The 71,008-nt window shown below is 37.4% G+C and overlaps 6 protein-coding genes across 11 annotated transcripts in view; 2 read left to right on the top strand and 4 right to left on the bottom strand.

Moving 5' to 3' along the window:
- Positions 1 to 4,701: 4,701 nt before the first annotated feature.
- On the top strand, positions 4,702 to 12,055 carry nck1a (NCK adaptor protein 1a). Its single transcript, XM_084410905.1, has 3 exons — positions 4,702 to 4,810; positions 10,205 to 10,914; positions 11,070 to 12,055. Exons 1-3 carry the CDS (start codon positions 4,777 to 4,779, stop codon positions 11,262 to 11,264), a joined length of 939 nt encoding a protein of 312 aa, XP_084267031.1. The 5' UTR covers positions 4,702 to 4,776; the 3' UTR covers positions 11,265 to 12,055.
- Positions 12,056 to 12,320: 265 nt separating this feature from the next.
- On the top strand, positions 12,321 to 23,037 carry hltf (helicase-like transcription factor). Of its 2 annotated transcripts, none has more exons than XM_084410886.1 (25): positions 12,321 to 12,544; positions 12,737 to 12,850; positions 13,013 to 13,170; positions 13,637 to 13,803; positions 13,928 to 14,061; positions 14,183 to 14,265; positions 15,085 to 15,156; positions 15,251 to 15,442; positions 15,522 to 15,596; positions 15,723 to 15,771; positions 15,901 to 16,017; positions 16,627 to 16,674; positions 16,779 to 16,874; positions 16,966 to 17,057; positions 17,144 to 17,287; positions 18,270 to 18,408; positions 18,517 to 18,652; positions 18,733 to 18,912; positions 18,998 to 19,110; positions 19,317 to 19,498; positions 19,586 to 19,705; positions 20,451 to 20,563; positions 20,670 to 20,850; positions 21,001 to 21,081; positions 22,708 to 23,037. In XM_084410886.1, the coding sequence occupies exons 2-25, from the start codon at positions 12,781 to 12,783 to the stop codon at positions 22,852 to 22,854; spliced, it is 2,889 nt and encodes a 962-aa protein (XP_084267012.1). In that variant the 5' UTR covers positions 12,321 to 12,544; positions 12,737 to 12,780; the 3' UTR covers positions 22,855 to 23,037. The 2 variants fall into 2 exon arrangements, with proteins under 2 accessions (XP_084267012.1, XP_084267013.1); XM_084410887.1 differs by having other exon boundaries at positions 12,364 to 12,544; positions 12,779 to 12,850.
- A 33-nt stretch (positions 23,038 to 23,070) lies between these two features.
- On the bottom strand, positions 23,071 to 29,816 carry gyg1a (glycogenin 1a). The gene is made up of 7 exons (XM_084410904.1): positions 29,656 to 29,816; positions 27,871 to 28,006; positions 27,574 to 27,748; positions 27,330 to 27,492; positions 25,539 to 25,665; positions 24,667 to 24,886; positions 23,071 to 24,007 (listed from the first exon to the last, which is right to left on the bottom strand). Exons 1-7 carry the CDS (start codon positions 29,660 to 29,662, stop codon positions 23,840 to 23,842), a joined length of 996 nt encoding a protein of 331 aa, XP_084267030.1. The 5' UTR covers positions 29,663 to 29,816; the 3' UTR covers positions 23,071 to 23,839.
- A 1,182-nt stretch (positions 29,817 to 30,998) lies between these two features.
- Positions 30,999 to 36,110, bottom strand: agtr1 (angiotensin II receptor type 1). Of its 2 annotated transcripts, XM_084410898.1 has the most exons (4): positions 36,027 to 36,110; positions 33,700 to 33,783; positions 32,889 to 32,984; positions 30,999 to 32,296 (listed from the first exon to the last, which is right to left on the bottom strand). In XM_084410898.1, the coding sequence occupies exon 4, from the start codon at positions 32,245 to 32,247 to the stop codon at positions 31,135 to 31,137; it is 1,113 nt and encodes a 370-aa protein (XP_084267024.1). In that variant the 5' UTR covers positions 32,248 to 32,296; positions 32,889 to 32,984; positions 33,700 to 33,783; positions 36,027 to 36,110; the 3' UTR covers positions 30,999 to 31,134. The 2 variants fall into 2 exon arrangements, with proteins under 2 accessions (XP_084267024.1, XP_084267023.1); XM_084410897.1 differs by lacking the exon at positions 32,889 to 32,984.
- Positions 36,111 to 45,848: 9,738 nt separating this feature from the next.
- Positions 45,849 to 52,158, bottom strand: rab3aa (RAB3A, member RAS oncogene family, a). The gene is made up of 5 exons (XM_084410907.1): positions 52,018 to 52,158; positions 49,980 to 50,207; positions 49,715 to 49,833; positions 47,925 to 48,049; positions 45,849 to 47,820 (listed from the first exon to the last, which is right to left on the bottom strand). The coding sequence occupies exons 2-5, from the start codon at positions 50,205 to 50,207 to the stop codon at positions 47,630 to 47,632; spliced, it is 663 nt and encodes a 220-aa protein (XP_084267033.1). The 5' UTR covers positions 52,018 to 52,158; the 3' UTR covers positions 45,849 to 47,629.
- A 610-nt stretch (positions 52,159 to 52,768) lies between these two features.
- pde4ca (phosphodiesterase 4C, cAMP-specific a) overlaps positions 52,769 to 71,008 on the bottom strand; it is a 38,791-nt gene continuing 20,551 nt past the window's right edge. For 2 of the 4 annotated variants that reach the window (XM_084410888.1, XM_084410889.1), the window contains exons 2-15: positions 64,573 to 64,764; positions 62,772 to 62,808; positions 61,704 to 61,777; positions 61,572 to 61,621; positions 61,352 to 61,464; positions 58,804 to 58,897; positions 57,943 to 58,115; positions 57,728 to 57,826; positions 57,479 to 57,643; positions 57,294 to 57,393; positions 57,054 to 57,208; positions 56,817 to 56,939; positions 56,542 to 56,724; positions 52,775 to 55,225 (exon numbers count right to left, since the gene is read on the bottom strand). In XM_084410888.1, coding sequence (XP_084267014.1) covers positions 54,734 to 55,225; positions 56,542 to 56,724; positions 56,817 to 56,939; positions 57,054 to 57,208; positions 57,294 to 57,393; positions 57,479 to 57,643; positions 57,728 to 57,826; positions 57,943 to 58,115; positions 58,804 to 58,897; positions 61,352 to 61,464; positions 61,572 to 61,621; positions 61,704 to 61,777; positions 62,772 to 62,808; positions 64,573 to 64,764 — 2,050 coding nt within the window. In that variant the 3' untranslated portion in view covers positions 52,775 to 54,733. Of the gene's footprint in view, positions 55,226 to 56,541; positions 56,725 to 56,816; positions 56,940 to 57,053; positions 57,209 to 57,293; positions 57,394 to 57,478; positions 57,644 to 57,727; positions 57,827 to 57,942; positions 58,116 to 58,803; positions 58,898 to 59,503; positions 59,902 to 61,351; positions 61,465 to 61,571; positions 61,622 to 61,703; positions 61,778 to 62,771; positions 62,809 to 64,572; positions 64,765 to 66,658; positions 66,752 to 71,008 lie in introns of those variants that run through there. The other 2 variants (XM_084410890.1, XM_084410891.1) reach the window with 2 other exon arrangements.

Consider the following 71,008-nt stretch of genomic DNA (forward strand, 5'->3'; position numbering starts at 1 on the left):
CTGCACCCATTCTTTATTGTAAATGTAAAGGACTGAAACACTTACCTGTACATATTCATGTCGAAGTTCTTTGACCCTGACACTGTTCCTCTCAAATGGGACCCTGTACAATTGCTTCACGGTCATGTTATGATTTACCAAGATGCGTCTGATAGTTGTAATGCTTACTCGATTTATGTTGTTGAATACTTGCCTATCTGCAAGTATTTGTTGCTGTAGCTGGTGGAGACGGATTGCATTGTTTGCTCTGACTAGGTTCACTATGGAAAGTTCCTGCTGTTGGGTGAACAGGCGTTGGCGTCTACCCCCAGTGGGTCTTCTAGCCATTCTGTAGAAAAATGCAACCACAAATTGTTCTCGTTTGCTTCTTTTTTACAGTACTGTGTATACTGAACTTTACTGTATTTACCATACACAGTACTGAAACATCTCAACACGTTATCACGGTATGTTTCACAAAACTACCACTTTTGTTGGAAAAGGAGCATTAGCCACCCTGGAATACAATACATGTGATACAGTAATGTGATATGGTACAGTACTGTAAATACTATACAGTCTGAGTAGAGTAGAGAGTTGAAGACATACCTGTTTTCCAGTCGGAATGTCCTTATTATGGATGAAACTGTGAAACGGCTTAGATTAGGATGGACTCTCTGCCCAGCTTCCCTCATAGTCAGGCCATGGTTTATGACATGGTCCACCAAAGGTGCTCTTATGTCATCCGAAATAATGGTCCTTGCGTGGCCTCTTCGACCACGTCCTCCTCTCTCTCTCTGTCTTCCTCTTCCTCTGCCTCTAGCTTTCCCTGCCTTCATGCTTGCAAAGTTCTCAAAATGGCTTAACTGAGGCCTTTTTGTAGCAGGCTGATTGGTGTTCAGTTTTGTAAGTATTTTCAGGTGTGTGTCTACGTCTTTTCAATTAATCAATGTGTGTTGTATTTTGAATAGATGTGGTTTCCCAATAGTACCCTGAGATTTCATTTTTGAACTAAGTGTCTTATGTATGAAATAGTGTGTAGTGTCTAGGAGCAAGTGTGTTACAGAATTGCAACTAAAGTGCAAAGCAGCGCTTTTGTTTAAGGTATGGTTACACTTTGTTTAAAGGGGTCATATAATGCCATTTTTGTACAAGCTAATATGATTCTTTAGGGTCTAAATTAAAAGTTTGTAATATACTTTAATTAAAAATTCTCATTAGTATTGTAAAAAAACACTCATTTTACCTGGTCAAAAACAGCTCTGTTTTCAGCACGCTGTTTAAGTGCATGTGTCTTTAAATGATAATGAGCTTTGCTCACCCCGCCCCTCTGTTCTGTGTGTACACCGTTTTTAATAATAACACAATAACCATAACGCGTTGTTAATTATAAACGTGGGATTATGAATTATATTGAGAACGTCGTAGAAAACATGCCGTGTACCCTGAGTGTAAACAGCTGCATTCATCGTGAAGCGTGCAGCAAGCGATTTGCAAAGATTAATATAAATATTAATATAAAGGTTAATAAAACGTTACACTCACTTCTTCTTCTGGAGGTGCAGCAGGAACACGAATAGTTGGTACCGATCCTTTTTTCAGGAGCAGCTTCTTAGCAAAACCAGCTTTATACTGACCTCGTTTGTAAAGCAGTCTGGTGTGTGAAATGATTCGCGCAAACATGAAAGCATTGACGTTGATCGTGGGGAATATTCCCGCCGAAAACAAACTCAGCCACTGCGTCTTCAGCGGTTTGGATTTAGGAACATCAAAATGACTGCTGTGTTCCTTATTACACCCAAGAACAGAACACCACAATCGCTTAGACGCCATTCTGCTCATAGACAGTGCTCCAGCGTATCAACAATGACCGCGCCAGTCCGCGCGGACTATGACGGGTCTGTGTTGAAACGCTGCTGTCAATCAACAATTTTGTGACGTCACAAGATCGAACGGCTTGATTTGAGACGGGGAAAACATATAAGGAGATTAAAAAAAAAACACTGGATGGATTTTTATCATTTTATGATGGTTGTGTACAGGCACTACCAACACACATTTCAGTACAATCAACTTGTAAAAGTGCATGTACCATTATATGACCCCTTTAAGGTATAGTAACAACATCTTCAAGTTATGTTACTTTGGTTTAAGCATGTGTATAGTGTTCAAGCAACGGGCAACTGTATTATGATAAAAATAGGTTGATGACGAACTTTACATCACACGTAGGGTACTATTGAATAGATGTAGCCTATAATATGGGCTTTAGTATCTCATATTATTTATGTCATAATCATGATTTACCAAAGTATGGTTTTATTTTATTAAATGTTAGAAATGGGTTTCCATATTTGGCGAGAGTTATCTTGAATTTTTATTTTCTCTCTCGCTCTCTATCTGGATCTCTGCCTCTTTATGTCTGTTTTTCATATTATTGATGCTGCTTATAGCATGCTGTGCCTGTTCCCTTTTTCAGTCACTGAACCTTCTCACACCCCTCAGGAAGCAATTCGGCTCCATAACTGTGACCTCATTCCCTTAAATTACAGCTCTGTCCACTGGACCAGGTGCTCCAGAGGTGCATTTGACAGCCTCTCTTTCACAATAGCTCTGCAGGTTTGTAAACAGATGACAGGTCTACAGCCGAAGAGTTGAGAGAGCTGTGAGAACTTGTTCATGTTCAGTGTAGTTTCTCACAGTACACACATTACTGAACCACTGGGGGACTGAATAACCCATGAAGACCCACATTAGGTCAATAAACTGAAGTACAGCCCATGTAAAGCCTTAGATTCACTCACCAATCTATAGATCAGTAGAACTCAACTGGTTTTGCTTCATGAACTAGATTTTGAACAACAGTGTGTGTTGACCACCTAACACAATATCATCACAATACAACTGTTAATCATACAAAATGTCAACAAAATTACATATATAGGCCTACATTAAAACCCCCTTTTCTATTTTCTGTAAGGCTGATTTGGAATGTGTATTGTAAAAAGTGTTACACAAAGGTATACAACAGTCAGCATATATATAGGCTATATAATATAGTATAAATCTATATACATTTAATTTGATAATTAATTTGTTTTTCTCATTATTATTATTATTTTTTTAATATTACTATTTAAGTTTTATGTATTTTTATTTCAATTTTCTTTTATTTCCACTTAGTAATTGTAATGCTTCAACTTAAACCAATTTCAGTTAGTTGCCAATGCAACATTTCTAATTTTCATTTAGTCAGTTTTTCCATCTAATATTTATATTTTGTTTCAGCTTCATTTTGTCATGCTCAGGCTTGAAAGCACCAGAACTGAGGTAAAACTTAAACAGGTAGTTTTGTTTGCAGATATGGCAGTAACACAATGCATAAACAAGAGATGATACTTGAGATCATTAGCAGATTAGACTTGTATTGTTGACTTTGAGTCTTTGTCTTACAGAATCATTGGAACACACACACACACACACGAAGGAACAACGCTGAGACAAGGGATGACTGGAAGATGACTTGGATGACATTATGACTGGAAGATGACTGGAGATTGACTTGGATGAGGTAACTACAGTAGCTAGCGAGGTAATCAGGAACATAAAGTGGGTAAGTAACAAGAAAAGTTGCCTGCAGCATCAGACAAGGCCAGAAGCGGCTGAGGGAGTGTGTGTGTGTTTGTGTGTGTGTATGTGTATGTGTATGTGTTTGTGTGTGCTCTATATAGTGCTGTGTGATGATGAGTGCACATTTCAATGAACAAAAATGTTTTAATAGGTTTAATTATGCCAAATGTACACTGCAAAGGTGGCAAAGAAGCGCTTCTGAAGTGGCAATTAGGTGTCTTTACACAGACTGTTTAATGCTGCTCAGAGGTGGCATAAAGGCATTTACACAACACTTTTAACAGCAAACTGTCATACAAGGGACTGAGGTGGGTCAGAGCAGGCATAATTTTGTCCGGCTTTTATGCTGCATTGCATCTTTACACAGAATTTTAAGCAGCCACAGAGCAGCCTTAACTCAGCTGTGTAAAGATGCATGTAAATATTAGTTTCTGTACTGAGTTATTGAGTTATCCAAAGCACCTTACAATAGAGAAGCGAAGGCAATTTGTTACAAAGCCAACAATATTCATAGTGTACAATGCCAAGTTTATTATAAAGTTAGACTAGGAAACAAGCTAGAGTAGAAGTGGAATGCAATGTGTGTGTGTGTGTGTGTGTGTTTATATGCATGCTTACAAAATTAGAATATAATTGCTGCGTGTTTTGTGGCTCACCAGAGCATGCACTCTGTCCGTAAACTAATTAAACACTGTAAAAAAAAAAAAAAAAAAAAAGATATTATCAAAAAGTCATGACAACATTACTTTAACTCATCAAAATAATTTAAGCAATTGCAAGTTATACGAGATTCAACTCAATTTAACCAGCTTAATATAATTTAAGATTAAATGATTATACAGGCAATTTGATTATACTTAAAAAAGTAATGCAGCAACTGAACTTAAGTTTTTAAGTTGAAATAGGTGATAATGTTTTACAGTGTTGTCATGTTAGTTTCCGCAGAAGACCCTGTAAGTGTTCGAGGTCCATCCAGGCACTAGAGTCCACAGAAAGGACCTCTTGACAGCCATTGGTTAAGGACAGTCATGTGTGTGGGGTGGAGAGTCCTCTGTCAATAACTCTGGACTTTCAGGAAGTTCTCATGGAATAGCTGCTGCTCTGTTACAGAGAGAGAAAGAGAGAGCGGTAGTGTGTGAGGAAGGGGGGCTGCTCACAGAGCTGGGAATGGATATGGCTAACCTTTTTAAACACTTCTTTCGTGAGTACATATTTATAATCTTTTCCTCTTAAGTATATCACTTTTGCTTAACAAAGTTGTTGCCATTGCCCTGCATGTACTGTTGACAAATTAACTTAATCTCCGAAGAAAGAACAATTTCTGCGAGTTTCTTCATACTTGATGAGATTTGTAAGTTATATACTTATGTTGTCAGCCCTGTGTAACTGTCCTTGTGTTTGTCTTGCCTTCTTTGTGGGTAAAGATCAGCTGAAAGTGGGCTGATAAGAGTTTCAAAGACTCTTCAGAAATATTGTTCAGTTTGTGATTATTTTGAATGTGTTTCTCTTCTTTTATATAAAAAAAATATTTGGAGTTTAGTGCTTAATGACGTATTTGGTTTGTGCTCTTGGTTGTAAACCTAGATGAATCACTCATATAATGTTATACGCACAACTGCAAGCTCATTGACATACATTTTAAAGGGCAGTTAAGCTACACCCAGGTACTTCAAATACTTTCTTTTTTCTATAAAATTGGCCATAAGAGAGGGAGGAAATAGCAGCAGGCTCTTCAGGGTAGCTTGGACAGTCTTAAAAAACAAAAATCAAAGCAGAAACCCATGCAGGCCCCCTCAACCTCCTCTACTGTCAACTTGAGCTGCTCTGTGAAGGCGGCCGGAAGCTGTCTAATTCAACGCAGATTTCTAGTGCAGGAAAACAGAAGGATGTGAGGCAATGAATAATTGAGGCCTTTGACTCTGGGTTTCTTTCTCTCTCATTACGTTCTTCTTCCCCTTTGTAACACATTCAGCATTTCAGTGTTTTATTCCCCGCATTACAGTGGACAAGACAGTGGGGTGTCGTGACTTGGCAGAGTGAAGCAAGCGGATCTTGCAGGACAAAAGAACAGTAGCGACGGGACAGAACACTTCAACAAATGAGACTCCTTATTTGCTTTTCTCTTTTTTTGCACTTGTTTTATTTGCTCACTTTTGAATAGCCGGACTTTTCGGGAAAATTCGGGAGAAGAGGGAAAAAACGTCAGGCTTCTCTGATGGCCTCCTGCCAGCTCTCTTTCTTGCTCTCTGTGTCTGCCTCTCTTTCTCTCTCTGTGCATTAGTATGCCTTGGAAGTTCAGAGGGCCTATTGTACCAAACGGAGGCGTGACCGATTCCTGCACAAAGAGAAAATGTCTCAAGTGTCATTTGTGTAATTTTGCATTCAAAAATCTGTTGCGGAAAATTAGCCACAAAACAAAATATATTGTCGGTTGAAATGAGAAAGAAAAGGACAGAGCAGCTGTGAGGTCAAAAGTGAACAGGAACACATGCTAAAGTTCATCACGGGTTTATATTAGTATGGATGCGTGTATTGCGCCACTCTGAGAATTAACGGCGCTACCTTTGCTGACAGTTCTTGGACGCTACATCTGTTTGTGAAGAGGCTATTTGTCTTATGATGTCATTAGTGGAGTGAGCTCAGCCCGAACAGAAACAAAGGCAGGGTGATTTGGCTGCGTTCGCTCGGTTCCTGTCGTGGATATGAGAAAGCAGCTTGCCACGGATCACGTTACATTGATAATCACACTCAGCTTTATCAAAAACCTGAGCTGAGAAAGAGATCTCATTCAATGTTGAGGGCAGATGACAGAAAAAGTAGGTCAATTCAAGATGTTCAGTTGTGTTTCATGGGGAAAAGTATGAAACTGCACAAAAAAGCCACATGCAAACTTTGTCAGACGTATACAAACTCGTTACAAACTCTATATACATTCTCTGTTCAGCTTTTGGGTTGAACTCTGAAGAACTGAAGACTTTATGACAGTCTCAATTATGTTTTAATATATACCTGTGATGCCAAGGTTTTTACTTTAGGAAGAATTCTGCCTTATCTCTGCTTTTGAATGTTTTCCCGCATGTGGAAAACTGGGAAATTGACTGGAAAGCTGAGCTGCCGTTATTCTGGCTGTCAGAGGAAATGAAACAAAAGCAGACAGGACACAGTGCCTCAAGCTCCATCCTTGAGTCACGTCATAAAGACAGTAATGCTTCCATTGCTGTTGCCTGGAATTTCCATTGAAATAAAATTTCAACATTATTGGCTTTTCCACACATCCGCATGATGGTTTTACTTCTCAAAACGGTTGCATCACATTGATCATGATAGTGGTTTATCACTGACAACTTGTTTCCCTCCAATTTTATGCCTGTGACTTTTATGTTTCCATGGTTATTTGGAATACAGCGACTGTTACGGATGAGTTTGGAAAGTTTGATTTTGATGGAGCAGATGAGCTCTGTAATTCCACACATATGAATGAGTTAACTGGATCACGAGGCTGTTTTAGCCTACATTACAATACTCTGCCTTTTTTTTTGTTCTGGTGTTTATTTTACAGGAAGCTCTTCTATCACTCTTCCGTTTTTTCTTCCTGTTGATGTTCATGGATGGGCAAAAATTTGATTTCCTTTTCATTTGGAGGGGACATATTTTTGTTTAGCCATAATAATTTTTTTGGACATTCCAATAAGTTTATAACTCCCATGAATGGATCTTCTTAGTGAATAATAGATCTTTTATTAAAAGTTGATGATTGAGTCTTTAGTAAAGAATAGAATAATTTGTGTTGTTTACATAAAAAAAAAAAAAAAAAAGCCATTTACATACACCACCAATATGTTTCAGCTAAAAGCCTTTTTAAAAGTTTGGGATCATCATGACAATTTTAAATGTAAAATAGAAAAAAAGAAATAATACGTCTGTTATCCAAAGTGCCATTTAATTTATCTAATTATTTTGACTGTTTGAATTAACAGTAGTATTTTTTTCAAATTAAAATTTATTTTTACAACATGTAAAATAGAATTTAAAATGTACCCTATAGCTGCCTTTATAAATTTGAATGTATTTATTTATTTATTTTTTAAATAGAATTGAAAATGTATTCATATATCATTTTACTGGCACTCAAGGCAAAAAAGATAACTTTCTTATTATTAGCACAGTTGAAAATGATTGTGCTACAACGTGTGTAAAATACAATGTCTTTAATTTTAAAGGGTTAGTTCGCCCAAAAATTACAATTCTGTCATTAATTACTCACCCCCTCATGTCGTTCAAAACACATAAGACTTTAGTTCATCTTCGGAACACAAATGATGATTTTTTTAATGGAATCTGAGAGCTTTCTGTCCCTCCATTGACAGCTACGCAACTACCACTTTCAAGCCCCAGAAAGGTATAAGACATCATAAAAGTATGGTGGTTTAACCTCAAATTTAAGAAGCAACGCGAGTGCTATGTCTTGGCCAAAAAAAAAACAAAAAAAAAACTATTTACAAAGTAGGCTATTAACCTCCAACGCGAGTTCACGAGAGCACAATGACGCATGCGTGTTGTGTTAACGCAGGAGCAGACTTTGTTGTTTGAACACGCATGTCTTATGGGTTTTGAGCGATAAGGGTGAGTAATAAATGACAGAATTTTCATTTTGGGGTGAACTATCCCTTTTTTGAAGTCCAATTTTGGTTTCAACAATGGGAAAAAAGAAAGCACATTTCTCTAGAAACTTATCAGCCTCTTGTTCTTCTGAAGACTTTTCTGTGAACTACTCTCTTGAAAGAAGAGAGCAAACTGGATCCAACCAGTACAAAGAGAAGTGGACAGCCCTGCTGCACAACAAGATGAGAAGTACATCAGAGTCTCTAGTTTGAGAAACAGCCCCCCTCACTGGTGCTCAGCTGGCAACTTCATTGAAAAGTACATGTCAAATATCAGTTTCATCAGCAACAGTGAAGAGGAGAAGCCTCTGGGAAGCTGCTGGCCTTAAGGCAGAGTTTCACAGATAAAGTGGAATCTGAAACTTAATAAATAAATAAGAAGGTGTGCTGTTGTGGGAACAATTCGATTGCAAGGCCAGTGAGAAATGCCCTAAAATCTGCAGAAAGCAGATGAAACTTCAGCTGAATATGTTAATTTAATTTAATGCATCCTTGGTGAACAAGTATCAGTTCCTTGAAAAACATAAACTTAGCGATTCCAGCCTTTTAGTACGGTAGTGACATTTTTTTTGCTGCAGAGTTCTGTGTCATTTCCCATCTATATTATGATCCACATTTTTCTGAAAGGAGAAGGAGATGTTGATAGTGCTGGGTGTGTATTTTAGCATTTGTGTAGACACACAGACTCCATGGATTCAGGCCCAGAAATAGTATGTTAAACTGATGTTTCATTGCCAAATCACTAAATTGGAATTTCCCTCTTTTGGGATCAGGGTGTATTTTCCTGATTTGATTTAGTCGTCATGTAAAACAGATTATGCGAGATGGTAAACCTGTCATGTGTCAAAAACATGTCAGTTTGCCAATATTTACATTATTAGCATAATTAGTCTAATTATGTGCAGATATTAAGTCTGGAACACTTGGCTGTCAGCTGGTCTGTGATTGTGCAACAGTAACACTGTTATTGTACCAGTGAACCAAAAGTGGGACAAATTTTCGGATTTTCTGTAAATAAACTTTTATGTGTTTATATGAATGTAATGTACCTCTGTGTAATTTTCCTTATGGTTTTTCCCGCCAGTGATGTCACGGCCCTTAGTGTGAGATCATCAACTTGAAACCCAAATGCTTAACTGTTTTGAATTTAGTAATGATTTTAACCATTTAAGAAAATTCACATGGATAATTGGGATAAAGCGTAACTGTCAGACCTATATTCACTCTGATGTACTAAATTACCATTCAAAATTTTGGGCTCAGTAAGATTTTTTTTTTTTTTTTTTTTAAGAAGTTAATATTTTTATTCTGCAAGGATGCATTAAATTGATAAACATTAAAGACGTTTATAATATTTAAAAAAAAAATCTGTTTAAAAAAAATTCTATTAATCAAAGAATCCTGAAAAAAAATAATAAATAAATATTCAATACATTTGTTACAACATCTGCATATTAGAATGATTTCTGAAGGAAAAATTTGACACTATAGGACTGGAGCAATGATGCTGAAAATTCAGCTTTGCATTACAGGAATAAATTATATTTTAACATATAGAAAATGGTTATTTTAAATTTGAATAATATTTCACAGTATTGCTGTATTTCTGATCAAATTAATGAAGCCTTGGTAAGCATAAGATTTATTTTTTAAAAACATTAAAAAATATCTTACCAACTGCAAACTTTTGAATGGTAGAACATTTTTATTGCTTTTATGAGCTTCGGGTTTAATTTAAAAGGTGTTGAAACAAGAAAAAAGTCTTGTTTAAAGGTGATCATATGTGGCACATTATAAAGATAAATAATGTCAGTTTGCAATTATAAGATACCAATATTCTAGTATCATTAGTTAAGTTTCATAATAGCACTTTTTTTAAAAAACAGTAAAAAAAGCATTGTCCATATGCTCATTAACAGTTTCTATGACTGCAGGGATTGGGAAGGTGAAGCAGAAAGGCTGTGTGCGAGATTTGCCCTCCAGCTCAGAGAAATATGACAGCGATGAGCGACTGTATGACCTCAACCTGCCCGCACTGGTGAAGTTCAACTACACCGCGGAGCGGGAGGACGAGCTCTCTTTGGTGAAGGGCACAAGAGTCATCGTCACGGAGAAGTGCAGCGACGGTTGGTGGCGAGGAACCTATAATGGCCTTTCTGGGTGGTTTCCCTCCAATTATGTCACAGAGGATGTGGACAGGACAATGAGGGATGATTCCACTAGCTCTCTCAAAGATAAACTGGCATCAGTGGGGCACAATAACAACGGCTCTCAGGTTCTGCAGACTGTACAAGCACTTTATCATTTCAGCTCCGGCAATGTCGAGGAGCTGAATTTCAACAAGGATGAACTTATGGATGTGTTGGAGAAACCTGAGAACGACCCTGAATGGTGGAAGTGTAAAAAAGAAAATGGCCAAGTGGGTTTAGTGCCCAAGAACTATGTTACAGTTGTACAGAAAACACACAAAGAACTGGGGAATTCAGGACCACCTACTTCAAACTATGACATTAAGCCCTCTATGGACGGAAAGTTTGGAGGAAAACAATGGTACTATGGGAAACTGACACGGCACCAGGCTGAGATGGTCTTGAACCAGAGGGGTGCGGATGGTGACTTCCTCATCAGAGACAGCGAGTCTACGGTAACTGAATTCAATTGAAACTAATTTATATATTACCAGCTTCTGGTGGTAGAAATTACATTTAGCCTTTTTGCATATTTATTTATTTATTTAAGTACTTTTTATATTTAGTTTGTGCTTTGTTATGATCAAACATTTCATTTTTTACTTTCCAGCCAAACGACTTCTCCATCTCTCTGAAGGCAGTGTACAAGAACAAGCATTTCAAGGTGCAGCTAAAAGATGGACTTTACTGCATTGGTCAGCGCAAGTTCAGCTCCATTGAGGATTTGGTGGAACATTACAAAAAGGCCCCCATTTTTACCAGTGAGCAGGGAGATAAACTGTACCTGATTAAAGCATTAAACTGAGCCTATACAATAGCAACATCTAACTCTGTCATCCATCAGCAACAACATGAAACTATATTGACTGTGCATTGGGAAAGTGTGAAAACTTCTTTGGTTAAATGTAAATGTTAGTGTATTTACAATTGTGTCAGTACTATGTGTTTGCTTTAGCATTGCTCCAATTTGGGATATTCAGCTATTTTAAATGCAAACTCCAGTTAATATCAGATAAGCTATCTTTGTAATTGTACAGTTGTTCCAGTGCAGCAGTCCAAAAAATCACTTCACTTCATTTATGTATGTACTTTCATAGACTTTTTGTGATTATTGAAGACACTTAAAAAGTGGAGAATGAATGAAATATCACTGCAGTCAGGTTTTTTCCTTTACATTTTATTTGTTTAATTTAATATCAAGTCAAGTCAAGTAATATCAAGATCAAGCCCCTCAGAGGACAGTGAGAGAATGGACACAGTAGCCTACCTTTAAACCACATGTGTGATAGCATTTTTACCTGATACATTTGTGTTTGCAGCATTGATTTCATGAATTCTCACGCTATGTTCTTCTTTTTCCCGTGCCAAAACTTTCTCTTCAATCTACATTGGGTTTTTACAGAGGTCAAGACTATATTTACATTTCCTCCCTCGCCCTCCTCCATTTTTTTTACTACTAATTTGTCATTTGTAACGACTTGTAAACTGTGAATGATGCTTCCTTCCACAGTGAACTTTTAGATTTCTTTTACTTATCATTTCTTGATTGATAAGTGTAACATTTAAAAAATAAAGCATAGAACTTTCGTCCTTTTTATTTAATGCCTTCAGTAATTTCATAAAAAAATGTGCTTACAATATACACAAAAATACATACAAGCTACAAAGTCTGTTACTTTTCCAGAGTAACCACAGTAACACAAATATGTTGTCGCTCTTTTACGCTAAATATTTAGAAGCAGGTATTTTTCAATTAATCAGATTTTTTAGAAATGATGATGAAATCTTATTTTGTTTGATTAAAACGCCTAACGCATTAATATATTCAAAAGATTTGTAGTGACGACATTCGGTAGTCTTTGCTGGTTGGTTCACGTGACAGTGACGTGAAGTCTGAATCTGGCGCCGGAAATAAGCGTACAGTTTCAAAACACTCGCGCCACTGACAGGCGTCCCTGAAACCTCAACTTAGGGAATTACATTAAACCCCTATAAGTACTGAAATATTCATTGCTCATGTAGAATTTGGATTTGGATCAGTTTACATACAGCAGTCCTTTATCGTACTGGAGTCTTGATCGGGAGGTGAGTGTGGCCTGCAGCTGAACAGTTTAACCTAATCCTCGAGAGCGTGTTCGCTTGTTATGAACAATTAGCTGCTAATTCTAGTTGGATTAATCAGTTTATTTTTTATATCACTATTAAGTGTCATTATATGCGAGTGTCTTTACATTTGCTTTATTACACATTCGAATGGCGCTTTGTTTTTCTGGTTAGGACCTGACTCAGTGACGTTTCGTGTTTGTGTTGTGATCGCAGACATGCAGTCATCAAACAAATCAACAAGTGCTCACCCTCACAACCCCTCGACCAGCGCCTCGCCGCGATACGGTGAAAAACACCAGCTGTCATGCATTTGTGAAATGAATATGATTAATAATGGTCCCTAGCAAACTATAGTCTAAACTAAAACCTAGTATATCTCTTCTGATTGTGTTGAATCAATTATTGTCACGCCCAACATTAATTATAATGCCTATCACCCAACACCAGCTTTTATAGATTTCATGGATGTCGGCGGCACAGTGACCATATCCCAAGAAATTGCAAATCTAACAGAAGATGGAGGGCAGGACCTGGAGGCAGAGGAGAGTGTTCAGATTGGATCAATTCAAGGCTCAGTTGTTGGTCTGCGCTACTACACTGGAATGGTAGGGATCTTCACGTGTATATATATATATATATATATGTGTGTGTGTGTATATGTATATATATATATATATACACACACATACGTGTGTGTGTGTGTGTGCGCCTACATAGGGTTTTTAAGTACATTGCTACAGGACCGTATTCCACATTTAACTCATCAGAAAAAGCATTTTCCTGTTGCTGTTTAATACTAACATAATATACAAAAATGCAGTATTATTTACTGCAGTACAACATAGTTGTATATCTTCGCCATGAACTGTATTTTCCCGCCATCTGTACCCGCTTAATTCCTCTGCCGCCCTTATCACCTGACAGGAACAGGTAATCTCACACCTGTTCCACCACACACAGTGTATATTGCCCTCTAGTGGTTTTATTATTCAAAACACAGAATAATTCTATTAGGTTCATTCAATCTCGTTTAATAACAGGAATGTTGTGTGATTGTGACGTATGCTGCAGGTCAATAAAGGAGAGATGGTGTCTTTGGTGAGAGAGCCACAGAATCCCTATGACCGAAATGCAGTGATGGTTGCCAATGTGTATGGCAGTCAGGTGGGGCACATCAAGAAAGAGCTGGCAGCCCCAATGGCCTACATTATGGACAACAACTTGGCAAGGGTGGAAGGGTACTGTAGTTTCTTCTTTTCTAAAAATATTTTTGAAGTAATTTGTATTAAATATGCAACTTATTTTTTTATTGCAAATTGATTTTATTGCAACAGATCTCTTTTGTGTTTGATCTCTTAATAGGGTTGTGCCCTTTGGGAATACTAATAAATTCACAATGCCTGTGATCCTCACGTTCTGGGGCAAAGAGGAGAAGCGAGAAGCTGTGCATAATCTGATGACACGCTATGGTTTCAGACTTGGCTCTGACTTGAAAGGTTTTTTTTTTTTTTTACTCACTACTTATTGTATTGATGCCATTATTTATTCACTACTTAATGTTCTTTGGTGAATACATAATGCTTATATGATTGACATTATTTTTTCTTATTCTCTTAGGAGGTGCTACCCAAACATCTTTGCGTAGAGATCTGCATGGATTGTCCTCAAAAATATCTGCCATTCCTTTGACTGTAGAAGAGGTAAATTTCGTCAAGTCACCTTTATTTATATAGCGCTTTGTACAATACAGTTTGTTTTGTAAAAAGATACAATACAGCTTTACAGTGATAACAGGAAAATTATGCAACAACGTTTGTTTCGGTTGTACAGCAGCTCTAGAAGAAAATAGTGTCATTGTCCAGCTTAAGTAAGTTCAGTGTTGATTCATTTCTGTTGTAAATATCAGTAGTTATTAATTTAGCTCATTTATCTATACAGCCACTCTAGATAAAACAGTGATGTCATTGTCCAGCTCAGTTCAGTTATAATACAGTGGTGTCAATGCAGGTAGATTAATAATAATGTTGAATATTAAGTGTCTGTTTTACAGATGTTGGCTATAAGATGTCAAAATAAATTATTATTATTTGTCTAGTATGCTTTAGTATGTTAAAATCTAGATCAGTGGTTCTTAACTTTTGTTGTTGTTGTTTTTTATACTAAACAAACACTAACAAAAATGTCTGTATAATCAAACATTTAAAAAAATTACATAAAAAAAAGACAAATAACCATAATTATTCTTATTACAAGTTTATTTAATGTAGTATGTATCATACTTTTTTCAATGCAGAATTTAGTTTTATCAGGTGCACACCTGTTAATGCCATAATATGGGAAGCTTTTTATATGGTTAGTTGCATTTAGTATTCATTTAGCATTATTTATTATTATTTTAGCGTGCCGTTTATGACCAAACAGTGCTGCAACACACCAGCTGAGAACCACCATAAACCAAACTAAGTTTGTTTAACTTCAATGAAATGGCTAATAATTACATTTTTGTTACATCATATCAGCTGAAAAATGCCTTTGACAAGCTCTTTGATGATTTGATGGAGGATAAAACCAGAGAAATGGAGCCAGCAGAGGTGAGCACAGACTGAAGAACACGGCTGTTTTTTTTACTGTCAATCTCATCCATCAGTCACTTACAGATGTCTCTGTTAATGTCTGTCCGTACAGGCAGTGTTCACTCCTCTACTCCCACATCAAAAGCAGGCGCTCTCATGGATGACCTCTCGTGAAAACAGCAACGATCTGCCCCCGTTCTGGGAGGAGAAGAATGGCCTTTACTTTAACGTTCTCACTAACTTTGCAGTGAAGGAGAGGCCTGAGAAAGTGCTTGGTGGGATTTTGGCTGATGACATGGGGCTGGTGAGCTGATCTTAGACTTGTTCTTTTAGTGCTTAATATAAGCCCTACTAGTGCTCAGAACTTGTATGCTGTGTTTCAGGGCAAAACCCTCACCACCATTGCCTTGATAGTCTCTAATTTCCACAATGGGAAACCCCTGCCACTGGAACAATGTGTAAGACGCAGATGAACATTTCTGTAACAAATAAAGCATGTGTGTAAATGAAGTTTTGTTACTGTGACCTTGCATGTATTGCAGCCAGAATTTAATCATGAACATATTAAAAATACAACTTTTCAGGAAGGATCATCCATGCCTTCTGCTACCAGAAAGAAAGCAGCCTTAAAAGGTAAAAAATGTCACATGTTTTTAAAACAAATTTGTAAAACTGCAATCCATTCTGAAGTGAAGAAGTTACATTTGTTGTAGAATACTGACACACAGATATACACATTTTATATATATTTTTTATTTACAGAGAAAAGTGGAGACCCTGAAGAGACAGGGGAACCAGTGGGGTCGTCTCCATTGAAAAGACTGCATGCTAACAGTGCCACTGCTGACACCATTGATGAAGATGCACCTCAGAAGAAAGGTTAGTTTCTCTTTTAAGTCCTGATGCATGTACAAATGTCTGTGGTTGGTGATATTTATTTATTTATTTATTTATTTATTTATTTATTCATTCATTCTCACCAAGCATCCATTTATTTGATCAGAAATACAGTAAAACAGAAATATTGTGAAATATTACTACAATTTAAAATATTACATATAATTTAAAATGTAATTTATTTCCGTGATAGCAAAGCTGTCCACTCCAGTCTTCAGTGTCACATGATGAATGAAATCATTCTAATATGCTATTTGGTGCTCAAGTAACATATAACTATTCTTATTATTATCAATGTATTATCAATGTTGTTGTGCTGCTATCGTGATCTTTTTTTTTCAGGATTCTTTGATTATAAAGAACTGCATTTGTTTTTGTTTTTTTTGTGTTTTTTAAAAACAATGTAAGAGTCTTTGTCAATTTAATGCATCTTTGCTTCATTCTTTCCAAAAAAGAAGTCTTGCTGACACCAAATTGTTAAATAGTAGTGTGTCACTTTGCATAAAAGTGTTTGCCAAATACATAAACGTAAATGTTAATAAATAATGGTTGATTTTGTTTTTGTATTACACTTATTTGTGTTTCTTATAGCAAAAACCACAAAGAAAACTGCTAAAAAGTCTGCCAACACCAAGAAAGGTATGCTTGCTTCCTGTCCTTTATTTTTCATGTAAACTGAAAGGCAGATTTGTTAGATATATTTTCAGTGTCAACTGACTTTGTTCTCGCTCTCTAATACACAGGAGCGGTTCTGCTGGATGATGTGGACTTCGCTGCCGCTCTGGAGTGCACTTCCTCACAGGCTGTGCCAGCAAAAAAGAGTGCGAAGAAAAGTTCTGGTGGGTGTAACATTAATGACCATTTCTTCCGTTTGTTTATTATGGAATGAGAGAGTTTTACAGGAATCAATCTGCTTTGTGTGGGTTGCAGGCACTGGTAAGGGCCCATCTGGAGCCGGTGGGGGGTCAGGGGCCAGAGCCACTTTGATTTTATGTCCCCTGTCTGTCCTTAGCAACTGGCTGGTGAGTGTTGAAAATCTGTTTTTATGAAAAATGTAAAGAAAATATTTAACTCACTTTGCTTTCATTTGTGCTTCATATGCGTGCAGGACCAGTTTGAGCAACATATTCGAGCTGATGTCACATTAAAAGTGTACCTGTACTACGGTCCTGAGCGCAGCCGATCTGTTGGCCTTCTGTCCGGGCAAGATGTGGTTCTCACAACATACAATGTGCTTTCATCTGATTTTGGGGTGGGTGGATTTAAAACACAGTCCTGCTGTTCTTGCTGCTTAGACATTGTCATTACATGACGCTGCTGAGCCATGCTGGAAGTCACTAAGTTAGATGGTATTTACATTTTGTAAATAGTGCAAAGATAATATTTTTTATTGTGTGAAATAGTAGTTAGATGCTAAGTGTAAATAGAGTTAGATGCTACTTAGTGCAAACAGTGGCAGATGCTATTTACACCTCGGTATTGTATTGTAGGACATTATAAAATGGTATTCTATGCAGTAATAACATATTCAGTGTATTTTTATTAAAATCATTATATCCTTCCATATTGGATCTGCTCCTCAGAAAAAGTGTCCTTGAAGTTCTAGAAAGAGAGCCAAGGTAACAATATGGGCTGCACTCTGATCAAAATATACCAGTCTGTCCGATCAACATGAGGTCACCACATCCAGTTTTATTTATAAGCCTATTAAATACATGTTAGACACTTTATTCCTACTATTGAATACAAATTAGGCACTTTATTTCCACTTTTTGAATATTTTGGTATATGTTTTATTTAAAACAAACGTGCTGATTGGGACTGGAATTTATTCCCGCATCGCAGCAGAGTATGCTGCCCGTCATAAATCAAAGCATGTGACAGACAGTGGTCGTCAGAGAACACCTGAAAGGTGACAGAATGAACGATACTCGTCTGTTTTTGCAGTACACAAACAAAAGCAGCGGCCAGTGTGAAAGCACAATGCTCTGCATATGCACAGCTTCTGTGCTGCCTCCACTCTGCTTGCGCATTCAGTGTGAAGTGGCCGTTACTCTTCACGACACTGTCCCAGTTACTGGCTTCATTTCCTTTGTAATTTTGTGTGGCTAAACTAAACACTAGTTGGTGGAGTTAGTGTAAATAGCCTCTGTCAACAAGACTGGTGTAAGTAGACACTCTAAAAAACTTGGACAAATGGTGAAATAAAAAATTAACTTTGACTCTGCCCGCAGAATAAAGCCAGCAGTCCTCTGCACAAAGTGAACTGGCTGAGGGTGGTGCTGGATGAAGGTCACGTCATCAGAAACCCTAGTGCTCTTCAGAGCAAAGCTGTGCTGGGGCTCCAGTCAGAGCGCAGGTGGATCCTGTCTGGTGCGTTCATTTGCGTTACCTCATCACCTGTGAATATCATCAAAAGGACAGATCATTCATCTTAATGCCTATGAAGTCCACGTCAATCATGCGTGTTTTTACCTTCAGGAACTCCCATTCAGAACTCCCTGAAGGATCTGTACATGCTGCTGTCCTTTTTGAAGCTGAAGCCTTTTGATGTGAAGGAGTGGTGGAACAGAATCATTCAGAGACCTGTGACCATGGGCGACAGATTTGGACTAAAGTATGTTAATAGCTGCGTCCCAAATCACACTTTCAGTGCATTGAATTTAATGAACTTCTCTATCGTATAACCGTTATCAGGAACTTGCAAGCGCTGGTGAAGGGCATCACACTGAGGCGCACCAAGAACAGTAAAGTGTCTGGGCGCGCGGTGGTGCAGTTACCCGAACGGAGAGTGTTTGTGCAGCATGTGACTCTCTCTGAGGAGGAGAGGGAGGAGTATGAACAGGTCAAGAGGGAGGGCAGGAACATCGTCGGCAGGTGGGCACACTTTTGCTACAGATTTAAAGAGCATCAATATTACATAGGTTTAAAGTCCGATAACAGGAACCATTTGTCTTCACAGGTATTTCCAAGAAGGAACGGTCATGACGAACTATGCCGACGTGCTGGCCATCCTGGTCCGTCTGAGGCAGTGCTGCTGTCACCCCAGTCTTGTGAGCAAATACACAGTGGCAGGTATAAATTAGAGTTTAGACAGTCGCTGATTACATTCAATTAAATATCTTTAAATTTAAATAAATTACACTTAATAAATAAAACATACCGTACATTAAAATTAATTTAAAGCTTTAAGTACAATGCCACAGCAGCAGCACCCTAATCAGTTGTGCTGTGAAGAATCAGTTGTCTTTCGGGGAACAAATGTTTTGGATGTGTGTTAGGTGATCTTGGGACCCCCGGTGAGCTGCGGGAGCGTCTCATCAATAAGATCACATTGGTGCTGAACTCTGGCTCGGACGAAGAGTGCGCCATCTGTCTAGACTCCCTGCGGCAGCCTGTCATCACCTACTGCGCTCATGTGTACTGCAGGCCCTGCATCTGTGAGGTCATCCGCTCAGAGAAGGTCAGCATTACTTCAGCATCTCAGAGGTTTGCTGAAGTCTCTTTTATTGGATGTTATTTCTGCATACTGATTGTTCCTGTCTCTCAGGAGCAGGCCAGATGTCCCCTGTGTCGTGCTCAGATCAAGACTAAAGAACTGGTGGAGTATCCTGGAGAGGAAGTGGAGGCTCGATCAGCAACTGGGGGGAATTGGCAATCAAGTTCCAAAGTAACCTTAACATTTATGCATCTTAAGCTGTTTTGGTCAATCTGAAATTGGATGTAGCTCAAAGGGGACTTTACAATTGTGTTTGTTGATATATATATAGTTAACTTGCTACTAAAGCCCTAAGTATACTTCGGCCGTCAGCGGACATCCCAATTTTTGTGTCTGTGCGCGTACAGCAGTGTATGTGTGAGTGACTTGAGCACTTGAAAACAAAGTCCACTACGCATCTTTCAATGCTCACGGCCAAAGGAGTATACTTTATAAGTATACACACTCTACTGTTTTCAAATAATTCATATAAATGTACCAAATCAGCATATTAGAATGATTTCTGAAGAATCATGTGACACTGAAGATGGGAAATTCAGCTTTGCCATCACAGGAATAAATGAAATTTTACTACACATTCAAATAGAAAACAGTTCACAATATTACTCTTAATTGTATTTTTGATCTAATAAACCGCTTTGGTGAGCATAAGACTTATTTTAAAAAAATCTTACCCATCCCAAACTTTTGAACAGTAGTGTAATAATTTCATATAGATTCGGTGGACAAAAAATGGGCATCATTTAGCTTTTTTGGTTAAATATAAATAAATAAGAAGGGAAAATGCTTCAGAAAGGCACACAAAATCACTGTCCTGAGCAAACATTAACACGTCAAGTTTCTTCAGCGATTAAAGAGTCTTTTTTGTTGGTCATATGAGCAGCCATGTTTGAATAAAGTGCTTTTCTTTATGCAGGTTGATGCTTTGATGAGCAACCTGTTGAAGCTTCGTAATGAAGACCCCACTGTGAAGTCTCTTGTGGTCTCTCAGTTTACCAGGTTTCTGGATGTTTTAGAGCTTCCCTTGAGGTACAGTTTTCATTCCTGAGGCTACTAAAAACTAGACTCTACTACATACTGAAAAAAATAGGTAGCCATTAGTGGTTTAGTGTTCTGACGCTGCTGCTGTCTGCAGAGAATATGGATTCTCTTTCACTCGCCTGGATGGCTCAATGAATCAGAAGACCCGAGCAAAGGCCATTCAGGACTTTCAAGACTCCTCTCCAGGAAGCCCCACCATCATGTTACTGTCACTCAAAGCTGGAGGAGTTGGGCTTAATCTAACCGCTGCTTCCCACGTCTTTCTGATGGATCCTGTGAGTTGAAATCCCCAGGATAGTGTCAGCCACTAGGTGGCAGTGATGTCATGGTTTGATTCTGTGTCAATGGATCTATAATGAGGAATGAATAGAGGCTTACACACTCAAAGAGCTCATTTGTTTGTCTTTATTCTACTGTTTGTTCAGGCCTGGAATCCTGCAGCGGAAGACCAGTGTGTTGACAGATGTCATAGATTGGGCCAGAGCAGAGATGTGGTGATCACTAAGGTACAGTCTATGGTTTGTGCCATGGCAAGCACACAGAGGAATGTTAGCGACTGATCCCAGTTGCTATTATTGCACGCCTGACGTTTTTCTCAGTGGTAACAGACAGTGCCGACAAATGCAACAACATGTTAGTGGCTTCCTTATTAGTTCATAACATTGAGGCTAACAATGAGGGCTCCAGATTGACTACAATGGTCACAATTTTGGTTTAAAAAAAATTAAAACAATCAAGAATTCAAACAACTAGTTTTACAGTTGGAGAAGATTGTTACATCTTTAGAGTGTGAACTGAACAAAGGGATGGTTCACCCTAAAGGTCCTTGCACACTGAATCCGAAATTTTAGCATTCGTTTTTTCGTGTCCGTCATTCTGTGGCTCTAAACTGTCAAAACACCATTCAAATGCTTGTTACGGATGCGAAAAACGCAGAAAATCGAACCCGATCCGATTTGTTTGTTTTTTTTGACGGACGAAAGTTTCGGAGGCAGTGTGCAAGTGTGATTGACATTACGTGAGGTTGTATTTATTTTTTAACGTGCGAAAATTTCGGACGCGAATTTCGCACTAAGTGTGCAAGGGCCTTAACATGTATATTGTCATTTCTCTCCCACTCCAAACCTGTATGACTGACTTTCTGCTGCAGAACACAAGAGGATATTTTGAAGAATGTTGGTAACCAAACAGTTTTGCAGACCATTGACTTCCATTGTATAGATGAAAGAAAAAAGAAAAGAAAGAACACCAGAGACATTTCTCTTAGTATCTTCTCTTATGTTCCACAGAAGTAAGTCATACAGGTTTGTAATGACATGAGGGCGAGTAAACATTTCTGTGTGAACAATCCCGGTTATCCTTTTTTTTTTTTTTCAGTATGTGTACTTATAGTGGACTTGTCTAAGAAAGCATTGGTAATATAAGGTAACGACACAGGTTAAGGTTAGGTTCAGGGTTAGTACCTAGTTATTGTAATTGCTATAATAAGTACATAGTATGTACATGTGGAACAGTCTATAAAGTGCAACCACTGTCGCTTTAAGCATGTTCTTTTTTTGTTGCACATACTAATAGACACAGTGAGTGGTCAAGCCTGATTAGACTCATGAACCGGTTCCTTAAATCACTAAAAGATTCCCAACATTTTCTCAAGTGAGTTAGTAGCTTGAATCAGCCCATTCTCTCAATTGATTTTGTTAATGACATTGAACAGTTATTTTTCAGTTATACAAGATTCAAAATGAACCAAGAACCATAAACCAGTTTGAGACTAATGTAATTGTCATTAAATAATTGACTGATATTCATTGGTGTGTAATATGACAGTAAGTAAAATCCACATTCACAACAGAGGTCTGTTGTAATAAAAAAAATAAAGTATCTAGAATTCTGAGGCCAAATTGTAAGTTTGGATTGACAAAAGCTGAGTGACATTTTGCCAATAATCTACAGTCCACTTTCAATCAGACATGAATAAAGTACTAAAGCATCAACTTAAAACAAATTTATACTAAAAACAACTTGAATTTCTAATTTACATAAACTAGAATGATTATCCAGCTATTAGGTAATCAGTGTTTGAGGTCAAGTAAAAAAAAAAAATCACTTTTATTGTCTTCTGTTGTGTTTAGTTTATTGTGAAAGACTCCGTGGAGGAGAACATGGTGAAGATTCAGAAGAAGAAGCAGGAGCTTGTGGAGAAAGCTTTCGGAGGGAAAAACACACAGAACCTTAAACAGGCACGGATAGATGAGATCCGAACCCTCATGGAGATTTAGTTTTACCTAAACTTTACTTCAGTCTGTTCATTTCAGATTATTTACTTTATTAAAAAACAGCACTTTTTTTTACTCTTTTACAAATTGTTCAGTAAGGTTGTTTCCCCCAAATTCACTTTATCTACACAATGTCTGTATGGTTGTTCCAACAATGTTCCTTGCAATAAACACTTAGCAGTCTGTCTTTGTGCATAAACTGGTTTTAACCACAGTAAATAGGGAATTGTTACTAGTTCTTTATTTCAGGTGTTACAGGTGGGGGCAGCGTTACAGGAAAGTTACAAACTAGTTAACAGCTACAACATTAACAGTAGTAACTAGGTGTAGCAAAACACTTGTACCTTTTCCCTGCTACAGGGAGTGACTGCACAGTAGACAAGAGCGGAGTGACATTGGTTCATTCAATAAGAGTTGAAGTGTATCGGAGCCAGTAATGGCGATTTAAGCGAGTTGGCAGCACACAGTGTGTCTTGTAAACAATATCATTGCAAAGGCGGTCATTAGATGATTAAAATTGAATTTGGAGTGGTGTTTAGTATATCTGGGATGCTGAAGTCACTGACAAGGTTTAGTATCGTTTTGTTTGCTGTTCGTTTCTCTTTTCCAACAAATGTTTCTGATCTTCACAAACACATGAAGGGCAAAAGAAAGCGGTAAAACCTGAAAGGTGTAAGACTATTTATACTATAGGATTTGATAAAAAGATAAGTGTCTTGTTCAGTGAGATCAGAAACAATGCCTGAATTGTGTCACATCTCCTCTGGAAATGAGGCAAGTGACATACTGTCATATTCGAATAAGTGTCGCAATCACACTGTCTCATTCGAATAAGTGTCGCAATCACACTGTGTAAGAGATTGAGTAGTTGAGCTGCATAGATGATCTGGATAGGTATAAAAATCATAGGAGGCTGTTTTTTTTAATGTTATTTCATGTCCTGTACAAAGTACAAAACTAAATCTGATGATCTGTACCTAAGCGCCTTTCACTTTAGGAAAGAATCTAGCCTTTTCTCTATGTTGTCAAAAGAGTCCAGTCCCATGTAGTCAGCTTGGCCCTGTTCCCACTTCTGTTTCCGCTCCTGAGACGACATCTGAGGTGGAGGGGGATGATGGGATATGTGCATCTCAGCCACATCATCGTGAATATCACCCTGAGGGGGGGAAAGAAAGCAAAAATCACAAACAATAAATACATTTAAAAATGTCTAAAGACTATAAAATAACCTTATCAGTAACGTTATAACAAAGGATTTAATAACTTTCTTAGTAATATATGGAAGTGGCACTACTGATCAAACAACAAACTCAGTAGAACAAATCAGATGATTTGATATGATAATTAGCATAACAATTCTGCATAAAAATTGTATTACTTCATTATTTCTTTCCTGCACAGTAGGAGAAAGCAAATGTAGTGAAGTGAAACTACATAAGGTGTTAAAAGCTACATAAAGTTTAAAGCTAATAAAACAAAATTAAAATTCTTGGTCTCAGGATGCATTCAAATTGACTATTTGTCAAATGTTCACAGGCACAATCAAATATTTGAATAGGAATATGCGTTTCTGTTGGTCATGTGAATTTACGGTGTTGACCAACAGAAAGCAACGTTTAAAAGAAATTGTCTGTGTATAAAGTCTTTATAATCTTATAAAAATGTAATGAGCAGCACTCATTCACGTATACAAATCCAATTAATTCCAAATGGATATAAATTAATTCCTTTAAAAAAAAACAATAAAAAAAAAAACACAATACTGGCCAAAAACTATACAATGATCATTGTGCCAGTCTCAGCAGCGGAGCTTACCTCTGTGCATCCGGAAAGGAAGAGCTGGTCACCATATTCCTCCTTCATGAGGGGCAATACTGAAGAACAGAAAAGCTCCCACCATTGCATCAAGTAGTTGGGGTGCATGTCAGAAGCATCCTGGGACTGTCCCTTTATTTTTTTGCTTGTGGTGTCATAACTGTAATCCCACGGTTTGACTTTGCCAAGGAAATGAACAACTTTGGCATCACGGCCGTATCTAAGGGAATAAGGAATGATCAGATCGCAACCGGCAAAATGACAAGGATTCGGAAATCCCAAACACTGGCCAACCGGAAGTGCTAAAGAGGGACCTGCCAGTTATAATACACATTTGTTTCTATGCACTAATTTAATGTTCCTAAAAATTGCCTCCTAAACTTATTTTAATAAAGCCAAATATTAGTCATGGGTATGTTAAGATCTTTGTCAGTTTGTGGCATATAGGTACAAACTGTGCATTTAAATTTGATCCTAATGGGAGCCTGACTAACCAGATAACAGAATGTGTTGCTAATGGAAAAAAAGATCATGTAACAAACTATTCAAAATGACATTTCGGCTCTGTGTATAGACCCTAAAATAGCCCCACTATTTTTGGAGGGCAGAATGTATTTGGAGGAAGTTGAAGTGCAAGGCCAGGAACAGAAAGGATTTCTGGTGCTGTGTTTCAATGTTGCTGTGTAATTGGGTTTTAATTTGACCTTGGCACGGCAAATTACAAATACTTGACATCTGCAAGCAATCCTAACATTCATAAAATAAAAATCGAGAACAAATGAAGGCAACATGTGAAGAACTAGGTAACCCATCTGCTCGAACACCAACTTCCAAAACCCTTTGAGAATTCTAGCATGTTAAATCTCACTCACTGCTTGAATGCTGGGAGATAGGTGTAGATGGCGATACTGCTGAGGTTGTAAATGAAAGGAAGGTGTTTTGAAATGTCTGCCGTGGCCCAATCACTGAAGAAGCTGTTGAGAACACCCTGATCCCCACCTGATGGAAACAAGACAAACAAAACGAATAAGAAATAGCCCAGTCCTCAAGTCTAGGCAACGGTTTTAGGCGCTCCACTGTGAAAAATATGAAAAATTTACAGAATGTTGTAATATTCCCCAAATAGATGAAGCAATTAGAAGATTGCTTCAAGAGACACTTGCTTTGCTGTTTGCTTAACCTTGTTACTTGGTTTCTCAATGGGCATGTCAGCAAAGAAAAAAAGTGACCTCAGTCCTGCTGACCTCAGATTATCAGTGAACATGAGACTCATGTTACATATGAAAAGCACATGTTGTCCTATACATGACTATGACTGAGAACATGTAATAAAAAAAAAAAAAAGAGAGTTCAATCCCCTCACAGCCCTCATGTCATTCCAAACTCATAACTTTCATTTCTCTGCAAAACACAAATTAAGACATTTTTCATGAAACCTTAAAGAATCCATATGAATTGAGTGGTTTAATCCAAGTCTACAGACAAGACCACTTTATATAATGAATAGATTTAACTAAGGTTTTTATTTACATGTAAACATTGATCAATGCACATAAAATATGATAGACAGAAGCACAAGCATGCTTGCTTGGATTAAACTGCTTGATTCATACCTTTTTCCCCCCTTTTCCCTTCATGAACTTTTTGAAGCATCAAAAGTTTCAGTTACATGGACTTTCAATGGCGAGACAGAATTCTCTCATGGTTCATTAAAAACCATCCTCATTTGTGTTTCAAAGACAAATGAAAGTTATATGGGTTTGGAACAACATTAGGGTGAGTAAATGACAAATTTCTTTTTTTAGGTGAACTTATCTCTGAAAGTCTGAAAATATGAGTTCTGATGAGGAGCCATAGGGTGTTAGGCACTGTTACTGGGACTAATCAATCACACTACAAGAACCCTCTGAGTCTGTATGTTGTGCTATATATACATAGAGAGATAAAAACATGATGCAATTGTGGTTTTAAAAGCAGAGTGACTGAGATAAAACAGAAATCTGATAGCCTCAAAGACCTTCAAAACAGAGGCCTGCTGATAATTTCTGAGGCTCATTTCTTTGTTCAAGATTAGGTCTCTAAATAAAGAGCAAACCATTCATTTGGGTTAGACATCAAAGCACAGAAACATTGACGAAGTGACAAATACAGCATCTTCAATAGTTGGGATTGAGGTTTATCAGGTACATCATGATATATCATGTGATCAGGTATAAACTCTGAGGGTTCCTGAGAGTCAAAAGTACAACCAAAAGTGATTTCACAAAGGTCTAGTAGGAGTCTCTCATATAAGAGGCCTTTGTTTACTTCATCCCACACCGAGTTTAGGAATAACTCCCTCAGGTGGAGTGGTGCACCCAAAAAAAAAAAAAAAAAAAAAAAAAAAAAAAAAATCACAGAGCCACCTTGTGTTCAGCCTACATGACTGATAAAGAACTCAGTCATTGCCATGTTGAGCTCAAGTTTGCACAACTTTCACAGACCGAGGTTTAAATATCGTATAGCCTACAAGTTGTGCTGGAGGAGTGGGACCATTTTTTTCTAATGAATTCCTAAATACGTGGTAAAGCTTATTTTACAAACCTCAATTTAAGTCCAGGAATATTAAAACACCCCCCATAGCTTCTTCAATAAATATAACAAGACTAAAGAGCGTCACTCACCATCAAAGCTGCCACTCTCTGAGCAGGCGGTGAGAAGCTTCCCATACGTCTCATTGGAGGGCCGGAAGACGAACACACCAGAGTTGAAGCAATCAGGCCAGCCGGGATCAGGTGCAGCAGAGAGCTCCTCTCTCTCAAATAACTCATCTATGTTAGACAAAACCTAACAAGAGGGAACACGGTTTAGAAAACCCTCAAAGACATCATGAAAACATCACTACCAGCACTGAGAGGCAGCACTCACTAGAGTATCTGCATCCATAAACACGCATTTGGAATATTCTGTAAGAGTCCAGCAGTGAAGTTTGGTGAAGGTGACGCCCAGGTCAGGCCTCTTCATCATGGCCAAGTGTGCAGTATCCCCACTGTCCAGCACATCCACCAGCCTGACCTCATCATAGACTTTACGAAGCACTGCTCTGAAATGTAGCATACAGAGCACAAAGTGAGGTTGACTGATCTATAGATAACACTCTGCACTGTGGACAAAGCAAAGCAGTTGAAAACCCATTTAATTGTGCTAACACAGCAAACACTCTACCTGGAGGGTTCTGAGACATGGGGCCCAATCATGGCCACTAGTTTCCTCGATGTGTTGTGGTTCCTCAAGGTCTTGCCAAGTACCATTGCTCCTTTGGCATAGTTGTCAGTTGTAGCAAGGGTGACAAAAGCCTGGTCTGCATTAAACAAAAACACAATCATTACCATCACTTACGCATTCTCATATGTAATTTCTTTATATTGCATATAAAAAAAAATAGCCATTATCAACCTTATTTTAAAACTAAAGAGTGGGTGCAGCCATTTTTAACTCGGAAGTGTCTGACAAAGGAAGCCTGGCAAATTAATTTGCCTTAACTGTACAAAACGGTCTGTTATGCTGCTTAATGCAAACTGGTATTTGTTATATTATTTATTATCATAATCATCATAGCCTAAATAGTCTTACCACTTACTGCGCTTTGTTATTCTTGGTGTTACTTACAGTCGACATGAAACGGAATTTGCGATTCTTTTCCTCATTATTGTGACATATCTGTACTGAAGCTAGTTTCTGCCTCGGAATAAGACTATATATATATATAATATCGCCTTTTTCATCTCACAATTCTGTATCAATTACCTTTTTAATTTTTTTATTCAGTGGCAGAAACAAGCTTTCATATGTCCGAATGAAACGGTTTCTCGAACAATACATTTTTTTTTAGAGTGAGACTTGATTTTGTCCAATTGATTGGATCATTGTAGTTTCCTAATGCAGTGTTCTCATGACAGGTCGTCCCGCCCTCGAGCCAGTAAACACCAGAGGAGAGAGGAAAGTTATTTTGATTAAATATTGCAAGGGTTTGTGAATTAAATAATGACGTGCATGGATAAATTATGTATAAATACCGCAGTACGCCATAAATTTTTTTTTTTTTTTTTAAAGACTTCCATTTTGATTTAATTTCAACCAAGTAATGAATGGGAAGTCTTGCATTGAAAAAGGTGAATACAACAGTTTGTTAAAATACTTTGATTGGCCAAGCGTCATTGATCCAAGAGGGCTGATATAGCACTAGGACTTTGTTTTTATCACTCCTCTTGATAAAGAACTCGATTTTTTCAGACCAGCTTATGTGAGGATGCGGACTAAAACGGATTTTGAAAGTCACAGCGTAACAGTTACATGTTTTCATGACTTCCATCACTAGAAACCACAAAACCCGGAGTGGAGCTAGAAGATAACAGGACGTTTTGAGCGGAGGTGGAATTATATGTCGCGTCGCTGCACTCGTTTTGTATTTTGAACACAGATGGCCAACGACTATTGCACAACAACAACAACAACAACAACAACGTTAATGTTAGCGTTAATTTAAAGACAACTTATGCACTAGCGCACGTTAGATAAACTGATTGCAATACATCCGAGCGAGGGAAAACGCTCTTTTAGCACCGTATTCGCTGTGTGATCGATAGCCTACTCTCTGTACGGTCAAACTGAACTCACCCGGGATAGAAGTGACAAACTAACGGCATCTCTTCTTCCTGCATGACAGGCCAACGGCTGCACGCATACTGCGTACGAGAGGCGACTAGGCCATTTACGCAATATAGCAGACACTAAACTGTTTACATCGGCAAATATTACAGGACAACGCGGTCTACACAATGCTGAAATGAAATGTAAGCTGAGCTCTAATATCCAACGAGTCCTGCGACCTCAGAAGCAGCGCGTGGTTAGGACTCCATGCCCAAACCACTTTTAACTTGCGCAAACACAACTGTAATTTACTTCATTTTACCGGCATAGACGATACGTGACGTCCATAATGTTGCCTACCTGCCATGACTCATGTAACAGCTAGACCGAACCGGATGCAAGTCCACTGTTAGAAACGCTGGGAGAGAAGCAGTAGACTACGTGTCTGACAGAGGATTTATACTAGTGACATGACTTTACATGGTCACATGACCCCTGACAACAGACACGCCCCCCACACTACCACTCGCTTTTAACATTTCTGTTAAATACATTTCAAAACTCACATTTTTTAATTATGAAATTTAAAATGATAAAGGTTTTAGTTCATGTTCAAATGCAGCTCCTTTTTGTCTTAGCAGTATCGTCTAATTTACTTCACAAACATTAAAAAATAAAATAATCTGAAGCCATCTAATGATTACAAAGCATTCATGATGAAATATGAATTAGTCATTAAATTGAGGATACTTTCATATATTTTTTTTTTTAACCACTTAACCTATACATTTTCAGACTCAAGTACATTATATAGAATAAAATATTGCAAAATGCCATTTATCAAAAGAATAAACAATTTTACAAACCATTAGAGCTTTTTTTGGAGTAGCTACATTATGGTGGAAGAAAAATAAAACTTTTATCATAGATGATCATTTATATCAAGACAGTGATGGTAACCATGATAGCACAGCAGACGTGAAAATTACTATATCCTGTAGGACCCCATGACAGTCTAATCCAGAAGTTTTAAAACTGGGGCCGGAGACCACCAGGGGGCCACAAGGGAGTGATAAGGGGATACTGTGGAAAAGTTAAGACTAGAAAAGTAGTGCAAAAAATTTAAATAAAATCATATAAATAAATAAAATGACAGAATTTGGCATTATTGTGGTTTCATTTTCCTTTCTAAACACTGGTCTAATGTCATTTGATTCATAGAGAATTAATAGATTAGAAACATAAAACTATAGGTGTTACAGAATAAAATACTTGTGGTTAGAAAAGTTAATAGAAACGTAAACGTACTGTTAATAGACAGTAAAGTGTCTTACATATTTATATTTTTATGTATAAATTCTAAATAGATTAATTGTCATTAAACATGGGTCTTTACTTTACATGAATTATGAAGGATCATAAAAAACTTTGAAAACCCCTGAACTGATCAATAGATCTATGAGACGCAGGAACCAGGGTAACAGAATACATGATTTCATCACATTGGTGAAACATAAAGGTATTTAAAATACACTTTTTCAGCTTTGATTGATGGGAAAAAAATATATAGATTCAGCATGTTTTGGTCCCTTTGGCAGGCAAGGTGAAAAGTTGGTCATAAAATTGCTTTGACAAAATGTTGTAGGACAAAATGTACATAGACCAGCATGTCAGTAATGACAGTTTGCAGTGTATTTACACTGAACTTACACACTATAGCCTAAAAGACAGACAGATTAATCACTATATTTTGATCCCATTCCAGTATCAAGTGACAGAACACAATAAACAAGAGTTTATATATCTTCTGAATTGAATCAATGAGTTTAAAAGGATGATTCATTGGAGATTCATTCCCTTCTTGTTTTCCTGGTTTTCTCGTGTGGCTTTAGGTAGCGAGGAGGTTTTAATGACGGAGAGGTGGAAAGACTCCGTGGTTCGATACGAGAGAGAGCTCATCTTGAAACTGAGGGTGGGGTGAGAGGCCACAGAAGTCGAGGAACACCTCAACAGCTTCAGCAAGTTCTTGCGAAAGTTCTTCCCAACAAAACCGTACAGGATTGGGTTCATACAGCTGTTGAAAAAGGCAATGCAAATGGTGAACGGCATTCCAGTGTCAATGATCTCAATGACATCGCAGTTGGTGATCACTTTCAGCAGAAAAAGCATGTCCATGAAGTTGAAGATCTGATGCGGTGCCCAGCAAAGGAAAAACGACAGCACAGCGGCGGCCAGCATGCTCAAGACCTCGTCCCCGTTCGATCTCGAATTCCTCTGAATGTCCCGAGCTTTGAGCAGAGCCCGACCGATCAGGCAGTAGCACGTGAGGATGATGGTGATAGGCAGAAGGAACCCAAGAACACTCTTCATCAGACTGAGAGTTGCCAGCACATTGGGAAGATCTTTGTCTAGGTTGCCACATAAAGTGACATTGATATTCTGGATGAAGTGGGTTTTACGGATAAGGGCTGTGGGCAGGCTTAAAAGAAAAGCAACTACCCAAACCAAGATGCACGTCACACGGGCGTAGACCACCGTACGGCACCGCCGGGACTGGACGGGATGAACGATCGCCAGATACCGGTCAATGCTGAGAGCGGTGAGGAAAAAAATACTAGTATATAGATTAAAGAGAACCATACCAGCAACGGCTTTACATAGGAAGCTTCCAAAAAGCCACTTGTAGCCTGTCGCGGTGTATATGGCCCAAATGGGCAGGGTTAGGAGGAAAGTCAAGTCTGACACGGCTAAGTTCAAAACAAATATGTTGGCAACAGTCTTCAGTTTCAAACAGAAATAGATGACAGCGACTACCAGGCTGTTGCCTACAATTCCGATAATAAAGTTGCAGCTGTAGACTATGGGGATGAACGTGAAGATGAATTTGTGGTTCCCGGTCATGTTACACTTGAGACTGAGTCCCAAATTATGGTTGGCGGTAATGTTGTCCATTTTGTAGACTTATTTTCACAGCCTAAAGAGTTGCATCACTAAAGGAGCCCTGTAAGAACAGAGTGGATAAAGATGGTTAATATGGCAAAAATGTTCCATGCATTTTCTCAACAGGTTTTTTTATTTATTTTTTTATCCATTTGGAAGGTGCGATACTTACAACAAACACCAGATGTCTCTCTGCTAATATTATTTAATATGGGCCCCTGAATAAAAGTGAGATGTTTTTTCCTCCTCCATATGAGCTCCATATTCTCCTAAATTATACTCTATGAGCCATAAATCCTGATGTATGAATTATGATATTCAAAATCAAACATATATGCAAACATTTTAGATTTTGTTTAAATGTACAAAAACTTAATTCGATTTTTTTGAACTATTATTTCATGTCAGATATAGCCTATAGACAGATAGATAGACAGACGGACAGATGGGTGGACAGATAGATATATTTCATGTCAGACAGATAGACAGATAGACAGATAGACAGATAGATAGATAGATAGATAGATAGATAGATAGATAGATAGATAGATAGATAGATAGATAGATAGATAGATAGATAGATAGATAGATAGATAGATAGATAGATAGAGTTAAGGCTGGTCACACTCTCAAAGCTGCTCCCACAACTGTACCATAATGGGAAGGCATCAGGCTGCTTCTCTTGGGTGAACTTCTGACCTCTCCGAAAGGTCAAGCATGTGTTTCTAGCTGGTTTTCTCTTACGAATGCTAGATTCTCACCATCACAAAGGGAAGAGCAACATATTTTTTTATTTTCAGATTTGATCTCTTCTTCCAGCAAGCATGCTTAGACATTCGAAATGGCTTCATATACAGTATACTGATATATTGAATACGGCATGTCTATATTGTATGCTGTATGTATCATGAATAATTGTATCATGAATAACTGGTTTAAAGAAAACCTTTTTTTTCTGGAATAACCCATCAAGGCAAATTCTTGGTAAGTGTAACTTACTCGGCCAATGAAACTGAATTCTAATTCTGCATTTATTCAGTATTAGCATTTAAAATTGCTCTGCTCAAGCTGTTTCTTCACTGGTTTCGTAATAAGACAAGCCACATATTACGTAAGCAGATGCAGGCGTGCTCCCAAGGGAGTCAACAACCAATAACAGAAGACATTGCATTCCAAGGTTCATGTCTTTTGAATATCACCCAATCTATTTTAATATGCTTATCAGACATCCGCTATTGCTCAGGAAGTTATGGCTAATAGAATACTGTAATTAATTATACTGATAAGAGATCTTTGTTTTTGTTTATTTTTTTGTATTTTGGTTGTCTAAGAAAATCTTTGTCCTCCCTACAATGATGGATATGATCAGCCCTGTTAACAAAATGAGTGGAGGAAAGTTTATGCATTCAAACTGTGACGGAGTAACAATAACATTAAAGTCCTCTGAAATTGTACTATACTTACATTGACAGATAATCTTAATGTGCTGAGCTGAACACATGAAACACTGTCATTGCCATCAATGGTGGGTTAGTAGTTGGAAAGGCACTGTATATGACCAGACAGACAACAGAGTACACACACACACACACACACACACACACACAAACATTAGATACTGCTTTATAGTTAAAAAAAAATGGGTAACGCTTTAGATTACAGCCCGGAAAGTACTGGTAATTAAATCGATTTTACAGTGTAACTTTCGGTAATTATAGTGTACCTATAAAGTACTTACATGTAAGTATAAGGTAACAATATGTTAAATTTGGGGAATAAAGGGGAAACAACCAGGAGAATTAAAAAAAAGTATTCACACTGTAAGTATTATAGAACTAAGTGGTTCTTATTCTACTATTATGATACAACAATCTTACATTTGGGAGCAATTTAGCAAGAACATACACTGCGTACCTTTTTATAATAATGGTGTACCAATACACACTGTATACCCGTTTTCAAAATTACAGGGTACATATCTATGCATTTATACTGTAATCTTTTTAACAAAAGTGCACTGAAAACTAAAACAATTGCAACTTTTGCTTAAATATTGGGGAAAGATACTTTTGTTTCAGGTAGTGGTGCTTGTTACCCTCTTGTTCCATGATGTAATTACAGAGTAAGTACAATAAAAATACATACACAATCTTATATCACTGACTCGGAAACCTTTATTTGAAAAACAACTTAATTCAAAACAGATTCACAATACTTCTTTTTCATTTAAAATTGCTTTTTTAAATCAACAATTTATTTAAAATGCTTAAGTCTTGACAGACAGTAGCACGGTTTGTCCCCCCTTTTTTCTCTTGCTTGGCTTTTTTTTTTTTCCTTTTTTTTTTTTTTTACTGATGAATCTGAAGAACAAATCATGTATCTTGCTATTCTGTATTATGTATTAAATGAAAATGCAGTACACCCAGAAATACATCCTCACCATTTACTCATCTTTTACCCTCATGCCATCCAAGATGTATACGACTTTCCTTCTTCAGATTAACACAAATAAAGGTTTTTAGAATTTTTTTTAAATACATCTCTGGGAATACATATAATGCAAGCTCATGTGTTCCTAAAAGTTGGAGCATCAATCAGCACATACTGCAATAACTACAGTACATCCATACGTCACCAATGGATGGATCAATGTCTTCTGAAGTGAAACGATAGGTGTTTGTAAGAAAAATTACAATATATTAAACTTTTTAAACTGTAGACTATCGCCTCAGACCAACTGTAATAAATTGTCTTTTCAAATAAAGGTTTCCGAGTCAGTGATATAAGATTGTGTATGTATTTTTATTGTAGTTACCCTGTAACTACATGGAACAAGAGGGTAACAAGCACCACTTTAATTTACGGCCCGCAATGTCACACTTACACTGTAACTACATGGAGCAAGAGTATATCTCCCAGTATAAAAAATAAATAAAAATTCAATAGTTTTAGCTTTACTTGCCTTGAAACATGTAAGCCCAAACTTAAACATCTGCACTTTTGCTATAAAAAAAAACAAGTAATAAAAACTCAGTGAGTGTTTTAGCGCAATTTTCTGACGTCATGGGATCACAACACTAAGAGATAGTAAATCTTTTCCTGGATTTTTTTTGTGCGTTCCCGAGATTAGACCTTCCTTAACATAATGCCGAAAACCCGAAGTCTCTAGGTGGTCTGGTTGAGGAGTAGATAGAAGTGCAAGATTGGTGCGCACAGACAGAACAGAAATCATGAGTTAACAATCGCAATTTTGTCCGGTGGAAAATTGCGCTAAAAAACAGTATAAATGCATAGATATGTACCCCGTAATTTTGAAAAAGGGTATACAGTATGTATTGGTACACAATTATTACAAAAAGGTACACAGTGTATGTTCTTGCTAAATTGCTCCCAAATATAAGATTGTTGTATCATAATAGTAGAATAAGTACCACTTAGTTCTATAATACTTACATTATAAATATTTTTTTAATTCTCCTGGTTGTTACCCCTTTATTCCCCAAACTATACATATTGTTCCCTTATACTTACATGCAAGTACTTTATAGGTACACTATAATTACCAAAAGTTACGCTGTAAATTCGTCTTAATTATGCAGTACTTTCCGGGCTGTAATCTAAAGCGTATGAAACATTTACTGTGTGTTATCTGAGGTTATGTGTAAAACATTATCTGAAATGCATGTTCTTTGTTACCTCACAAGCTTACTCATCTATTTGGTTTCTGATAAAATATAGTGATTGAAGGTAATAATTAGAAATATAATAACATAAAAAAATCAATTTTTTACCTTTAGTGAACGTGACATCCAAGCTGCTCCATCAGTTCCAAAATTTAGCGTTTGGCTTTAAGAGATCCGTCCTGACTCTCGGTCATGACAGAGTGCCCGGTGCATTTCCTCTACGCCCCTCTTATACCTCTCCCATAGTCCTACAACTACACCAGGGACCCACAGCGGGGGCGTCACTGTGGGGGCCGGATACGTCCATGGTCATAGAAGCAAAAAGTGGGGGTGAGAGAGAGACAGAGAGAGACCCTTGAGGGCAGAGACAGATTTTCCCATGATTTGTTTGGACACCTTTTTCTCTTAAACATGAAATGTTCTGTTCTCTTTCCACACACTTGTAAACAAAATTTCTTCAATGGATTGTTTGGCAAAAAGCCTCAACATTAGCATATGACACATTAAATTATTATCCAAGCTTTAAGCACATAACAAAAGAGGTACAAACTGGTATAGCGCGGCAGCATGGGCATTTACATTAGTCATTCTGACGGCTCTATATTAATGCATTTTATCAGGGCGAGGTATTAAACCTGTGAAATGAACAGCTTAATATATAAATGGCCTTCTGTGAATACTAAAGCAAGCTCACAGTCAATAGCTGAATAATATTGCATTCAGCCACTTTCATAAAGCATGAGGAAAACAACTTGGACATTATGTTGATGTCTATCGTGAAAGAGGCCAAGCAGGAAAAGAGTGATTCAGTGACATTACATGTTGCAGACAGAATCAAATAAGGTACTGAAATAAATATAATTTCAATGTTTTTGAATAGCGCTTTTCACATTATAACACACTATATTTTCCAAAGCACATGAAGCCATGGACATTTTTCAAATAGTTTCCTTTAAGTACGAGTTTAAAACTACGTACTTTTTTTTTGTGACTGTCTGCTATTAATCTTTCCCTCATTTTTTGAGGCCTCTGAGGACTCTGGCCTCTGGTGCCTATTTTACTATGAACTTCCAAGGGCAATTCCAACTGCCTCATCATTGGTGTTTTCACTATTCAGCTGCAGGCCTCTCATCTCTTCCCTTAAACAGTCAAAGTGGCTAGCACTAAAGGTCTAGCGCACAAACAAAACTTAGTGATGTCATGGCTAAAAGCAATTCAATTGTGAGAAAGTTGCTTTATGATTTCTCATGAGAAACATCATGCTAATCTGTTCCACTTATGATGCAGACATTTTGTACCAGAAATGCTGTAGAATGGAAACTTAACATTCAGGAGACTTTCTCTCTAATGTTTGGACAAAAAAATAACAATACTAGATGTAACTAGAGGTGGCTCTAAATGGTAGACAGTAAATAATTGAGAACATAATAAAAATTTTATCGTTTTTTTTTCTGAAAAAAAAAAGTGACAGTAAATATGGTAAGTTTAACAGTGACACAAAAGGACTGCCCAGAGACAGAGAGTGCGGTGCATAAGTCTCATGGTAAGTGGATTACTTGTTGCTGCATCAATAGAAGGCTAATTCAATACACTCATGTGCTCAAAAGTTAATGTTGCCTTCAGGGAGCAATGTGGATGCTGATGTCTGCAGTTCCCCTGCCACTATTAAGGATATTTATTCCTCCTGTTTGTTTGGGTAAATGTTAAAGAGCACATCTCTATTAGTAATCAGAATTCTGCTGATATAGTAATCAGAATTATGTTGATATTAAATATTGGATCTATTGTAAATATAGTCTTTATATCATAAAACAAGGGATAATGTACAATCAGACTGACTGTACATTTATCTCGCTGACTAAACAAGTACTCACCTAATGAATAAATAGGTGGGCATGAAATATTGAATCTTACTTGTATATTTAAGGGGAAAAAACACAACAGAAAGTTGTGTCTAACTAGAATAGCCTAGTTTAGTGCTCACAATTAAATCTGGAAAACTTCAGTAGGCCTATATTACTGGCATTTTCTACTTGTATACTAACTATATGGATGACGAGACAACTAGATGCCGTGATTGACCAATCAGAATCAAGTTAGTGCAAAGAGCCGACTTCCGACTAATTAAATGCAATCTCAGATGAAAAAACTGTGGTTTTGAGATTTTTTAAATGATATATAATAGTCTAAAACTCACAGCTCTTATTCCCATGCAGCTTTACCCTGGAGAGTGCCATAGTTTGTCCACACCTAAATCAACATGGCCATCCCGAGGTGAAGCAAAAACCAAATACACCAACAAACCCTTAGGGACTTTTAAAGTTTGTTTGCATAGATATTTGAGATTTTCATGTTGTCTCCCAAAAACACATTTGTCCGCCTGACGGTGCTAATAAACAAATATGTAATATTTTACATAGAATGTAGGTGTTGGATTTTTTTTCTCAACATAAACTACAGTGAGGGAGTAGGCCTATATGAAAAGAAGTAAAAGTCTAACCAATCTCTAGTCTAGAGGCAAACAAGAACATTTAGCTTTTTTATTATTATTTTTCAGACTATTTACAATAACCAATATATAAAATATTTGCTGTTGTTTATCTCAATGCCAGGATGTTAATTTGTCATACATGTCCTTGACATAACAACATGAGTCAGTCTTGGAGGAGTCCTAACCTTTGCCCTCTGCTGCCACTGCTGATGTGAGTCACATACATGAGAAAAACATCCTGGATGACAATAATGAACCATTCCCGACTCATAGTATATATCCCACTTAAAGACTGCCACTGTGGAGCAAGGACATAGTGGTTCTCATGGAGGTACACAATATAAAGTCTAATGCAGATTTGGCAAGCACTGCATTATCTACTTAGACCTATTGTTTTGGCTACTGCTCACATGCATTCCCCTCATGCAGTCTGCAGCCTTTGATATGCCTTGTGGCTCTTCTGTCAACACCAACTGAGGGATCCTGATGAAGAGCAGAGCCTCACTGCCCAGAATATCTCCGCCAATCACCCTATTCCTCAGAAAAGTCATGAGAGTTTTATTACACACACACAAAAATGCCAAATATATCGCCCTTCTCAGGCTTTTAACTGCCCAGAGTAAAAATGTTATTGCTGAAAAGTTGCTCAGGGGACCTTGTGAATGTTTGTGAATTATCATTGTTTCAATTAGTTTTTCCCCAACAATTCCACATAAAATAAAAGATTAGATTTTTAAAAAATGTAATACATTAAGCATATACACAAATATATATATATATATATATATATATATATATATATTTATATATATATATATATTTTTTTCATTATACAAGATATAATTCTATAATTCTAAAAATAGAAGATGCATGTATGAGTACAAGTATCTTGTTGGGAGGAGAAGTAGAAGACACCTAAAAATCTTAATTCTGCTATTACTTATTGAACACAATTGTTTATCCATGCACATCATTCATTTAATTGACTTCATGTCCTCGTAATCAAAATAACTTCCCCTCATTCTTGCAGTGACATCTCTTTTCTGATGTTGTTTACTGGCGTGAGGGCGGGACAACCTGTCACTCACATGACATCACAGCAACAGCAAAGCACAACCATGCGATCGGTTTCTGATGGACAAAATCAAGTCACATCCTACATTTTTTCTTGTTTGAGAAGCCGTTTCACTCAGAAACACATCACAATAGGGAAGAAAAGACTATTGCATCTTCTGTTTTATGCCAACTTTAACATACTAAATTTTCATTTGAAATTCATCTATGTAAATGTACACTAGTTATGTGGAATGAGGAGGCTGCGCTGACTGAACATATACAGACTTCAAGGAACATCCTGAAAAGCAGATGAGATGGACTGAGCTGGATTTACCCCAGTTATGATGTCAGAATGAGAGTCGTAGATCCAAATGCAAGCAAACAGTTTATTGAAGGCTAATAATTCTGGGTGGATGCCAACCGGGAACTGGAATGACGAGAACTCCACACGATCTCCAGAAGTTTGGGAACACAGACGAGATCGAGGAAATAACTCCGCAAGGAACTCAGGCACCGGAACTGGGTAAGAGAGCATAAACAAGAGTGACGAACCGACACCATGCAATAATCACTCCCGCTAGATATAGGCAGCTAACAAACAGAATTAACTAGCTGCAACTGCGGGCTGCTTAAGTGATCAGCTGGTTTCTAAGCAACAAACAAGCAACACGCACACAGATCCCACACCCACAAACATATCAACAGATACACAAAACCAGACACTGTGACATTTGATTTGTTTTAATTCTTCTTTGTAACGTTTATTTTTACCACTTTCCAGTCATTCTGAGTTTATTCCTATCATCAACCCATTTTTATTTTCATCCTTAAAGAATAAAATATAAGTTTTTGTAATTAAATGTAAAAAAAAAAAATTGTAATTAAAGTTTTTGTAATTAAATGATATGGTTAGCGGTTTCTTGTTCAAAACGATCTCTAACTAGTAACTCTAACTAATCTATGTGAAAGATCCCAAAGAAGGGAATCACCAGGAAGGTTTATTTTAGAACAAGTACATGGTTTTATTTTCTCAGTCTGTATTGTCATTGTGAATTATCATAAATAAGAGGAAATTTAAAAAAGCCTCAAAGCCCAGGAGTCGCCCACGCATAATTGTTTGGGGGATTGAGAGCACAGCAAGCTGACCAGTGTTTGACTCGACAAGACAAACAGAATGTTTATTTATTTTCCCAGTTCAGTTGTAAAACAGAAGCTGCCACTTGAAGTCATACTGTAATTTATTATGTGACCATGATAGAAGAGTAGTTTTGTTTTTGTTGTCAAGTCAGGTTTATAATATCTACTGTAGAACAGTTGGCTTTTACTTCAGGCAAGCCATAACGTACAGTACTACAAACAATATGATGTTCATCTGACGTCATGATTTACATTCAGCAGAGAAGCCTCCACCTGCCAGTGCTCTTTATCACGTACACTCATCAGGAAAGTGCAGCAGCCCTGCATGCTCTGCTGTTACTGTAACCAAATCAAGCTCACTAATGGATGTCTAAACCGTATGGAGAAGAGGGCCTGCCTGAGGCTTCAAACAGACTTTCAATTACTTCTGCACTGGTTACTTATGTCTTTTGATCGTTATCACAGCTGTCAGGTTTGTCACCACACAGAAGCACCTTTGACTGGAGACTACATCAATGCACACTGTTACAATGTTATATTATGTGGGTTGTTTTTCCAAAGGCTAACCTGAATTAGGCAAACATGACATATGGATGTAATTGTTTGAAATTGAATTCAATTGAAATTGAAAAACAATTAGATTTAATGACTTGTCTAACCATCAAAAGTAATTAAAAATATATATATATATCATGTCAAGAATTAAAAATGTTTTTTTGGTAACTCTGTTTGCCCTTAATAAAAAAGTGCCTTTTCATAAAAGTCAAAGACTTTCATTTTTTATGACATTGATACACAGTCATGTGGGTCTAAAGAGGTGTTATTGTAATGATTTTATAGTTTTCTTGTCACATGGCAAAATAATGACTTCCTCAAATTTGATTATGCCACACTGACTTTTTTTTTTTACCAAACAGTTGCATTACATTTTTAAGTACAATCACCTTGGCTGTATAATTTGGATATAATTTGGCTTAATGTTAAAAACGTATGCCGTCATGGCATAATTTTTTACAGTGTATACTGTATAGCCTATACTATAGCCTTTCACCAAGTGCAACATGTTGATCCTGGAACAACATTCCAATCAACCAATCATATTTGAGGGACAAGTTTACGGTTTATGTCAAGTTCAGGCTTACAAACCAGGGTTAGGTGCTTCTACATCAGTGTTACTCACCAATCATTTCCCTTTGATTTTTGGGGTTACGTTATGGGTAGGGTTAGGTTTAGAGATGGGGATGGGGTTTGGACTCAATTTTCAGACCGGAATGTTGCTCCAGAATCAACAAAAATATGTTGACCCAGGAACATATTGCACTTGGTAAAAACACAGTGGTTTTATCAAAACTCTCATGTTATTTATAATACAGTGAGAAGTAAATTTTCTCTATTATCTTTTTCTGTCCAGTGCTTTGAAAGTCTATAAATAAAGTAGAGTTGAGTTGAGCTGAGTTGAGAATTACTGATAACCTAATATTTTGATTTTACAAATAAATCACACTACACATGATCAATGATCATGATCAGTCCTTTGCCTCATTATAATATTAGTATAAAAATAAAAAAAAGGTAAAATGCCTGTTTTGACATGTAACAGTCATATATGAGTCATATTTTAAGATCATCTCTATTTCAGCCAGGTTTGAAATAATGTTTGATTCTTCTTGTCATAGCAAGAACTGTCTCACCTCTGCCACCATGTGGTTCCCTGTATGTCAACAGTTTTACAAGTCAAGACAAGACAAGTTTCTAACAAACTTTTTAATTCTAACAAACTTTTCTTAACAGTAACCATATAGTGAACACATTAACATCTGCACTGATAATGTAGAGTGTGATTTTAAGAGCTATAGTGCTCAGGAAACACTCAAGGGAAAAACACCAATCAATGAAGTATGCAAATGGCATATGAACATTATTAGAGCATCTGAAGTCCCGTCATACTGCTGGAAATGAGAAATGCATGCAGGTATTTCTGACAGCTGCACATTGAAACGACAGGTGCAGCTTTAACTATTCGGTCCAGTGGGAGAACCTTTCAAATGAGAATCGCTGGGGATCACTCTCAAAAATTATTTTTTAGCATGTTATAGTCCCGCGACCCTGCAGAGGATAAAGCGGTTTGGAGAATGGATGGATGTAGCAACTGCACTTAATATGTACTTTTTGAACTGATAATACACATTCATACAGCATGTTAACTACATGTGAGCAGTTACACCGAATAGTTAAGAATCATTACTATAGGCTAGACTAGACCTTATAGGACCTATAATCACAATCTCAAGATTGTGTTTCAATTCTGGATTCAACAAAGAATCCAAACATAATTAATCTACCGCACAGGAATTGAAATTGAAGTTCAGTTTAAATTAAATGTAGCCTGATACTAATGCATTAGAGGCTTTTATCCACAGAGAGATTAGCTGTGATGGTTAGCCTGGTCTAATCAACACAATTACGGGTGATTTATTCTGTCTAGGTGAACAGAACACGTTGTCTTTTCCAGAATCACCCTCAGTAATGTTGTGAGCAGCACATTAACAATCCAATTTACCTTTTGCTATTAGCCGTGTCATTTACAATGCTCTTAATTGTGTGCCTAATCAAAAATGTTCTGAATGAAACTGAATTTTCATGTTTTATTACACTTGAAGAGAACATGATCACTTTACAAAACAACAAAGTTGCGATGATTCTGCATTAAAACATGTTCGACACTTGTGTTCAGAGTTTTAGCTACTGACGGGTCACACATTTAGTTCGTGACAATTATTTATCACATGCTGTAACTGTGACGTGCAACTTATAAGATTCTAACATGCAAACTGTTTTTAGTTGTCAAAGATGATGCTTTAATATATTATTTCACTTACTATACACAGGGAAAAACTGATCTAACATTTCATGTAATTTTACAGTAAAATAATGTTAAATGTACCGTTTTTTGGAAGTAAAAGAGAACAAATCATCTTAATTTACAGTGGAAAAAGCTGTAAACTGGCATTCCCAGAATTCACCGTGTGACAGCTCACATTTGATGTTCATTTAAATAATTATGTTTCAGTATCAGTTAGGTTATGTTAGATCTTTTGTTAAATTAATGTTTATTGTATTATTTTAGTGTCATTTGTGTTACCATGATGGTGTTTAGTATTTGTGTGTATACCACTATGTGCATATATTAGTCTTCTATAAATTAATATTTACCTCAGCTACTTGTCATGACTTGTGATTCTTCATGTGGCTTCCTCTTTACCACCAGTGTTATGATGGTGGATGTCAGTATGTTAAAAGTACAAAATAGATTTTAGTAGCAGCATAGACTTGCTAATTCAGCAGACAAGAGCTGTTTGATTTACATTTAAATACATGTAAAATGTTTTTCCCCCCAAATTAGTTTTAAGTTCTAAAATTTACAGGGTGTTTTTTCAGCCACAGCTACCAGATTTGCTCAATTTCATTGATGCATAATCAATCCAATTACAGTAATTGTTTTTCTCTGTATACATTATTCAATTATATAATTATTCATCAGGTGTGGAACGCCATTTTCACGTTAACACTTATTTCTGACAAAAATGGATCACCAAACAAAAAACAACTACTTTTTTGTACTAGAGCACACCTTAAAATATTACTTGAAAAAGGCTGGATCTCTATAGCTGGTCACATAGCTGTAGTTCTGAGTGTATTCCAGGACTGGCAGATGGACCTGCAATGATGAAAAAGAGATAGAAAAGATAAAAATGCAAAGAGAAAGTTAAAGTATTTCTAACTTATTAAAATAATATATCATACAGTTATTGAGTCGAAGTACATTTTATATTTTCTGTCAGCACAATTTGGACAGAAAAATAGGTTGTGTAAAACCACTTATATAAACTTATAAGTTATAATTTACCTTTGTGTGTTTTCTGAGGGAGCTGGCATGAGAGTATGATTTACTACAGTACATGCAAACGTATTGTTTGTGAGGCGAGTGGACACGTATGTGCTTTTGCTTATCACTGCTGTTTGCAAAACGCCTTTCGCAAGCCTCAAAAGGGCACCTGAAAGGTTTTTCACCTGGAACAAAAGAAGATTTGAAAAATTTAATGATATCATGAAAATTAAAATCCCTTCATGTAACATCAACGAAAAAAAAAGCAGCAATAACAAATAAAGCGTCACCTGTATGCGTCCTTTCATGAATTTTCAGGTTTTCTGCCCGTGCAAACTCTCTTCCACATCCGAAGGAGCACTGAAAGGGCTTTTCACCCGTGTGGACTCTCAGGTGATTGATCAGTTTGTACTTGGCCTTGAATGGATTCCTTTGACGGGAACAATCTTCCCATAAACATATGTAACTGGATTGCGCCGACACATGCTCTGCTGTCAGATGAGAGATGAGCTCCTTCATTGTGCAGTAGGTTTTCTCACAGCACTGTCGCTCCAGCCACTGGCAGGTGAACCTCGACATGTTGGTGTTCAGATTGATCTCTGGTCTATCTGCGTTTGAGCCGTCGAACATAAGCCTTTCTCCTCGTATCTGTCCCTTCTGTGTGGTGTAAAGCTCTTCTGTTGGAGTCGAGCGTGTACAACCGTCCTCCACGACAGAAGAACACCCGTCCATACAGATTAAAGAATCATGCTGTCCCCAAGAAACTTCCAAAAAACTCCTGTTACACTGCAAAGGATCCGCGGTGGATGACATCATCATCTGTCCATCACAAATGCCATAGACATCAGCGGTACTATCCACGAACATCTGAAAACAAGAGCCGAACGCAGCCATATTGTACAAGTTGTAATATAATGCAGAGCGTTTGTTGTAACAGGTTTCTGTAGGCCTCCAGTTGCAAGTTCACAGCAACGTTCATCCATGAATCTGTGCGGATCTCAATGGCTATTTGATCTTTCTGAGAAAACGTTTAGATTATGTGACGAGGCTCGGAAAGAAGGTGATTTATACAGTACGTTTAACACGTGGATGATTTCAATTCCCAAGACTCTCTTCGTTTAGCATCTGTGTACTTGTCATTCATCAAAAAAATAATTAAATAATCTGAAGACACAAGAGTGTGTCGCAAACTCTTGGTTGTTTCATACGACATCATACACATTCAATGTAAACTAAGAAAAGTGATCATTATAAAAAAAATAACGACATCACACCTTTGGGCATCCATTTGTCAAGCAGCACACCCCAATTACATCTCAAAGGAGGTCACAGGTCAATACCAATGACAGTAAGTCACAATAGGATTCAAACATAGCTTTTTATTTAACTCAAACAGATGAAAGTGGCCATTTCATTCAGAATAAAACTCATAACATCGAGAGTCCTGCTTATATCAGTTGCTAATACAGTGGTTTCTTCTACCCATTCACTCTCAGGGTGAAAAACAGCATTATATGACGTATATCCATAAAGTTTTCTTTTCTAGTGTGGGAATGGGAGAACTATTGTACAATTTACAAAACAAACGAACAAAACTCAAACTGCCCAACAACAAAACGAGTATCAAAACCAAAACTTCTGCCTTTCAAACTAAGTTTTATGACTTGTGATTACTCTCCATATAAAGCGTTCTAGTGTCAAACTTCTCTGTATAAAAAAAAACAAGTAAATCCCAGTGGTTTGCTATTTGTTTAGGACGGACTGTAAACAGGATATAAGCGTAAGGTATAAATTACGCACCTTATAAACACCACATATCCAGTGACTATTTGGTATAACAAAGCTTCTGAATTGCATAGGGAAAAATCAGCACATGAGGTTTTCAATCATTCATCCTCTTTTGTGTTTAAAACTGATTTATAAAAGTGAGACATTTCAGCGTTTCAGGCCTGTTTTATAAGAATAGCAGTAGTCCTCTTGATCTAACGCAGAACACGTACACCAATAAAACGCATTTAAATAAATAAGCAATAAATAAAGCAGTAAATTAACATATTTAATAACAATTAATCTAGTGATTTAACTGACACGCATGATCAATAACTGGTGCAACTAATTAATATCTTTGCAGTATTTGTAGTTTTTCCGATGCCTAAATGATAACGGATTTTGTTTTAATATTACTGTCTTTTCAAAATATAATATTGTCCAGAAACACATTAGCTGCTATTATGTGATGAAGTTTCTCTTTATTAAAGTATCATTGTGTTTTCAGCCTGTAGAAACTAAATATCTACACTAGGATGACATACTAACATGCACACAAACACTCACACTTTTTACTTCATGGTAAAACGGGGAGTTTGAGTAGACTATGTGTAGGAACCGGAGTAAAAGCAGAACATGTAACTGAAAAAACACTTAAATTCATTAATTCCTTCATATTACAAAAACAAGAAGCAATTAAGCACATCATAGTTATCTCTTCCTAATTACATCTATTATTACACGTATACCATTTTTACTTATATAATATGTTTTACAAAATACACCTGCTGTTATTTAAAAGTAATAGGGAGTAAATGAGTGTTTTCATTCAGTTTTCACTCTTTAATTTAAAAAATTAAATAAAAGAGCGAAACAGTACTTTACGAAATATTCAAGCGTAGGATTCATTCAAACTTTGTATCTTGGGATGAGCCTTTATGCTGATGGTTTCCACACAACAGTCTGTATACAGTCCCCAACTATATATTGGTCGGTTTAGAAAAGAATAAAAGATCTCTTGGCAATGTATTCGGGATATTTGTGTAAATTTGACTTTGATGAAGCCCAAAACATACATAAAAATGCTCATGAACATTTCACGTTGGAATTCATTTGACACAAAATATACATCTAATTATTCAGAAATTTAGTCAAAAAGTACTATAACGATTCAGTTAAATTATTAAGAGATGAGAGGAGCATTGGCTACCGATACCAACATAATCAGAAAAACACAAATGCGCTGAAGCCAACCTCGCAAAAGTGACAGAGAGAAGTGACATCCCATCAGCTCTTCTCTTACCAAAGCCTTCCTTCGTAGAGCGGTCCATTGTTCAATCTGCAGGGGAATGGTTGAGAGGTTGAAAGCGGCCCTTAGCAAGCACAGTCCTTGTTGGAGCGTTGTGGCTGCTCATTTAGCTGAGGGCCCTGCTTGTTTCCGACGACGGACGGATCCGCCGAATCCACGTTCTCTGACATCCTGTCACAGATTATGTCCACCAGACGCTCAAATGCCTGCTTCACGTTGATGTTGTCCTTGGCACTGGCCTCAAAATACTTAAAGCCTGTGACAAGCAAAAGCCTCAAAGTAAAATAAGAGCTATAGGAAAACAAGTCTTGTTAGACGCAAAAGTGTTAAAAAAACCCCACTCTGTTCAGGAAAACTCACCTAACTGTTCGGACAGCTGTCTCCCCCTCTCTGAAGCAACCACTCTCTCGTCTTCCATGTCACACTTATTTCCCACCAGCAGCACTTGAGCGTTGTCCCATGAATATGTCTTAATCTGGGTGGACCTAAGAACAATGAGAGGTCATAAGGAAAAAGCATTTTAACCGCCAAATTACTACTGTAATCAAATAATAAATAATTTTAAAAATATATATTTTTTAATTGAATAATAAAAAACAGATAAATTCCATTTAAAAAGGCGCAAAAACTAAACGCTTTTGACATTGTGTCCTTGTGTACCAGTCATGACGTGATAACTCTTATCCTAACCAGCTGCAACCACGAAAAGCGCCATGATATTTTATCGTTGTTTGGTTCCATGCATTATCGGTTATAACGCATTTAGTAACGCAAGTTACGTAATCAGATTACTTTTTTAAAGTAATTAGCAAAGTAACGCATTACTTTCAAATTTACAACAAAATATCAGTTACTTTTACAAAAAAGTCATGCAAGTTACTTTGTTTTCCCATTTATTGACTGACAGCTCTTCTGTCCCCATGTTGAGAGAAATCATGATTAAGGCGCAGAAGAGTTGTGTGAACATGATGGTTATTGTAGTTCTAGACTAAATGTGTACAAAACCAGATTCAGTATTATATTACAAACACCTGCAAAATTAAAACATATTCTTTCTGTATTTCATCTCACTTTATTAATCAATGTCTTTGCTGCTGACCTTCGATGATCCAATTCAACCATAACAATAAGCAAAATTTACTTTAGTTAAACTTCGCATCGGTTTCATTTTTTATTGCTGAAGTAACAGTGAACTTTCTTTTCCTTGCATCCTATTCTTCTGCGATCCAGAATGGCAGAACAGCTGAAAGGTTTGAGCTGCGCCCTCTACTGTACAGGCGTGAAATTAACTTTCCAAAAATCACGCTCCACGTATTCAATTCCCGACGAAATGGATGTAGCGCCAGATCTTTTCTTCTGTATTGTGAGGTACATTTAAGTATAATTAATTCAAATAAAATAAAAAAGTAGGACAGGGACATGGTTCTATCCATTGTTTTTCATTGGATTTTGAGATGTAAAGGTAGATAAATGCAAGCTTGCAGTCGATTGTCGAGTGACGAGGTTTAAGCAGAGTAAATACTAAATGACTGGAGAACCCCACCATACGTCACCAGAGAGAAGTTGTTTCGTTCCACCGAAAGACTGATTTGTAACATTTTTATAACAACATTAGGTGAGGTCAAATTGAAAAAAGAAAAAAGAAACATATATACACAAGGAAGAATCATTCACAATAAGATTATTAACATAGGCAGGGTGAATTTTCATTTCATGCCAACTTTAAACAGCACAGATGTTTGGACTCGCTGTGATCGTGTCATGTGTAGCAATTTTGTGTTCAGTGTGGAATCTGTGGATCAATGGGCTTTATGCACAGCTGCACTACTTCCTGAACTTCAGGCAGGTCCTTTGTTTCCTGTCTGCCATTATTGGACAAACTGATTAATCCAGGTGTGCCTGACCACCTGAATTAATCAGTTTGTCCAATAATGGCAGACAGGAAACAAAGGACCTGCCTGAAGTTCAGGAAGTAGTGCAGCTGTGCATAAAGCCCATTACTAGTGGCTTGAACCATATCACATCACACCAGGTCGATGCAAATATATAGTGTATGCTCTCAGGACAGGCGGCATTTTGACAGAAACTAAGTCATATCTTTGCAAATGTGTAAATTTGATGAAATACAGATAAAACAAGCACCATCGTACCAGTCCTGAACGGCATTAAAGGAATCCTCATTGGTGATGTCATACATAAGAATGAAACCCATAGCGCCACGATAGTATGCGGTGGTGATGGTCCTGTACCTTTCCTGCCCAGCAGTGTCCTGAAATATACAATAGTTGGAATGAAAATGTCTTGTGGTTTCTATTAATAAAACAACTCTTAACCAAAATCAATGATATGTATCATAAGAAAGCAGAAAGAAAAATTAAAGGAAAATTAAAGGATGCTTTGGGATAAACTCCTCACCCATATTTGGAGCTTTATCCTCTTGTCATTCCGATAGATGGTCTTCACTTTGAAGTCTATGCCGACAGTGCTGACAAAAGCGGGTGTGAAGGAGTCATCAGCATAGCGGAACAGGAAACTGGTTTTTCCAACACTGCTGTTACCAATGATCAGGATCTTAAACATGTAATCAAAGTTCTGATCCGTAGACTCTTTTTGTCCATATCGAGCATCATTTGCTGAGGCCATCTGCAACAACAAAACAGATTCACTGCCAAAGAAGGTCATTCTTAAAATCGCTATTTTATTGTCATACCGTACATAATAATAGTAGCCTATTCTATTCAAATCAACATGAAACAGCCTTTGAGTCAAATTTCAGACAAATTTGAGTCTCAGTCCTAAATCCTTCTTAAGGGATACCTTGTTAAATAAGTATAATGTGCATTCTTCTTTTAATTTTAATTTTTGTATGGAAGAAAAGTGCAATTAAGAAAAAAAATGGAGGTTAATTGTCTCTGGTGGTGGACCAGAAAGGAACCTGAATTTTTCACAGATATAAGTCCTTTATGATATTTTTATCGTCTGCTAAATTAATAAATGTAAATGTTAAATAAATGTGAATTTGAGATTTCACTGGTTACAGAACTAGGGTTATTAGGGGGGGATACTCGTGTATTGATAAATGAACAGATGTATAAACATAATAAAAATGCAGCATTTTAGACAGTTGCTATGGTTAAAGTAAAAAAAAAAAAAAAAACAGTTGCTTTTGCAATACTAATTCATAGAGGTAATCAATCAATAAAAAAAATACATTTGAATTTTTTTTAAATGATCAAGCAACCAACTGCATTATTTTTTGGACAACTTGAGATGGACTGACCCATTTCATATTCTCTCTGAATAATAAACAATATGGTAAGCAGATCAACAAAGCCACACAATTTATGAGAGCAGGTTATGTTTATTGAACACAGAAATATTTGATTTGCACAACTGAAAAGTAGAAACAAGTAACTGCAGGATATTGTGTCTTTCCCAATAAATTAAACTGAAGTCCTTCTCGTGTATTCTCCAAATATTTACCATGGAAGCAATTAGGGCAACTGACATAAATACAAAGTTGATTATTCATATACTGTACAATTCAATATTGCACAATGGCATCAGAAACGGTTCCTGGCAATGTGTATGTGTTGAAAACAAATATGTTTTCCTATTCAGTCTGTTTGCTGAATCACAATACAAATTCAAAGCGAATATAGGGTGTAACTGGCACTAGTATCCCTGTATCCTTCTAGATTGAGCTAGGCAGTCAGTGTAGCCAGGGATTTTAAAGGTTTTGTGCCGGCTAAACCCTGTGCTTAACTGGCTGTCAGGAACTGAGCACACGACGTTGTCAGGGGAAGATTATGAAAATATATTTCCATTTTCTAGAGGATGACCAAGGGGTTTCCTTCCCATATAGGGAAAAACCAACCTCTGAATGTTCATTTCAGGTTTATTCAGTCTGTAATTAATCAGGCCACCTGAGCAGACACATCAAGGCTAAATTCAAACATATGGTTCAGGCTTGGCGTACAAGATAGGAGCAGGAAACCGTTGCGTTTGAGAAGTGCTGCTACGTTCACAATAAACGGCAGCCTGTGTGAGCGAGTCTGCTGGCTGCTGTATGGCTGATAATGGTTAAGTCCATAGAGCTCTGGTTAGCATCTATCCGCTTAACACACGGACTGATTTCCATTTTCATTCGGGTCAGTGAGTGACTAACACCGCATCGATCAAACAAACAAACAGATAGCATCCATCATAACTGCTAGCGAGCGACAGTGTGCCGAGTGTCAAAAGCCAGTTGAAATGTTTTAGCATGCAGCGATGGATTATTATACAGCAGAGGCTGTTTGTGAGCCACCCCACTTAGCGATGTCAAATGTAGGTTACGTCGTTTTTAAATTAAAACCACTGATTTCCTAAAGTTTTTATGCGACTTCTTGGATCATTTCGAAATAAAAGCAAGATTAAGCGTCATGATGTTGGTAGAGAAAGCCCATCTTACCGTAAGAGGAGGTTTATTTGGTGTGGTTTGGATGCAGTTCCCAGCCTGTGCACCTGCGCTCGTGCTTTCGTCACTCGTCGGGAGTCAGCTGGGGGCGGGGCTAAACAATGATTGACATGTGGATGAGCTAATCACACGCTCGCTCGGTCACCTTAGCGATTTAGCTGTCTTCTGGATGCATGAAGCAACAAGACTTTTCAGATTTGTAGGCCCGGTTTCACAGACAGGGTTTAGATTAAGCCAGGATCATGCCATAGTTCAATTAGGACATTTAAGTAGCTTTTATAAACATATTTTAAGATATGTCAGTGCAAGTTGCTTTCAGTTAAAACAGCTCAAACATGCATTTTAGTCTGGGACTAGCTTAAACCTTGTCTGAAACCAGGGGTTATTTTTATAGACTTATTAGACGTTTTTGTTTAATATCAGGGAAGCCCATTTCATAATAATTTTGTACAGTTCATAATTTCAATGAAAAGTCTTAATTCATATAAGATGAATACATCAAAGTTGAAATAATGAAGTTATGACAAAAGTTCGAAATTATGCGAGAAACAGTTTCGACCTTTTATGTCATAATTCCGACTATTATTTCTCAAGGATCATAATTATGGTTATGATTCCATAATTTCAACTTATTATGTTACAATTGAGTTTTTCAGAATTGTGACTTTTTATGTCATAATTATCAGGGGTTTTTCTCATGTGGCAAAAATGGGCTGCCTTCCATATAACACAAAGAGTCCAGCTTACTAATATTTCTTTGTTTATTGGCATTGGGAACAGGAAAACAATCACAGCAACATTAGTAACAGCATTGTAGTGGTAAAACAGTACTGTTGGGATTGTCAGATCTGCGACAGAATGAGAACAAACACAGGTGTGCGTTGTATAGTCAGGCGAAACTTTGCATGGCCACTCAGCATTTCTTTCACCACACGAAACATTGCTGTTAAAAGCACAGACTGACATTAAGATGAACATATAGCCAATAATTAAAAGCCCCATTTACATACAAAGATTCACTGTCTCCAATATTAAAATTCATACCATGGTATAAAAAGGACACACACAAAAAATCTGACTTACAATGAGCACATTGCGTCAGAAAGACTTATGAAACCTGTTATTTATCATGAATAATCTTAAATAAAATTTCAGCTTGGCAAAACAACAGTTTTGAATAAAGAAGAAAGACAACTAAATTATCCAATCAGTATGTTACTGACAGTAGTAGATGTCATTGATGGAAATTAGCCAGTGGCACAATGGAAATTACAGTACAGCATGGATCATGCTTGCTTGGCACTTGTACTGTCATTGGCTATGTCCCTGTGAAGAGCAGAGCACTGATCAATCGCCAAAAACCAAAGAACATAAAAGGTCTGGCACAGAAAACAAACTTTGGCTTTAGTGTTAGACAACTGAATTTCTCTTGCAGCGCTCAGCTCTTGTTTTAGAACAAAGTGCTCACTTCTGTTTAGACATACATTTGTACAGATGGTAATATACCTCATATTTTTCAGTGTGACCAGCACAGAAACAGAGAGAAAGTACACATGTGGTTTAAGGACATCGATCACTTCCTACACAGCGAATGTGGGTTTCCGTTCTAGCTCAGCCTTCAAGAGGTGCACAACCACCTTACAGGGTACGTACACATGCTGGTTACCCTGCTGATCACAGCCAATCATAGTCTTCTGTACGCTAATAATGACTCCAGCCCTTAATGATGGAGCAACGTTTGGTAATGACAAAGATATCTCTAAAGTGCTACCTAAGCAAGCCGATTTAAAACAGTGACATACAACGTATTAATGCTTACGCTCATGCTTTGGATGAAGCAGAATAGAAAAATAAACGAGAAGCATATGTAAACCATGTGAATGTCATAAATTAAAGCAGCAATACTACAAATAAATGTGAGAAGGGTTTTAAGTTAAAATTATAATAGTCAAATGAGTATCATCTGTGCAAAGGAACAACAATACAAAGCCATGGTGTTCAGCTGGAGTGGTAAATCCTATAAATGTGGCTCCAGTTCCACTATTAAGCACTAGGTGGCGTCACATACAAATACAAAAGATCACAATCATGGCTCGACTTCAGTCTACAGATTTTTTTTAGCGATCCAAGGAAGACGGCGGTCACTATGTGGGTACCCTCAAGCTGTTTGCTACATGAAAGCAATCGTTTCTTTGAATCCTGAGATGTTCTGTTGTGTTAAGGTTAGGTTGTTTTTGTTCAGCTAATAATAGACCAGCTTTAAGTCAACAGTGTATCTTTTAAAAAACATTTTAGTGCACATACGTCTCACATAAAAAGTGTCCTGTTTATCAATCAATATGTTCGGACGGCTCTCAAAGGTCCACTTGTTTGTTAACTTTAAACCTGGGATGTCACAGGAAGACATTTGAGTACATTTCCTCAGTCCATATAACACAGGCAGTTTCCAGCATCCCGAAGTCATGAAACTGTTGAGAAAGTTTTAAGAAAGCTTCATGGTTTGACAGTCTGTAGAGTAGGAGCTCTCTCCAGTGCAAGGTGACTACTGTGTAAAAAAAACGTCCCATAGAAGCTTTCCTACCTATCCTTTGCTCTCCTTCACTGCGTCGCCTCTGTCCGAGGAAGCTAAGAATGGGATGGAGAAGGATAGGGAGGTGGTGAAGAAGAGGTACGAAAGAAAACGAAAACTAAACGGAAAAGTGCACTAGTGTTATGTTCCCAGGCGCAGGCACGATACGCTTTTCCCTTCTTGGTCAAGTTCTCTATCTTCATCTTCACTGTCTGGCGGTTCACCAATCTTAAAAGACATTGTCCTGCAGCCAGGGGAGCGGGCGGTCAGGTTGGTGTGATGTGTGCGGGGAGCCGAAGACGGATGTTTGCTTTCTGGATCTGTCCAGGAGGAATCCTCTGCAATGGTGGTGAATTCTTCGTCCACCGGACTTTCAACGTCAGACTCCCCTTCCTCTTCTAAGGTCAGTTCGAATTGGAATTTCTCCCCCGCTGAGGCGATGCCTCCACCCATCGCTCCCATCCCAACCACACCGCCCTTTTCCTCAGGGGTGGAAGTGGGACTGTGAGGGATCATGCTCTGGTACCACTCTCGATTGTCCTCCAGCGTGTCGAGAATCTCCTGGGCATCAGGGTGAACCAGATCCGCCCAGGTCTCCCACAGTGGGTGCACGATGTAGTCAATAAAGCCCACCTGATGAATGAAGCATACACAGTCAATATGATTTTACAAAAAGTGGATTTCCACTAATAATTGTATACAAGTGCTGGTACTCATGTTACTTACAGATATAGCATCCCTAATATACAGCTCTGGAAAAAATTGAGAGACCACTGCAAAATTATCAGTTTCTCTGGTTTTACTATTTATAGGTATGTGTTTGGGTAAAATTAACATTTTTGTTTTATTCTATAAATTACTGACAACATTTCTCCCAAATTCCACATAAAAATATTGTCATTTAGAGCATTTATTTGCAGAAAACGACACCAGGAAGGTGGCGGCGATGCGCAAATCAAGTTACCCCTCACACTATCTTATCCCGTGCGAATTGGCCATTAATATTACAGACGTCCTGTGATAAAATTACAGTGTCTGACAACACTGCATCTTTTTTGTTATTTTGACCAGTTGTCGTTTTCTGCAAATAAATGCTCTAAATGACAATATTTCTATTTGGAATTTGGGAGAAATGTTGTCAGTATTTTATAGAATAAAACAAAAATGTTAATTTGACCCAAACACATACCTATAAATAGTAAAACCAGAGAAACTGATAATTTTGCAGTGGTCTCTTAATTTTTTCCAGAGCTGTATATAAAAAACATATATGGATATATCAAATTTCATAATATCGATTTTTAGCTTTATATAATATTAATCTATCTGTGTACACACACACACACACACACACACACACACACACACACACACACACACACACATATACATATACACACTTTATATACTATTTTTGTTATGGTCCTCCAGAGTGCTGATCAGGAATCAGTGTTATTTTAGTATTATTTATGTTTTATTATAGTCTGCATTAATATTTTTTAAAACTAAAAAAAAAAAATTATTTACATTTTATATTTTTAAGTTTCATTTGAGTTTTTTTTATGTACATTTGTTTAATATTTGTTTTGTGTTAGATTTCTGTTTAGCTTTAATTAATTTTACATCAGTTTAGATAAATAACAACTTATTTTATTTTAATTAAATTACAACATTTCTAATTGTCGTTTTAGTTTTTAGTTTTTCATCTTATATTTTATTTTATTTCAGCTTTATTTCAATTAACATAAATGATTTTTAACAACACACATTTATATTACAACATATATTTTATTATTACAATATAATATATTTATATTTGATATTATTATATTATATTATATTATAATAAAAAAAAAAACGATTATAAAGCTATAGATTAATCTAAATAACATAATGAGGCCCGAAATCTTCAAAGACTGTTTGTGGCCTATCATTTTCTCCTCACTCACCTGTGATTTCTCAATGGAAGCATTGTGTTTATCACACATGGGGCTGATCTCCATGCCCTTGTCTCTCTCTCGGTCCCCCTGAGTAAAAAACTCCACCATGATGCGATCGGTCCACTGACGGTACAGCTCCAGGGGCTTTGTTGGGTTGCTCAGGTCAGCGCAGTGCACCATGTTCTGAAGAACCTAAGCATTTGATTAACCATACATTTTTAATTATGGACTTTTAATTTGTATCAATATAAAATGGCTTTGTGCCACGAAAGCTGAAAGTATACCTGTATGCGATCAGAATAGTTGTCTAACAATAGCACACCCAGACTTGTCACCTTCTTGGTCTCTACCATGGTCTTGAGATCCGCTAACAGGTTCATATGCTTTGACATATCAGTGGCTAGTACCTGTAAGGAGTTAAATACACGATAAATAAATAAAACCACGTGTTGATTGTAGTTCTCAGACATGGACCTCTTCATCATAGCCTCACAGATTTGTCATTGCCTCCATTTCCTCACCATGTCAATGACCATTTTGCGTAGAGACTGCCTCTGTTTCTTGGTCAGGTTCTGGAAAATGTCACAGTTTTCTTCCTGCAGCAGTTTGAAGCCAACAGCCAGGTGGTGGTTCTCCAGAACAGAGGAATCGTTGTACATAAGAGCCAACTCTGAGTCTGAAGAAAAGTATTAGGCTCTTAGTAAACAACACAGCGTGCAACCACAATGACAAGATGCTGTTGCTCTGCCGTGGCCACTCACTTGTGTTGATGAGGAACTGGTTGGACACTCCAGGGTGGTCCACGTCATGTATTGCACTAGCAAACACTGCGGCCAAGATCTCAAGGTCGGTGAATACAGCCTAGCAAAACAGAATTCCGCGAATGAAAAGCCTTGCTTCAGAGACTAATGAGCAGATGATGAAAAGGGAGTTGATTGAGACAAACCTCCAGGGCAGGGGTGGACAGCAGGACATTGGTGGACTGGACCACGTCAGCTGCGTGGATGCTGTTATGGTATGCAACATCTGAGTGATAGTTCTCCTCCAATGCCATCATGTAAGTAATGAATGTGTCTACAGGAATTTTAAAGGATTTCAACAGGTCTCTTTCCTGTGGATTACAGGTTCAGGACACTTGTTATTGTCATGGTTTGAACAAAACTACATGAGAAGTTTTCTGTTCCCCATTTTGTACCTGAAATGTTGTGTACATCGCTACTGTTAGCGGTCGGTTGCCAGAATACTTGGATATCTTGAAAATATCCACACCCCATTTGTCAAAGTCCTCTAACTCCTGCAAAAGGGAGTTGGATGCAATTAAAACAGTATTGGACTTTGTTATAATCACTGCAGATAAACTGTGGTGATTTTAGTTGCTGATAGGGTGTTTCACTGGCCGTGAGAGCTCACCTTGGCCAGCAGATCTTCCTGGTCAGTACTGATGCCAAAGCGTGGGATGCTGGAAGCTGCGACACTGGAGCTGTGTGTGGGTTTCTTCACTCCACTGATCTGAGACATGAGCCGCTTTTTCTTCTCCTTCTCCTTGGTTGATGGGGACATAATCTCCATATCATGTTGCTTCTCTGCAACACAGATTCATTTTATATATAACTATACACAATGACACAGCTCATTAAATGAGCACTGAAAACCTGTGAAAAAAACAGAATTTAAACCAGGAAATAAATGGAAAGTTTTAAGATTTAAAACAAAGAAACGTTATGATGTAAAATGATTTTGAGTCACTAACCAAATCTGAAGCAAATTTGTGACATTGGCCATTTTAGGTCAGCATTTTCTGCTTCCACTGATGCACAAAATGCTCTTCATGCTCAAATTCTCATTCTCGACATTCTTAAATCATGCTGGATAACATGGATTTGAGGAGTCCATCTCAGCTTGAGTGAATGTTGTTTTTAAAGCGGTGTTGTTACTGTTAACTAAAACTATTAAAATGTCTTTGTTAATTGTAATAAAGCTGAAAAAAAATAAGATAAATATTACATAGAAAAGTTCAACAAAACAAAAAACTAGAAAATTAGTTGAGATACAAAAATGACAAAAAATAAAACAATAAATGAAAGCTAAAAAGTGATATGTAAATATATATATGGCAAACACAAAAATATTATGAATTGTGGAAAAAAATCTTATATACTTATAAGATTTTTTTCCACAATTCATTATATTTTTGTGCTTTGCCAATAGTATAATCTAAAATGAAAACATTTGTATTAAATTAGAAAAAGGATTTTCACTAGTCGATTTTACCTAAGAAGGTGCTTGAGATGAACTCTGAGACCTGGTTTCCTGACTTGCTAGTCTCTGACAACTGGGTAAGCTCTCGATTCAGCATCCTTTTGAACTGTAGAACAAGAAAACACGTACACTTTGAGAATCAGCATCTCCAACTTGTATTTCATTTGAATAAATCCATACAATTCATTTTCATATTTCCATACAAAGCCCAACCGAATCTTTTGAGATCAAAACTACAAATATGTGCAACATGTTTAATTAAGAAACGTTAAGGTGTGAAACATCACATGACTTAGATGCTCAGATCTGAATATAGCTGCATTCAGAGTGGTAACAGCCCTTCATTCAGCTGCTACAGGCATCCAAGATTAGGGGCTGGACCAAGCAGGAGGAGTGCCTTTCATATGTGTAGTGCTATTATGTAATCATACACAAGGTTTCAGAATGAAACACTTCCGACTGAGGCAGCAAATGTACAGTAGTACTGTAGGAGCTATACACACACACACACACACACACACACACACACACACACACACTGTGACATCAGAAACACACCCAGACTGACATCCTCACACCAACACTCTGCACCATCTGTAATTTATAGAGTGTCAACAAGAGCATCCCTCTCAACTTCAGAGCTTGTTCCCAGCATGATGCTGCCAAATGAAAGTGCACAGCTGAATGTGCAGAATCACAACACGAGCCTTACCTGAACATACATCCACGACAAAGAGAGCAAGTAACTGACGTCTGGCATTTCAGCACCAAATGAAGCTTGAATAAAACAGAAGCTCCCTGCGGCCGGTGCACATGCTGCAGACACGCTCTGTGCTCCGGTCCAGATTGCCCGAGCTCCCCGGTTCCACAGCAGTCTAACGGTCCACAGCTCATGATGTGGCGGCACCACAGAGCTCAGCCCAGCACCGGGAGCTCCAGCTGCCATGGGCTGCACCTGTGGCGGGCTGAGAGCGTGTGCCGCTGACTGGAGCAAGTTTGCATCGCTGCCGCATGCTCTGCTCTCCTACTCTGCCTGATTCATGTGTAAACACAGAGATCAGGCTCCTCCCAGCAGCCCCCTCTCTCCCTACTCGATGCCACTCGCCAGCCAATCAGATGAGTTTGGCAACAGAGACTGGGTCAGGGGGAGGCTTCTGATTGGCTCTCGGCTCCACAGCACATGCAAGGGGGCTGGATGGGGTGGATACAGGGGGCTGGGGCTGCACCATGTGCACTTGGTTTGAAGTCGAAAAGCTTTAGGAGCCTCTTCATGCTTTGCATCTATTGCCATGTTGTTGCTGGTGTTTTATTAATACTTATAACTCATGCAGTTATTATTTATATTGTATATTGATTTAGATGTTCAAATGTTTGGGGTCATTGAGATTTATGCATTAAATTGTTCAAAAGTGATAGTAAATATATTTCCATTTTTACTTTCTATTCATCAAAAATCCTGCAAAAAAGGTTTCCACAAAAATATTAAGCAGCACATCTGATTTCAACATTGTTATATTAGTAATACTAACAGTTTCTTGAGCAATAAATCAGCATGTTAGAATGATTTCTGAAGGATCATGTGACACTAAATGCTGGAGTAATGATGCTGAAAATTCAGCTTTGCCATCACAGGAATAACATTTTAAAGGAAATTTGAAAAGATCTTAAAATAAAAATAAAAAATATTTTTTGATCAGATAAATGCAGACATGGTGAGCATAAGAGACTTTCCAAAAAAAATAAAAAAAATAAAATCTTACTGAACCAAAACCTTTAAATGTTAATGTCACTTCAGTAATTTCATTCATCTTCATTATTTATGATAACATTAACTCATCAAAACAAAGTGCATAAGTGTACAAGGAATATTTGATTATTAATAGAGTATTTATTTTACATGAATGAAAACTTTAGAAATCTCTAAATATGTTGCAGTTTAGCTCGCCCCATGACTTGCCATTCTTACCCGATCTAATATGAAAATATGGCACTGCCAATTTTGATGACAAAAAGGATTATATTAACTATCTATAAAATTCAGTGCTTTTATTTAAATCTAAATACTTTGAATGGTTTTTGCACGCTCAGTTATATATATATACAGTATATTTTACACCTCAGCCAGAGCAGGGTGACTGCTGAACGGGTATTACAAACGTTAGTGAGAGTGAAAACACACAAACATGTGTTCATATGTGCACATGTGTGTGAGAGTATGTATCCGCGTGCACGTGGGTGGGCCAATCACGCGTCACACAGGCTATGAAACCCCCAGCAGGAATGGGGGGAGATAGAGAGGGTGGGGGGGATCAGATTCATCCGTGACTTCACTCTCATTCTCATTTTTCAGCACACGATGTGGTCGGGGGAGGGGAGAGATTCAGGACACGCATGAATCCCGTTCCGATGTGTAATTCATACGGAGGCATGTTAAGTATTCGGCTGCTGTTTTCAGCAAGTGCTGATGAATTGTGTTCGACTGTTATTAGTGGGGTGTCCCTGGGTGACAGTGGGGATGGGCCTGTCAGAAATGAATCCTCTTTTATTTTAGTAGATCTACCTTGTTGGATGCCATCTCACTGACTGAGTGGCGTGTCTTGAGAGTCTCAAGCTGTTCGAGACACCAGTCCAGCTCATCCAGAGTCTCCACTGCCAGCTTCTGAAACGGCTCCTCTGCAAAATACAGTTCATATATTCACGGCTACTGAAATAAGTTCATCATCATATGCAATACAAAGAAATGCACTGTTTTGCTTTTCTACAAGAGTTTGTTGTCTAACCTGGTAGGCTTGTCTTGCACATGGATGGTGGGTAGTTTCCAGTGGACCTCCTGTATGGATTTATAAGATCAAGTATGACTTAAGAATTTGAACAAGGATTACACAGTTTACTAGGACTGTAAAAGGGCTTACTTGCTCGGGACACGGTCTTGCTGATGGGTCAAAGCGGCAAAGTTGCTCCGCACTGTCCTCAAGCTGGCAAGGACCTATGAGAAGAACAATAATGTGGGTCCATGTCAAAAACACATCCTTAGTACTTTCTTTCTTTTTTTAGTTACTCCAACTTACTTACAGCTTCATATTTTAGCATTGCAAAAATAAAAAAATTGATCAGTTATCAGTATTTATAATTTCATTATTATTGTCCACCAAAATCGATAAGCAAATCGGTGCAAGATACTTTCAACACATTTTAAAGAATGTTATATATATATATAACATTCTTTAAATGTATATATGTGTGTGTGTGTGTGTGTGTATATGTATATATATATATATAACCATTTTATATTTTATTATATATCAAAAAAATCTTAATATAAAAACATACAGTTTATTAATAAATATAAATTATATTATAAAATGTATATTTTATGCTTTAACAGGAAATGACCATTTGGAAGTCTTAATATCTTATGAAGTTTTGCTTCACAAGTACATTAATCTTGTTTTACCAATGTTTAGATATTATTACCTGCAAACAAGATTAACGCTGATTAATACAATTATTTTTGGAGTGAGTGAGAGAATAAATGTTACATAGAGAGGTGATCTAGCAAATGAAAGATTTGATTAAAAAGCCTGGTTTGTCCTAAATTCTGCAGCTCTTTTGGAGTTTCAAAAGGACATGAAGGGTATCTGATTTCCAAAGCCATGCAGATTTCTCATCTGTCAGCATCCATATCGACAAATGCGGTATTGGATTCCTTGCCTGTTTTGTAAACTGAGTACAGTGGTGACGCAAATCCCCAAAACAAGCTGCATAAGAGCGGAAGGGCTGTTCCCGCCAATGCCAAAGGCAGCACACTCCGCTTACACAAAAAAGTTACTGCTGAATATTAGGAGATTAATCTGTCTTTAAAATATAGGGGGTTCCTTAAAAGAGTGGTAATCTGAAACCACATGACGCAAAGTCTCTAATTGCCTATTAATGTCAGACTATGCAAGCTTTTCATTTTCATGACCCACTCTACTACTAACCTGTGCAAATGGTGTAACTATCATGTCTTCTCCATGTCTGTAAGAGAAAAATACATTAACAAATCACAAATCAAACTCAAAAAATGACATACTGGAAAAGACAGCTCTTTAATCTCCCAATAATAAAAGGAGGCACATAAAATTACTTAAGGATCAGTGAAAAAGAATGACTAAGAGTTTAACTGTGGAGAATTAAGGATGTGGTCGGCTTCAGGTTACAGCACACCATCATTCAGAAGAGCAAGAGGGTGGTAAAACAGCTCAGCATAAGGAGGGCACCTCATACTCTCCAATGGGATATTAGAAATCCTACATTAAAAGCTTATGGAAATACGTAATAAGAACATAGATGGGTTCAGCGTGGTCGGACAGGGTGTGTCATGCATGTGTATTTGAGGAGCAGCAGGAGAGAAGCCGAACTAGGGAACACACTGGGAGTTGCGCCTTTATTCACATATTCTAAAGCCTCTATGGTGGCATGCCGATCGCTCATGGTGGTAAAGAGGACAGAGGGGAAGCTCTGAGGTTTGACTGGTCTTAGACACAAGGGGAGAGAACCGGCCTGGATCCTGTAATGGAGAAATGCGGGACAGCCCTTTCAAGTTAATATTTTTCTCTCCTCACCGATTGAGCCAGTTGACTTCCCAGTGCTTCAAACTCTCTTCCCTTTGAAAAGACAACAAGAGTTGGTGACCTGGGATTAAGCAAGCACACTAGGGTTCACATCACCCTAACAAACACCGGCAGTTGGAGCGGGTTGTGGTCACCCTGTTGGTGTTTTGTTGGGGCGGTGTGAATCAGTCTTAAGGTGTTTCGATTTGGGCGACTGGCTTTGACGCAAAGTGGAAAAATAAACTGCAGAAAAAAAACAAGAATGTGGCGCCCTTTTTCCGACTTTGTGAAATCCCAGCAAACCAGAGCTGACATGCAAGCGTGCTCAGATGGAAAGAACAGCTGGAAGTGGTAAAAATAAGGAGTTTTTAACCAGTGCCTTGGATTTTCCAAAATGGCTGAGCAATATGATTTGATGTAATACACTATTAAAATGGTGTGTCTTGGGAGAACTGTGTTTCAGACATAATCAACCAGCTGGAGTAAGCCACATCTGTTATGAGGCAACGTTTACAGTCCTAATTAACAGAACTCTTCCAGCCACAAAACACTGTAGCTGAAGTACACACTTTTGTTACACGTGAAGCTTGCAGTGAATCAGACAAAATGTACATGAAAACTGAGATCGGAAACTTAAAAAGTTTGGGGTCGGTAAGATTTTTGTTTTTGAAAGCAGTCTCTTGTGCTCAGCGAGGCTGCTTTTATTTGATTGTATTAATACAATTTCAAGTAAGTGTTTTCTGTTTTAATATATTTAAAAATATAATGTATTCCTTTGATGGCAAAGCTGAATATTCAGCATTATTACTCCAGTCGTCAGTGTCACATGATCCTTCAGAAATCATTCTAATATGCTGATTTGCTGCTCAAGAAGCATTTCTCATTATTATCAGTGTTGTGCTGCCTAACGTTTCAAAATTGTAAAAAAAATTGTTAAGAATCTTTGATGAATACAAAGTTCAAAAGAACACCATTAATTTGAAATAGAAATCTTTTGATCAATTTAAAATATTAATTTCTTACAAAAAAAAAAAGTTATTAAAAAATTTTTACCAGTATGTGACTTTTTCTACTCAGAGAAGCCATCGTAAATGCATTTAGTATGAGATTTCTTGATGCAACGGAGGGTCCAGGCATTTCTTGAGCTTCAGTATATTAGGGGATCATGAATGAGACGAATGATACTCACAGCTCACTGGCCGTGGATGAGTTTCGGGACATGGCCTTGGGTGAAAGGTCGAAGTCGGAATCCGAGCGATACAGGAATGACTCCCGCCGCTGACTGTGAGGGAAATTGGCCGGCAGCACACGGCTGGAGCCTGGACTGGCCTGGGACTCCAGAGGACTGCGGCCCACCGACAGCCCATTCTCAACATCAAAACTGAGGAAAGAGAAACAGAAAGAAAGATGAACAATTTACCTGGGATGATGTATTAACTTTTAATTTGCCATTTTTACACTCCTTTCAGATAAATAGTACCCAATGACACCATACGCTCAACACACACCCTGTGCAAATGGAAAAATAGTATAGACGGTCACTGAGACATTGATAAAAATGGTTACACACAAATGTGAAGTGAGACACTTCCTGCATTAATCCAGATGTAAGATAGCCTTGCGGGTTAATATGACAGAGATAAAAAGTATATCACAGTCTCTGTGATCTCCATGACTCCATGACAAACACAAGGATACTTTTCAATACCTCACTAATATCAAACCAGCAGCTCTGACACTACATCACTCAAGAAAGTCTGAGACCACTAGTGAATACAGTTTTATACATTATATAATTGTAATATATAACAAGTTTGTGTAAAAGTTACCAATCATGTTATCCAATAGGAGTACACCAATATTGAAATTTTGGCTACTATAGATAAGCTAAAAGTAATATCTTTGTTATGGCCGATAACCGATTACTCAATTCATACTCAATTCAGTCTCAATAATATGAATTGAGACACTCCAAAGAACATCTTGTGCTTCAATGGAAGCAAAAACATCTGACCAATTGTGTAAAGAATCACATGATCAATGTCATATTGAGTAGTGACCCAAAAATAATGCAGATTTTTTTATTATCTTTCTATTATTTTACATCATAAGCATTTTTTTTTAAATCCTAAAAGCTTCTATTCTAATTCTAGGTTTTTAATCCAATATTTTCAATGTGAACTCCGCTTTATAATTCTTAAACACCGCTGTATACAGCAACACCGGAAGAATGTCAGCTACAGCATTCCACCTCATTCCACAGACAGAGATCTAGTATGTCGGTTATGGTGACAGTGAATGAGAGAAATGCATTTGAGATTTCTTCCTCCTCTAAGCCACAGTCTGAGTGCAGCAAATCTGTCCGTCTCAGACAGATTCAGGTTTTGTGGATTGGGTAAGACCTCCTGAAGCACAAGAGGCAGCAAAGCTCTGAATGGGCTGTGTTCTTCAAGGTCAATGTGATGCAGGAATGCGAAGCTAAAAATAGCCTCGGCTCATTGACGTGGAAGCATGAGAGGCCTAAAAATAACCTCCTCAGGTGAAGCCAATTCCCAATCAAACTAGCACAAAATTGACATGAACCATATAAGGTCATTTCATTAATCAATGGTCCTTGCCTCTGATGCGTTGTCTGTTTAACGATCCGTTGCTAATGAAGGTATTCTTCTACAGTGTGTTAAGTTAGTGTGAAGGAGAGAACCAACACTGCAAGTCAATGGCCACATTTTTTTCTATATTTGAGAGAGAAGGAAAGGCATTTTCTAAATAAATAACAATAAAACGATGAAGGAGACAACAACACATTGGAGATCTATTTATAGTTTCTGTTGTTCTAGTTCCAACACATAATACTGCAATTTATGTTGATTAAGTTCAATTACGACCAAATGCACCATACAGTATATTCAGCTTTTTTTAATACGTGCAATCTATATCTGATATATCTGATAATGATGGCGCTTTCAAAGTTATGTAACGTTTATGTGGTCATCTAGTACAACATGGGTTTTCAAAGACCTCCAAATCGACCTCTTTCACAGATGTTGCATGAGGACAAGACGGATGTCTCTTACGTATTATATAATCAACCCGGTACACCCTATTCATGTGCCCACATTCAGGAGCGAGAAACATATAGACAGAGAGAGAGAGAGAGAGGGAGAGCAGCACTCTTCGTCATGGACCAAAACACACATACACAATAGCACATCTCTTTAAGTCACTCTACTGTACGCTCTGGCGTGAGGGGACACCGCATCCAGCTCTAGAAATACCTGTGCTTGGGGCAGAGGCTGTCGCTTCCACTTCGTTTCTGCTTCCGTCCCTCATCTTTACTGCTCTTCTCCTATGGGTCCCTGTGCACACTCAGAGCGAGGCACTTCTGTTCTGCAGTGCTACTATAAATAGCCCATCCCTGTGCGAGGGATCCGAGCAGAAGCGCTATATTTAGAGCTGCAGGTAGCCTCAGATTCTTCCCCCCATTCATGAATATTTATAGAGATTTCTACTGTGCTATTTTTGGCCCACACATCTATCCACCCACACATTTCCATGTTGCCATTTTAAGACATCCTCCATCAAAGGGAATGTGGGAATTTCATCATTCAGTGAAGCAGTCTGTTATTAATGCTGTTTTTATACTGCATGTGGGAATTGCATCAGTGCATTGTGCATATAGGCATATCAGCCTATTAATTCAGTACATTAATCACAGTTTGTGGTAAAACGCCACCAAAATTCAAATGTTTGATTTCCCTGATTATTATTATTGTTGATGCAATATTGTACCAGTGCATTGAACTTAAATTAAAATAAACATTTCCACATACTGATGGAGAATCTGTATTTATCTCACAGGTGAGCATGAGAAATGCCCCCTCTCAGTGAAAATGAAGGGAAACACTGATCCTCATTTTGCCAAGTTCTCTGTTATAGCTTTAAATAGCTACATTTAAATGTAGTTATCTAAATTTAAGTGCATAAGATATATGTTTAGTATCACACAATATGTGAATCTGTTGTGAAATGTACAGATACTTTTCTGAACAATCATTTTAATTTTTGCACTGTTATGACAATTGCCCGCATCATCAGATGGTTAAAGATGAACTGGTCCTTGTGACCAGTCTTTATGCTTGCAGTGCTGTGGAAAATACACAATTTTCCTGGCTGTTTTTCTGGGAATAGGATGCCTCCTGTGGCTCGAGAAAGAATAAGCATGTATGAAGCTGCCCTTTTCAGTCAAGACATGATGACAGTATATAGCAAGTACAGAGTACAAGAGTATGAGCCTTAAGGCACATCGTCGTGACCATAAACCAACTCAACTTGAAGATGATGATGATAATAATAATAATAATAATAAGTTGAGTTGGTTATAGTCACCATTTGTCTTAAGGAGCATATACTCACACTCTGTTCATATGGTATATAATAATAATAATAATAATAATAATAATAATCATATTTATTATTATTATAATTATTATTAAAGAAAAAAATTAAGTAAAAAGCTATAGAGGTAAAAAACTATGAAGAATTGTATACAAGTATATCATTGTTCAGTCAGTAAACATAAACAGCTGTCACTATAAAATCCATTACAGTTGAATTTAAAGTTTAAAGGGTTCGTTCACCCAAAAGTTTTTAAATTCTGTCATTAATCACTGACCCTCATGTCGTTCCAAACCCGTAAGACTTTTGCTCATCTTCGGAACACAAATTAAGATCTTTTTGATGAGATCTGAGAGCTTTCTGTCCCTCCATTGACAGCTACGCAACTGACACTTTGACGCTTCAAAAAGTTCATAAAGATATCGTACAACGAATCCATACGAAAACTAGTACGAATACTAGAAGTCTAAATATAAAGTCTCTTCAGAAAATTTGGACTAAACTGCTCAATTCGTATGGATTCGTTTTACAATCTCTTTTAAGAAGCATCAAAGTCTTGAGTAGCGGTCCATGGAGGGAAAGAAAGCTCTCAGATCTCATCAAGAAGATCTTCATTTGTGTTCTGATGATGAACGTAAGTCTTATGGGTTTGGAACAGCATCAAGTTAAATGACAGAAATTTCATTTTTGGTTGAACTGTCCCTTTAATAATTTCTGTAAAGGTTTCAGGGTGTTAAATTTAGCATATTTTGTGTTCTAGAGCGTTACATAAACAAAGCATTAGTGCTACTGTAATCAGTCAATTTCAAAATCTAAGAAAACATTTTTACTTTCGATACTTAGTACAATGTGGGAACTTTCCAATTTTTACTGAAGTATGTTTTTGGCTTGAGTACAAGTCTGACACAGTACCCCTGGCTTCAGCTCAGCTTATCATTGCCTTCAGGAACCGATACCAACTCGCTACAAAGTCTTCGAGCAGAATCTTTGAAGAGCACCTCCAGTCTGAGGAGTAAAAGAGCCGTTACTAAATCCTCTACAGTCGAATGACACGGTGCATGTTGACTGTCAGAATCTAAACACTTGACACCCAGCATGCGTCACGGGACAGTAGTGCTACGTCAGTCCTAATCTGGGCACATTACCAGCCCAGCCTGCATGTCCCACCCGGGTCCACACACTAGCCCAATGCAGGACAATCACTAATCTACAGTCAAAACATCTTACGAAAAGCAAGAAACGCCGGCTCAACATAGAGGCATGTTTGTTTATATGCTTTAATGCAGCATTTAATGTAAAGAAAGAAGAACAGAGGCAGAGCAACGAGTTCATACGAATCTCATGAAGTCGTTTAGTCTCATAGTTGAATAACCAGTCCACCGGGACGCAGCCAGAAGGCTGTTCATCCTGTTCCTCTCTCCATTGTTTCTAATCAACAAGAAAGAAAAAAAAGACATTTAAGAGAGCCGCAACGTCACATGACGTCAATGAACACCCAGGGGCCCAGACATACATGAACATACCGCAGGAGATTTGGAGGACAGCAGCTGTTGCCATACAAATAAAACGGTTAGCACTAAAAGTTGAACATTTGAGAGCTGCAGCGAGATTAAAAGCACAGTTAACCACAAGTGAACATGCATTTGAGTAAAAAAAAAAAAAAAGACCCTTCTTGGTGCTTCACTTTGAGATTGAAGTCTCACAGAAGCGCAACGGGAGACGTTACCGATCTGGTGAGGCGGTTAATTACAGGGTCATCCAGCAGGTCACATACTCGTGCGTAGACACTGCGGGCAGAGGATGTGTCCTCGATTGTTTAATCACCGTTTCTGTACATGCTGCCTTTTCCTAATTGTGCACATCAAATGTGGAGCACATCCATACCGGTAAGAGCCGCAGAGATTGTATAAAGATTTCTGAGGCACAATAGGGTGCACAGAGAGAGAGAGAGAGAGAGAGAGGGAGGCAGTGCTGTGATCTCAGCTTTCCACTGAACATTTATGGTCAAGATTAAAAATAAGCTTGGTTTGTCTCTGATTTAGACTGACATTTTAAAACATGCATGGGGGTTAGCCAGAATTAAGTCATAGACATTTGAAGGCGCATTACACAGATATTTCCACATACATTTTCCTGCTCAAAAGCAAACTGGTGGTGACTTTAATAAACGTTCATATTACAGAAAAGAGTGTTTCTGATAACAAAAAAACGACCCTAGTTATTGTTAGTGTAAACACATTTAATGCGTTTAATGTGTTGATTATATAATTCAGCCTTATTAATCACCTGTTAGTGCAATACCATTAGCTGTCTCCACTGTAAAAATATGCAATTGTTACTATATGTTTCTACTTGATTTAAAGTTTAACATTTACTTTCATCTGTGTATACTCATTTAGTTCAGCATAAAAAAAGTTTGGGGTCAGTAATGTTTTTTTTTTTAAAGTCGTCTCTTATGCCCACCAAGACTGCATTTATTTGATCAAAAATACAGTAAAAACAGTAATATTGTGAGATATTACACTTTAAAACAACTGTTGTCTATTTTTTATTTATATATTTTAAAATGTTATTTATTCCTCCTGTGATGGCAAAGCTGAATTTTCAGCATCATTACTCCAGTCTTCAGTGATCCTTCAGAAACCATTCTAATATGCTGTATAATTTGGCGTTCAAGAAACATTCTTATTATTAACAATGTTGTGCTGCTTTAATATTTTATAAGAACCATACACTTTTTTTTCAAGATTCTATGATGAATTTAAAGTTCAAAAGAACAACATTTATTTGAAAGGGAATTAGAAGTAAAATGATTCCGTGCTGAATACAAATATTAATTTCTTTCAATATTTTTTTTACTTTATTTTAAAGTGACAAACTTACATTGTACTTACTCAAATAAGTACTGAGTATGTACTTACTATAGAGTTACGGTTAGGGTTTGGTTTAGGTTAGTTACTTGTAATTTAGCATAATTTACTGTTTTTACTATATTAAGTACATGTAGTAATGTGTAACTATGTCACCTTAAAATAAAGTGCTACCAAAAATGTGAATTGTATTTTATTTCCAACTAATATAAAATATTTAATTTGCATCCACATGAAGCACACTGTTTGCAGCGTATACGACCCTACATAAAAACGCTAAATTTGTAAATCAATACTATTAAAATAACACTAAATTATTTTTAGCAATAAAATAATTCAATTATACTAACAACAAGAAGA

The sequence above is a fragment of the Rutilus rutilus genome (genome assembly GCF_951802725.1).
Source record: "Rutilus rutilus genome assembly, chromosome: 6".
Lineage (NCBI taxonomy): Eukaryota > Metazoa > Chordata > Actinopteri > Cypriniformes > Leuciscidae > Rutilus > Rutilus rutilus.

Bases quoted from the DNA above. Each gene is read 5' to 3' on its own strand.
- agtr1 (XM_084410897.1), bottom strand. From the start codon at position 32,247: ATGGACAACATTACCGCCAACCATAATTTGGGACTCAGTCTCAAGTGT.
- rab3aa (XM_084410907.1), bottom strand. From the start codon at position 50,207: ATGGCCTCAGCAAATGATGCTCGATATGGACAAAAAGAGTCTACGGAT. The intron at 48,050-49,714 runs GTACGATGGTGC...CATTGTTCTTAG, and splicing joins TTTAATGCCGTTCAGGACTG to GTCCACCCAGATTAAGACAT. The intron at 47,821-47,924 runs GTGAGTTTTCCT...TGCTTGTCACAG, and splicing joins ACAGCTGTCCGAACAGTTAG to GCTTTAAGTATTTTGAGGCC.
- gyg1a (XM_084410904.1), bottom strand. The intron at 27,749-27,870 runs GTAGAGTGTTTG...GCTACATTTCAG, and splicing joins CATGTCTCAGAACCCTCCAG to AGCAGTGCTTCGTAAAGTCT. The intron at 25,666-27,329 runs GTGAGTGACGCT...TGTTTCCATCAG, and splicing joins AGAGAGTGGCAGCTTTGATG to GTGGGGATCAGGGTGTTCTC.
- hltf (XM_084410886.1), top strand. From the start codon at position 12,781: ATGCAGTCATCAAACAAATCAACAAGTGCTCACCCTCACAACCCCTCG. The intron at 16,875-16,965 runs GTGGGTGTAACA...TGTGGGTTGCAG, and splicing joins GAGTGCGAAGAAAAGTTCTG to GCACTGGTAAGGGCCCATCT. The intron at 17,288-18,269 runs GTGGGTGGATTT...CTCTGCCCGCAG, and splicing joins TGCTTTCATCTGATTTTGGG to AATAAAGCCAGCAGTCCTCT.
- nck1a (XM_084410905.1), top strand. From the start codon at position 4,777: ATGGATATGGCTAACCTTTTTAAACACTTCTTTC. The intron at 4,811-10,204 runs GTGAGTACATAT...CTATGACTGCAG, and splicing joins CCTTTTTAAACACTTCTTTC to GGATTGGGAAGGTGAAGCAG. The intron at 10,915-11,069 runs GTAACTGAATTC...TTTACTTTCCAG, and splicing joins TCAGAGACAGCGAGTCTACG to CCAAACGACTTCTCCATCTC.